The 68,754-nt window shown below is 42.6% G+C and overlaps 1 protein-coding gene across 6 annotated transcripts; it reads left to right on the top strand.

The window, feature by feature from the left end:
* The first annotated feature begins 16,447 nt into the window (after positions 1-16,447).
* NR2C1 (nuclear receptor subfamily 2 group C member 1) lies at positions 16,448-53,430 on the top strand. Of its 6 annotated transcripts, none has more exons than XM_075856844.1 (16): positions 16,448-16,627; positions 28,396-28,521; positions 30,787-30,882; positions 33,283-33,510; positions 34,173-34,257; positions 35,752-35,931; positions 36,038-36,061; positions 40,729-40,876; positions 41,089-41,176; positions 43,512-43,696; positions 44,316-44,469; positions 44,675-44,796; positions 45,845-45,981; positions 48,355-48,492; positions 52,169-52,274; positions 52,369-53,430. In XM_075856844.1, the coding sequence occupies exons 2-16, from the start codon at positions 28,468-28,470 to the stop codon at positions 52,541-52,543; spliced, it is 1,920 nt and encodes a 639-aa protein (XP_075712959.1). In that variant the 5' UTR covers positions 16,448-16,627; positions 28,396-28,467; the 3' UTR covers positions 52,544-53,430. The 6 variants fall into 6 exon arrangements, with proteins under 6 accessions (XP_075712959.1, XP_075712958.1, XP_075712956.1 ...); XM_075856843.1 differs by having other exon boundaries at positions 16,449-16,627; positions 30,772-30,882; positions 43,515-43,696; XM_075856841.1 differs by having other exon boundaries at positions 16,449-16,627; positions 30,772-30,882.
* The last annotated feature ends 15,324 nt before the right edge of the window (positions 53,431-68,754 follow it).

Raw genomic sequence — 68,754 nt, 5'->3', positions numbered from 1 at the left:
AGGAGCGTAAAAGTGATTGAATGTGAGGAGTAAAGGAAAGATCTGAGTAAAATAACCCCGAGACAGCGGGCGTGCTGCCTAGGAGTTATGGTAGTGCCACACACAGAGATGGAGACATCAGGTTTAGGTAGGTTAGAAGATGGTAGGAACATGAGGAGCTCAGTTTTCGAAAGATTCAGTTTCAGATAGAGAGAGGACATGATGTTAGAGACAGCGGACAGACAATCACTGGTGTTTTGTATTAGAACAGGGGTGATGTCATGGGAAGAGATGGTACTGGAAGCCAAATCTGCTGATGGTTTGTCCAATAGGGGCTGTGTAGAGAGAAAAGAGGAGCGGACCTAGGACTGATCCCTGAGGAACCCCGATAGCAAGGGGAAGAGGAGAAGAAGTGGAACCAGCAAATGACACACTGAATGAGCGGTCAGAGAGATAGGAGGAAAACCAAGAGAGAGCAGCATCCTTGAGGCCAATAGAGTGGAGCATGTGAAGTAGGAGTTTGTGGTCTACAGTGTCAAAGGCTGCAGAGAGATCCAGAAGAATCAGGAGAGAGTATTTACCATCCGATTTATCCGCCAAGAGATCATTTGAGACTTTAGTAAGGGCAGTTTCTGTGGAGTGTAGAGTGCGGAAACCAGATTGTAAGGGGTCAAGAATTGAGATAGCGGATAAGGCGAGAGTAGACCAAGCGTTCCAGGAGTTTGGAGATGAAGGGCAGATTAGAGGCAGGTCGGTAGTTAGCAGCGCTGGATGGGTCAGAGTTGTTTTTTTCAGTAATGGGTTTATAATGGCATGTTCAAAAGAGGAGGGAAAGATACCAGAGGAAAGAGAGAGGTTAAATATTTTAGTCAGGTAACTAGTGAAAGCTGGGGAGAGGGACTGGAGGAGGTGTGAGGGGATAGGATCACTAGGACAGGTAGTAGGACGAGAAGAAGAGAGGAGCCTAGAGACTTATTCTTCTGTTATTGGGTCAAATGCAGAAAGTGAAGAAGAGAGAGTGCGGCAGGGAAGGGGATCGATGTTACTAGGGGACTGGGAGATAATATCATGCCGGATGTTGTCAATTTTAACTTTAAAATAAGTGGCCAGGTCTTCAGCACTGAGATCTGTGATTGGCGTCTGCACTTTAGGACTAAGGAGGGAGTGAAAAGTATCAAAGAGGAGTTTTATATATACTGTATGGTGCAGCTATGGGGGGGCATTATACTGTATGGTGCTGCTACGGGGGGCATTATACTTTATGGTGCAGCTATGGGGGGCATTATACTGTATGGTGCAGCTATGGCGGGCATTATACTGTGTAGGGCAGCCACGGGGAGCATTATATTGTGGTGGTCCGCTATGGGGGGCATTATACTGTGGTCAGCTATGGGGGGCATTATACTGCGCGGGGAGCATTATACTGTGGTGGTCAGCTATGGGGGGCATTATACTGTGTAGGGGGGCAGCTATCGGGGCATTATAATGTGGGGGGGGAGCTATCGGGGCATTATACCGTGTGGGGGGCAGCTATGGGGGGCATTATACTGTGTGGTGGATTTATACTATGGGAGCAGCTATGGGGGGTATTATACTGTATGGGGGGTCATTATACTGTGGGGGCATTCATGGGGTCTGTCGGGCAAGGCAGCTGGGCATAGGCGTGCGCAGGGGTCTGGTGGTGTTGGGTAGGGGGGGCCTAAACTGAATTCTTGCACCAGGGCCCATGAGCCTTTAGATACGCCACTCCCAGGCAGAGTGCTAGTAGTGCTCTGCCCGGGACTATGGATCTAGGGTTGCCCGTGACAACACTGTCCATATATAGACAGTGACGTCAGGAGCTGTGTGTCACTACCTGGGAGGAGGGTGCTGTGTGGCACTACCTGGGAGAGGGGGCTGTGTGGCAATATCTATAGAGGGTACTAAATTTATTGGGGTAGAAACTGGGGCCCTAACTTTTATATGGGGGCATAAACAGGGCCTAACATCTATATGGGGGCACAAAGTGAAGATTTTTGGCATTTTACTGCCACCGTGAGTTTCCCCGCAAAGGGGCCCACATAAACCTGGAGCCGGCCCTGACTGCATGTCTGTCGGTGCTCGTTTAGAATATTTACACAGAACACTGATCAGGAGCATGAGAACAAATGATCATTCGTCCCCATACATTTGCATCTTGTTGGCAGAACAGCCCGTTTCAACAGTGAGATGAGCTGCTGAAAAACGATAATTTTTTTTGTCAGAATAAATGATGCAAACAGCCCACAAACGAGCTCGCTGCCGTTTCCACAGAGCAATAATTGAGAACGAGAGTACAGCCGATCATCTACCCATGTAAAAGGACTCTGTTTACACTGCGGTTGCCAATCGTCCGTAATTTATGGATAGTCTGCAGCATCTAGCAGAAAATTAAAAAAATTACCGTTTGTAAAATCTGACTTATTTCAAGTTTTGTTTGTACGGTGTATAAACAGTGCAAGCAATGCTGCACTGACTTTAGAGTAGGCGGGGGGAAAAAAGCAGCCATTGTGACTCAATTAGACTCTGCCATATCCATGTTTTGTTATTCCTCAATGTGCCTTTATGGCGCTTCTTCTACACCCTGCAGCATCTACATGTCCTATTATCAGATCTCCAGATGCAGGTCAATGCTGTCTCCTGGGGTCTGAAGTCAGTTTAACCCCTTCCCGAAGTCAGTTTAACCCCTTCCCGCACACGGGCGTAACTGTACGTCCGAAATGCAAGTGATTTCCCGCATTCGGGCGTACAGTTACGCCCAAGCTTCAAACTGACACCATGTCAACAGACATGGTGACAGCGTCCCGATCGCAACTGTCATAGACAGTTGCCGAGCAGGACTCGCGGGCACAGGACCAATCAGAGTGGTCCCGTGCCGGCACGAGCTGTGATTGACCAGTCAGTACTGACAGGCCAATCACAGCACAGGAGCAGTGGTTTGCCGGCATCTACGTCTCGGACAAGCTCATTCCTGTCAGAGAGCTTGTGAGAGTCGGAGACAAGAAGAAATACAGTGTTACAGTGAAAGAAAGAACAAAAAAAACCAGCGATCTGCCCCTTTTCTGCCCATTAACCAGTGATCACCCACTTTGGTGCCCACTGGTTAAGAAGAAAAATAAATAAATATATATATATATATATTATATATATATATATAATTTCAGTCCCCCACAGTGCCCTTCTGCCGTGCTGTGATCTGTCGCAGTACCCAGTCGCCATCACCCTGCTGTGTCCCTAGATTGCCCACTGCCCGAGTTCCCTGTTAGGTAGCAATGCCACGTCTCATTTCGTTTTTCCCCTGGTAGGTAGGGTACCCTTACTCATTGAATACAGCAGGGTCTGTTCTCATTCCATGGTTGAGAGTAGCGGTTTATTTTTTGATAAAAAAAAAATTTAACTATTTTTTTTTTAAAAAATTAAAAAAAAAAAAAGTTACAAAAAAAATTTGTTCGTTCGTGATCGCAAGAGTTTATTAGTATGGCCAAAAGAGTCTTTTCAGCCGAGGAAGCATATGAAAGACAGAGCGAGTGAAGGTGAAGAGCAGTTCGTGCTTCCATCTTCCTCTGCATCCAGTGACTCTGAGTCTGCACCCCCCAGTCGGCACAGAAGAGCCGTAGGTCCTGCTCTGCCGGAGCTGACCTGGGAAGCTGCGGACAATTATACCCCCCAGGTGCCTGAGTTTACAGCCCCCTCAGGCATTCAAATTGAAATTACCGGTTTCAGCCCCATTGATTATTTTAAACTTTTTTTTTCAGACTCCCTTTTAGAATTAGTTGTCCAGCAGACCAACCTTTATGCGGAGCAGTTTATCGCCCAGAACCCCGACTCTTATTATGGGAGAAGCCAAAATTGGACCCCCACAAATCCAGTGGAATTGCAGAAGTTTTGGGGCATTTTTCTAAGTTTTGGTCTCATAAAAAAGCCCAGTATTAGAGACTATTGGTCCCCTGACATTTTATATAATACCCCCATTTACCGCACAGTAATGACAAGGAAGCGATTTGAAGCCATCCTAAAGTTCCTGCATTACAACGATAATAGCCAGTGCCCACCCCCACAGGACCCACATTTTGATAGGCTATATAAAATAAGACCATTAATTGCCCACTACTCCCAATTTTTTTCCAAAATGTATACCCTCCAACAAAATATTTCGGTGGATGAATCCCTAGTCAGCTTCAAGGGTAGACTGCACTTCAGGCAGTATCTACCCAATAAAAGAGCCCGGTACGGCATAAAGCTCTACAAGCTGTGCGAAAGTGCCACCGGTTACACGTACTCTTTTAGGGTCTATGAGGGAAAAGACTCCCAAATAAATCCCCCAGAATGCCCCCCCCCCCTTCCTAGGAATTAGTGGAAAAATTGTATGGGATCTTGTCCATCCTTTGCTCGGCAAAGGATATAATTTATATCTGGACAACTTTTACAACAGCGTCCCATTACTAAAAGTTATCTTGTCCAGATCCACCTCGGCGTGCGGAACAATCCGCAAAAATCAGAAGGGCCTCCCCAAAAATTTGCTGGGTCAGATCCTAAAATTAGGAGAGAGTAGAGCTGTCTGCAGCGACGATCTGCTCCTCCTAAAGTATAAGGATAAAAGGGACGTCCTTATGCTGACCAGTATTCACAACAGCAGCGGCAGCCTTGTCCCTGTACGCGGATCCACAACCCAAGTTCCCAAACCATTCTGCGTACAGGGGTACAACAAGTATATGGGTGGCGTTGACCTGTCCGACCAGGTAATAAAACCATACAGCGCCATGCGCAAGACCAGGGTATGGTATAAGAAGCTGTCTGTGCATCTTACACAGATGGCTTTATACAACGCCTTTGTCCTCTGTAGATATGCCAGCAGTGGAGATACATTCCTGCAATTTCAGGAAAAAGTCATAAAGTCCCTGATATTTGGTGACCAGGAAGGGGAGGGCAGTTCATCCGTCTCTTCCGTCAGCAGGATAATTCCCGGCCAGCATTTCCCCACTGAAATCCCCCCCACTGAAAAAAAACAGAAGCCCCAAAAAAAATGCCGTGTGTGCGCCAAGCGAGGCATTCGTAAGGACACCACGTACCAATGTGAGATGTGTCCCACAAATCCCGGCCTGTGCATGAAACAATGTTTCAAAATCTATCATACCTCCTTAGATTTTTAATTCATTTATTCTTCATTCACCTTTTCTGTCTCCCATATTGGCCATGAATAATTATTAATTTTTTTACTGACCTGCCCCATTTAAAATTTGATCATTTAAAATTTGTAAAAAAAACACCTAAAACAAAACTAAAAATGCTCACTATACCAAGGACCCGAGGGAATGTCTTTCTCATCCAGGTTGCAAATCTGGGTGAGCGGAATAAATCCAGATGAGATTGCTAGTCTCAGCAAATCTTTTTTTGCTGAGGCCTTTGATTTATTTTTTGGGCTGGATTTTATGGAATGGTGGGTAGGTTGGTAGTGGGACCTGCCATTCCCTCTCCCTCCATAGCGGGTTTTCCAGGTTGCCCTCCTTATTTACTAAAATGAAAGTATTTCTTATTACACCCCTAGATGAATACCTAGAGGGTTGTCACTTCACAATGTAAAAATTTGTCACTATACCCCTAGATGAATACCTTGAAAGGTGTTACATTACAATCTAAATCTTCTCACTATACCGCTAGATGAATTCTTTGAGGGGTTTAGTTTCCTAAATGGGGTCACTTTTCTGGGTTTCTAATGTTTTGACACCCCAGAGCCTCTGTTTTCATGACACAGGGCAGTAAATGCAATCGTACTAGGCCTCAGATGTTGCATGGTGCTCTTTACCTTCTGAGCCCCGCGACGTGCTCAAACAGCAGTTTATCTCCACAAATGGGGTATTGCCATATTCAGGAGAAATTGCGTAACAAACTGGGTGCTTTTTCTCCTTTAACCCCTTGTGAAAATTATGAATTTGGGGCTAAAGCAGCATTTTCTTTGAAAAAAATCTACATTTTATTATTTTACTTCCCAGTGTATGAAACACCTAAGGGGTCAAACTGCTCACTACACCACTTGAAAAATTCTTTGAGGGGTGTAGTTTCCCAAATGGAGTCACTTTTGGGGGGTTTCCACTGCATTGACACCTTTACAAATGCGACATGGTGCAGAGAAATCAATCCAGCACTCCAAAAGCTAAATGGCGTGCTTTCCCTTCCGAGTCCTTCTGCTTGCCAAAACAGCAGTTTATGACCACATGTTTGGTATTTCCGTACTCTGGAGAAGTTGCTTTACAAATGTTGGGGTGCTCTTCCTCATTTATTTGTTGAAAAAAATTAAAAATCTTGAGGTAAAGCTACATCTTATTGGAAAATAATGTAATTTTTCATTTTCACTGCCCAATTCTAATGAAATCTATGAAACACCTGTGGGGTCAAAATGCTCACTACACCCCTAGATGAATTCCTTAAGGGGTGTAGTTTCCCAAATGGAGTCACTTTTGGGGGGTTTCCACTGCACTCGTACCTTTACAAATGTGACATGGTGCAGAGAAATCAATCCAGCACTCCAAAAGCTAAATGGCGTGCCTTCCCTTCCGAGTCCTGCTGCTTGCCCAAACAGCAGTTTATGACCACATGTTGGGTATTTCCGTACTCTGGAGAAGTTGATTTACAAATGTTGGGGTGCTTTTCCTCATTTATTTGTTGAAAAAAAAAGAAAAATTTTGAGGTAAAGCTACATCTTATTGGAAAATAATGTAATTTTTCATTTTCACTCCCCAATTCTAATGAAATCTGTGAAACACCTGTGGGGTGAAAATGCTCACTACACCCCAAGATGAATTCCTCAAGGGGTGTAGTTTCCTAAATGGAGTCATTTTTGGGGGGTTTCCACTGTTCTGGTACCTTAGGAGCTTTACAAATGCGACATGGTGCAGAGAAATGAATCCAGCAAAATCAGTGCTCCAAAAGCTAAATGGCGTGCCTTCCCTTCCGAATCCTGCCGCTTGCCCAAACAGCAGTGTATGACCACATGTTGGGTATTTCCGTACTCTGGAGAAGTTGCTTAACAAATGTTGGGGTGCTTTTCCTCATTTATTTGTTGAAAAAAAGAAAAATTTTGAGGTAAAGCTACATCTTATTGGAAAATAATGTAATTTTTCATTTTCACTCCCCAATTCTAATGAAATCTATGAAACACCTGTGGGGTGAAAAGGCTCACTACACCCCTAGATTAATTAATCAAGGGGTGTAGTTTCCTAAATGGAGTCACTTTTGGGGGGTTTCCACTGTTCTGGTACCTTAGGAGCTTTACAAAAGCGACATGGTGCAGAGAAATGAATCCAGCAAAATCAGCGCTCCAAAAGCTAAATGGCGTGCCTTCCCTTCCGAATCCTGCCGCTTGCCCAAACAGCAGTTTATGACCACATGTTGGGTATTTCCGTACTCTGGAGAAGTTGCTTAACAAATGTTGGGGTGCTTTTCCTCATTTATTTGTTGAAAAAAATAAAAATTTTGAGGTAAAGCTACATCTTATTGGAAAATAATGTAATTTTTCATTTTCACTGTACAATTCTAATGAAATCTATGAAACACCTGTGGGGTCAAAATGCTCACTACACCCCTAGATGAATTCCTCAAGAGGTGTAGTTTCCTAAATGGAGTCACTTTTGTGGGGTTTCCTTTGTTTCGGCACCACAAGACCTCTTCTAACCTAACATGGTGCCTGAAATATAATTTAAGAAAAGGAAGGCCCAAAAATCCTCTAGGTGCTCTTTTGCTTCTGAGGCTGGTGTTTCAGTCCAGTAGTGCACTAGGGCCACATGTGGGATATTTCTAAAAACTGCAGAATCAGGGCAATAAATATTCAGTTGTGTTTCTCTGGTAAAAACCTTCAGTATTACAGGAAAAATGGATTAAAATGGAATTTCTGCAAAAAAAAATGAAATTTGCAAATTTCCCTTCCACTTTGCTTTAATTCCTGTGAAACGCATAAAGTGTTAAGAAACTTTCTAAATGCTGTTTTGAATACTTTAAGGAGTGCAGTTTTTAAAATGGGGTGATTTGTGGGGGTTCCTAATATATAAGGCCCTCAAAGCCACTTCAGAACTGAACTGGTCCCTAAAAAAATAGGCTTTTGAAATTTTCTTGAAAATTTGAGAAATTGCTGCTAAACTTATAAGCCTTGTAACGTCCTAAAAAATAAAAGGATGTTCAAAAAAACGATGGCAATCTAAAGTAGACATATGGGAAATGTTAGCTAGTAACTATTTTGTGTGGTATAACTATACAAGCAGATACATTTGAATTTCAAAAATGCTAATTTTTTGCACATTTTCTCTAAATTTTGGTGTTTTTCACACAAAAATATTGAATATATCGACCAAATTTTTTCACTAACTTAAAGTACAATATGTCACGAGAAAAAAATCTCAGAATCGCTTGGATAGGTAAAAGCATTCCAGAGTTATTACCACATAAAGTGACACATGTCCGATTTAAAAAATGAGGCTGTGTCATAAGGTCCAAAAGTGGCTACGTCCTTAAGGGGTTAAAGAGGCTCGGTCACCACATTATAAGTGCCCTATCTTGTACATGTGATCGGCGCTGTAATGTAGATAACAACAGTTTTTTTTAGCTAGAAAATAATTTTTGACGGAGTTATGACCTATATTAGCTTTATGCTAATGAGTTTCTTAATGACCAACTGTGCGTGTTTTACTTTTTGACCAAGTGGGCGTTGTGGAGAGAAGTGTATGACGCTGACCAATCAGCGTCATACACTTCTCTCCATTCATTTACACAGCAGCATAGTGTTCTTACTAGAACATGATGTGCAGCCACATACACACATTAACCCCTTCCCGACATCCGCCGTATATATACGGCGCTGTCGGGAGGTGCTTCCCGCAAAGCGCCGTATATATACGGCGCAGTGATGGTGCGGGATCAGAAGCAGAGCCGGCACCATCACCGCGGGGTGACAGCTGTATTATACAGCTGGCACCCTCCTGTAACTGCCAGGACCGGAGCTATTCTCCGATCCGGCAGATTAACCCCTCAGATGCTGCGCTCAATAGAGCGCAGCATCTGATAGGTTTTCACCCGATCGGCAACCCAGTGATGCAATCGCTGGGTTGCTGTGGCAATCGGACGCCAGAAAATGGCGTCCGAGTCTGCCTTGTACGGGCGTCCTCATAGGCTTGCTGTCAGTGAATAACTGACAGCGCTAATACACTGCACTACGTACGTAGTGCAGTGTATTAGAGTAGCGATCGGGGCATCAGGCCCTCATGTCCCCTAGTGGGACAAGTAAAAAAAGTAAAAAAAAGTTAATAAAAATGTGGTAAAACAATAAAAACACACACATTTCAAATAAAAATAAAGCTAAACTGACTTTTTTCCCATAGTAAGTCTTTTATTATGGGAAAAACCGTAAAAATAAAAAAAACTATACATAATTGGTATCGCCGCGTCCGTAACGACCCAAACTACAAAACTATTATGTAATTTATCCCGCACGGTGAACGCGGTAAAAAAAAAACATGAAAAACAGCGCCAGAATCTTTGTTTTTAGGTCACATCTCCTTCCAAAAAATGCTATAAAAAGTGATCAAAAAGTCACATTTACTCCAAAATAGTACTAATAAAAAACGCCAATCCGTCCCGCAAAAAATAATCCCTGACACCGTTTCGTGCACGCAAAAATAAAAAAGTTATGGGTCTTAGAATATGTAGACACTGAAAACATGATTTTATAAAAAAAAGTGATTTTATTGTGCAAAAGCCGCAATACATAAAAAAACTATATATAATTGGTATCGCCGCGTACGTAACGACCCAAAATACAAAACAATTATGTAATTTATCCCGCACGGTGAACGCCGTAAAAAAAAAACATGAAAAACGGCAGAATCTTTGTTTTTAGGTCACATCTCCTTCCAAAAAATGCTATAAAAAGTGATCAAAAAGTCACATTTACTCCAAAATAGTACTAATAAAAACGACAATCCGTCCCGCAAAAAATAATCCCTGACACCGCTTTGTGCAAGCAAAAATAAAAAAGTTATGGGTCTTAGAATATGGCGACACAGAAAACAAATGATTTTATAAAAAAAGTGATTTTATTGTGCAAAAGCTGCAATATATAAAAAAAACGATATAAATTTGGTATCGCCGTAATCGTATCGACCCGCAGAATAAAGCTAACAAGTAATTTAGGGCACACTGTGGATGCCGATAAAAAAACCAATAAAAAACTATTCTAGAATTGCTTGTTTTTGGTAATTTCCTTTACCAAAAAATGAAATAAAAAGTGATCAAAAAGTCGTATGTGTTCTAAAATGGTACCAATAAAATCTACAGCCCGTCTCGCAAAAAACAAGCCCGCGCACCGCTCAATCAACTGAAAAACAAAAAAGTTATGGCACTAGTAATGCGGTGATGAAAAAACATCTCAATGCGCAGGCCGGAGGGGAACATTCCTTCAGTTTCAGGGCCCTAGTATTTAGGAACTAGGAAAGGGAATGGACATAGCACATCCGCTGGAAGCGAGGGCGCCCGTATTATGCCAGCGCAAAACTTTCCCAGTAATATTTCCCAAACTACGAAGGAGAAAAAGTCCCCAAAAGGTGCAGAGCGTTACAAACGGGGGATAAGAAAGAAAACTGTTTATCAGTGTGACACCGGCCTGCGCATAACGGATCGCTTCACAGCGTAACACACATCTATGGAGAATTGTATTATTTACCCCATTATTATACCCTCTTATTATGCCCTGATGTTCTCCGCACAGATTACATATACCCCTGATATACTCCGCACAGATTACATATACCCCTGATATAGTCCGCACAGATTACATATGCCACCACATTATAAACGGAAATACCAGCAAAACCCCAAACAGAACTATTACCAAGCAAAATCCATGCTCAAAATGGCGGTCTTTCCCTTCTTAGCCCTACAGTGTGCCCAAACAGCAATTTATGGCCACAAGGCATTACCATACCCGGGAGAACCCGCTTAACAATTTATGGGGTAAGATTCTCTAGGGGCACAACATCTTGTGCGGTGAATGGGCAGATCAGTGGAGAAATTGCAATTTTCACTTTGCACAATCCACTGCGTATTCATTTCTGAAAAACACCTGTGGAGTCTAAATTCTCACTACACCCCTTGATAAATGCCTTTAGGGGTGTAGTTTCTAAAATGGGGTCACTTTTGTTTGGTACATCAGTGGTTTTGCAAATGCAACATGGCGTCCGCAAACCATTCCAGCAAAATCTACGCTCCAAAAGATAAATACCGCTCCTTTTCTTCTGTATGTTCCCATATATGTAAACAGCCGATTATAACCACATATGGGGTGTTACTGTACTCGGGAGAAATTACTTTACAAATGCTGGGGTGCTTTTTCTTCTCTATTCCTTGTAAAAATGAAAAATGTGTATCTAAAACTACATCTTGTTGGAAAAAAAAAATTATTTTTCATTTTCATGGCTTAATTCTAATTAATTCAGCAAAAACCTTTGGCATCAAAATTTTCACTATACCCCTTGATGATTCCTCAGGGGGTGCAGTTTCCCAAATGGAGTAACTTTTGGGGTGTTCCCACTGTACTAGTACTACAGGGGCTCAGCAAATATGACATGACACCCAGAAACCATTCCAAAATCCAAATGGTGCTCCTTCCATTCTGAGCCCTACCGTGTGTGTCCAAACAGATGTTTGTGACCACATGTGGGGTATTGTTTTACTCGGGAGAAGTTGCTTTACAAATGTTGTGGTGCTTTTTCTCCTTCAGTCCTTGTGGAAATGAAAAAAAATACCTAAACCTACATTTTCTTTGAAAAAATGTAGATTTTCATTTTTACGGCCTACTTACAATAAGTTCTGTAAAACACCTGTGGGGTCAAACTGCTCACTGTACCGCTAGATAATTTCCTCATGGGGTGGTTTCCAAAATGGGGTCACTTGTTGGGGGTTTCCACTGTTTTGTCCCCTCAGGACCTTTGCAAATGCGACATGGCCACTGCAAACCATTCCTGCTAAATTTGAGTTCCAAAAGCCAAATGGCGCTCTTTCCCTTCTCAGCCTCACCGTGTGTCCAAACAGCCGTTTATTACCGCATGTGGGGTATTGTTTTACTCGGGAGAAATTTCTTTACAAATTTTGCGGTGCTTTTTCTCCTTCAGTCCTTGTGGAAATGAAAAAAAATTAGCTAAACCTACATTTTATTTGAAAAAAATGTAGATTTTCATTTTCATGACCTAGTTCCAAAAATTTCTGCAAAAAACCTGTGGGGTCAAAATGCTCACTATACCCCTAGATAATTTCCTCAAGGGGTATAGTTTCCAAAATGGGGTCACTTGTTGGGGGTTTCCACAGTTTTGTCACCTCAGGGGCTTTGCAAATGTGACATGGCCTCCGCAAACCATTCCTGCTAAATTTGAGCTCCAAGAGCCAAATGGCGCTCTTTCCCTTCTAAGCCCTGCCGTGTGTCCAAACAACCGTTTATTACCACATGTGGGGTATTGTTTTACTCGGGAGAAATTGCTCTACAAATGTTGTGGTGCTTTTTCTACTTTAGTTCTCTTGGAAATGAAAAAAAAATGAGCTAAACCTACATTTTATTTGAAAAAATGTAGATTTTCATTTTCATGACCTAGTTCCAAAAATTTTTGCAAAAAAACTGGCCGGTCAAAATGCTTGCTACACCCCTAGATAAATTCCTCGAGGGGTATAGTTTCCAAAATGGGGTCACTTTTGGGGGTTTCCACTGTTTTGTCACCTCAGGGGCTTTGCAAATGCGACATGGCCTCCGCAAACCATTCCTGCTAAATTTGAGCTCCAAGAGCCAAATGGCGCACTTTCCATTCTAAGCCCTGCCGTGTTTCCAAACAACCGTTTATTACCACATGTGGGGTATTGTTTTACTCGGGAGAAATTGCTCTACAAATGTTGTGGTGCTTTTTCTACTTTAGTTCTTTTGGAAATGAAAAAAAAATTAGCTAAACCTACATTTCATTGGAAAAAATTTAGATTTTCATTTTCATGGCCTAGTTCCAAAAATTTTTGCAAAAATACTGGCCGGTCAAAATGCTTGCTACACCCCTAGATAAATTCCTCGAGGGGTGTAGTTTCCCAAATGGGGTCACTTTTGGGGGGTTTCCACTGTTTTAGTTCCACTAGACCTGTTCAAAGCTGACATGGTACCTAAAATATATTCTAATAAAAAGGAGGCCCAAAATCCACCAGGTGCTCCTTTGCTTCTGAGGCCGGTGCTTCAGTCCAGTAGCACACTAGGGCCATATGTGGGATATTTCCTAAAACTGCAGAACCTGGGCAATAAATATTGAGTTGCATTTCTTGGGTAAAACATTCTGTGGTACAAAAAAAATTTATTCAAAATGAATTTCTGGAAAAAAATAATGAACTTTGTAAATTTCACCTCTACTTTGCCTTAATTCCTGCGCAATGTCTAAAGGGTTAAGAAACTTTCTAAATGCTGTTTTGAATACTCTGAGGGTGCAGTTTTTAAAATGGGGTGACTTATTGGGGGTTTCTAATATCTAAGGACCTCAAAGCCACTTCACAACTGAACTGGCCCCTGTAAAAATAGCATTTTGAAATTTTCTTGAAAATGTGAGAAATTGCTGCTAAAGTTCTAAGCCTTGTAACGTCCTAGAAAAATAAAATGATGATCAAAAAATGATACCAATCTAAAGTAGACATATGGGGGATGTTAGTTAGCAACATTTTTGTGTGGTATAACTGCCTGTCTTACAAGCAGATACATTTAAATTGAGAAAAATGCTAATTTTTGAAATTTTTCGGTAAATTTTGGTGTTTTTCACAATTAAATACTGAATGTATCGGGCAAATTTTGCTAGTAACATAAAGTCCAATGTGTCATGAGAAAACAATCTCAGAATCGCTTGGATAGGTAAAAGCATTCCGGAGTTATTACCACATAAAGTGAAACATGTCAGATTTGAAAAATGAGGCTCTGTCAGGAAGGTCAAAAGCGGCCAAAGAGGGAAGGGGTTAATGTTAATCAAGTGTCCTGTCAATGAATATACATGTCCTCCAGACAGGACGGGATGTGTATTCAGAATCCTGACACTTCTCTGTGAGTTACAGAATAACAAGCGTAGTCTCACGAGATTACGCTGTAAACTGTCATTTACAGCGAGATCTTGTTGTGCTGTAATCTCACACAGACGCTACAGAAGTGGTCAGGATTCTGAATACACGTCCTGTCTGGAGGTAATGTATATTCATTCTCAGGACACTGCAGTAATGTTATAGTGTGTTTAAGTGGCCGCACATAGCGATATAGCTATATCGCTATGTGCAGTGAATGAATGGAGAGAAGTGTATGATGCTGATTGGTCAGCGTCATATACTTCTCTCCACAACGCCCACACTTGGTCTAAAGTAAAAACACGCCCACTTGGGCATTAAGAAACTCATTAGCATAAAGCTAAAATAGGTCAAACATGATCGTTTTTCTAAATAAAAAACACTGCTGTAATCTACATTACAGCGCCGATCACATTATGTATAAGATAGGGCACTTATAATGTGGTGACAGAGCCTCTTTAAGGTTAGCAACCCTAGTTCACACTGGCATTACTGTTCTGTCAGTTTTCTATTTCCCATTGTTGGCAGAATAGCATAGTCTACTGTGCCATTCTACTTGGTAAAAGAAATAAGAAAATCCTGACTGGCCCATAATAAGTCAGTGAGATCCAATAAAGGGGTCGTCCAGGATGTTTTTTTTAAAGCTCATGAATGTGTATTGAAAAAACCCCAAAAAAGATGACTCACCTGTTCGATACCTCGCTGTCTTTATTGACTTTCCCAAAGCGATGACGCACCGTTCATGCACGATAGCTGCAGCCAATCACTGGCCTCAGCGGTAATGCTAGCATGTACGGCACGAGACCACCAAAACATGAGCACTGGAACAGCAGGGCATCCAACAGGTACTGCTTCTTTTTAATTACCCATACAATCGATACCATCAGCACCCACTCATAAACGCCATTGACTTATAATAGTTGGGCTCCGTCATTTTGACATGATGAAAAAGCTTTGTTCACATCTGCGTTTCCGTTCCACTGTCAGAGGAGCAGAACGAAAATACTGGAAGAGTCGGATCCATTGCATGACCGACACCATTGGCACCCGACGGAACCCATTGATTTTAATGGGTTCCATCATGGTGTACATGGCTTTATCAGAAACAATAAGCGCAGTGTGCTGCGATTTGTACCCAGTGTTTTTGGCCGGATCCGTGGTGGAGGCTCCTAAAAGAGCAGATGTGGACAGCACTAAGTTCTTCCATTGCATCACAGAAATTCTCTGTGCCAGAACCCATTCACTTTAATCCGTCGCGTTTATATGAGGGTGTTGGTTTTTTCAGGCCCAGTTCACATCTGCATTGGTATTTCCATTGCTGCGCTGTTAGACGAGCAGGGCAACGAAAATGCTGGAAGTGCCACCACCGGTGGTCGACGGAACCCATTGACTTTATTATGTTCTGCAAGGTTTCTGTGGTTTTACCGGAAACAATAGTGCAGGATACTGCGGTATAGTTTACGTTAGGGCCTGTTCACATCACCATTCGCTTTCCGTTCCGGGGTTTCCGTCGGGTGAACCCCGCAACGGAAAGTGAAAGCACAGCTTCCGTTTCAGTCACCATTGATCTCAATGGTGAACATCGCTAATTGTTTCCGTTCGTCACCATTCCGGCAGGTTTCCGTTTTAACGACGGAATCAATAGCGGAGTCGACACCGCTATTGATTCCGTCGGAAAACCGGAATGGTGACGAACGGAAACCATTAGCGATGTTCACCATTGAGATCAATGGTGACTGAAACGGAAGCTGTGCTTTCACTTTCCGTTGCGGGGTTCACTCGACGGAACGCGAACGGTGATGTAAACAGGCCCTAATGGTTTCCGTTCGTCACCATTCCGGCAGGTTTCCGACGGAATCAATAGCGGAGTCGACTCCACTATTGATTCCGTCGTTAAAACGGAAACCTGCCGGAATGGTGACGAACGGAAACTATTAGCAATGTTTCCGTCACCATTGATATCAATGGTGACAGAAACGTAAGCTGTGGTTTCACTTTCCGTTGCGGGGTTCACCCGACGGAACGGAAAGCAAACGCTGATGTGAACAGGCCCTTATTCTGGGCTAAATTTGTGACAGAGGCCCCTAACGGAGCCCCCCAACGCAGATGTGAACAGGCTCTTACCGGAAGGAATAGTGCGGAATGCTGCGCTATTCTTTCTGTAAAATCTAACAGAATCATCAGAATCCCGCCATGTAATGGTTAACGTGAGTTATACACGTCCTATATACATATCTTCCCAACCCTTCTGCTGCGTGCATTCTGCAATTCCATTTCTTCCCGCGCTAACATAGCCAGCGCGGCTTCTCCTCACTTCCTGAATGCGTCATTCCGCACAAAGCGCCAATGACGTCATCACGGTACTAGCTACGTTTCGGTCACGGGGAGGAGCTGTGCACTCGGTGGAGCTGAGGGAGGGTCACGAACTCTGACCCGCCGGGAACCGAGTGCGGCACATAACAGGCTGTACGTCGCCTGGCAACCGTGCGGCTTTTAAGGGTGGTCTGGCTTGTTTTCCCGAACGCAGGTAAGATGAACGCGAGTACTAGAGGAAGACACAAAGGAAGTGCCTCAGGCTATGTCATAGGAGCTAACGGGAACGCTGGAGACAATCTGCAGGATTCTGGCTGTCCAGCTCCTGTACATAAATACGTCCGGAATGTCGGGCCCATGTGACGCTTCACCCTGTCACTGTGACCTCTGACCTCCACCCGACAGGAACAGCTTCCCGGAGACGCTGCTTCCTCCCCCCTCCCTCTGTGCGCGCACTTTACTGACGAGGCAGGAGAGCGGGGAGCCCAGTCAGTGTGACCTGCCACACACCTACGTACATTTGTCCTAATGTAGTACGGGTCGGCGCTCCGGCTTCAGTCGGTTTCCCCTTCAGTTTCCTTGCGATATGTCACTGCACATTATCTGATATCCAATTGTCTCTGCTCATTTTAATTATGTATTGCTGTATGTAAATGAAGAAAATGGTTGGAAAATGTACTTGAGTTGATGTTCATACAGAGAATAACACGGCCACAATGAGGATTGCAGGGGAGGCTCTTAATGGCAGCCTTGTTTTTGTTAGGATGGGAACAGTTTTCTCTGAAAATCGTTCCCATCATTCCATTATTTATTATTTTTCTCAAAAGCCAGAGATTGAGGTTTATTTTAACCCCGCTCCAAAAGGAGAAAGGGCCCCTAATATTCCTTAACAAGAGGCCCACAAGATTTAAGAGCAAGTGGCCTCCCCTTCCCGAAGCTTAGTGATCGTCCAGACAGAGAGCTGTTTTTTTATATTGATGAACTATCCACAGGATCATCAGTGGGGGTCCGACACCCAGACCCCCCACCAATCAGCTGTTCCGGGTGACAGAATCTATGCGGGGTCGGTGCCGGAAGCAGATGGCTCTGACCACTGTATAGTGGCCGTACTAACCAGGGGCAGCTGATCATCGTTGCGGGATCCGGGTGTCGGGCTCCCCCAATCATATACTGATGACCTATCTTGTGGATAGGTCATGAGTGTTAAAAACAGCCCCCAGCCTGGACAACCCCTTTAAGGCATGGTTCACATGGCGTTATTTTCCTTCCGTCTGAGGAGTCCCGATGTATACGTCAGACGGAAGGTAGCGACGGAACTCCCTTTTATTTACGGAATCTGGCTAGGGACTCCATTCCTGGAGAAGCCCCTGACTTCAATGTTTATATATGGACAGTGACGTCAGAGACTGCTCCAGTCCCGGAGTCCCCAGCCAGAGCGCTTCCGATGCTCCAGCCGGGGACTTTCTAATTAAAAGCCCCTGTCGTCATTGTCCATATATGGACAGTGACGTCAGGGGCTTCCCCATGGCCGGAAACCCCAGGCCGAGCACTACCTGATAATCTGCTTGGGGACTCTGGCCAAGGGGAAGCTCCCCGAGATATACATTTCACGTATAACTCCGATGATAACACAGACTCCCATGATAAAAAAACTTATACCGCACAGTATACGTTTTATTTGCGGGATCCCTCAGGATGGAATAGCGGAGTTTACTATATTATTACTATATTATTCCATCCTCAAAAAAAAAAAAGAATACCAGCCTGATGGAGGCCAAAAGTACACTCTTTTGGCCTCTGTTGGGCTAATGGAGCATTATGGACACCTGAAAACTCCCAATGTACACGCTGATCGTAGGGCTAAAGCATAACCTGAATTAGGCTTAAGCTAGCTATACACGTTCGATGTATGTCGGTCAAACCCGCTGACCATCTAATGTGCATGGCGGCGTCCGGACTCTCCCCAGACGGCAAATGTCAGGAGAGAGAATGATCGGGCTATTAAATTTCAACATGCCCGATCCTTTTGTTTGTAATCCGATAAGCCGCTACCAGAGGAGTCTGGCAGCTGCTTTTTCCCTATTGAGAACACATGCACGCTCAGGTGAGCGTGCATGTGTATGGGGTAATTGTTAGGGTATGTTCACACGCAGTGGTTTCAGACGTAATTCGGCCGGTTATGCCTCGAATTACACCTGAAAAAACGGCACCATTACGCCTCCAAACATCTGCCCATTGCTTTCAATGGGATTTACGGTGTTCTGTTCCCACGAGGCTTAATTTTATGTGCCACTGTCAAAATACAGCGCGTAAAAAGACGCCCACAAAAAATAATTGCAGGACACTTCTTGGGACGTTTTTGGAGCCGCTTTTCATTGACTCCATTGAAAAAACAGCTCCCATAACGGCCGTAAAATACGCCGCGAAAAATGCGAGTTGTTACAAAAACGTCTGAAAATCAGGAGCTGTTTTGCTTGAAAACAGCTCCGTATTTTCAGACGTATTTTGCTAAGCGTGTGAACATACCCTTAGGAATAACTGTCGGCCAAACAATCTTTCGTCCGACAGCTATCTAAAGTGTATGCCCGGCCTTTGGGAGGCTAGTCTGTGTCTTTGTGCCTGCCTGCGCTGCCGCCCAAGCATCTCATCCACAGTGGGGGAGATTTATTACTACTGTCTAAGGCCTCATGCACACCGCCGTGCCCGTAGTCATGGCCTGCGATTGCGGGCACGGCCGACTGCCGCTGGTTGCATTTTCGTGCTGTGCTCCCATACAAAGTATGGGAGCACGACCCGTAAAAATAAAAAAGTAGGACATGCTCCATAATGTACGGTAGCGGTACAAAAAGGTGTCCACGGCCAATAGACCCGGGTGGGTCTGTAATTGCGGACCGTACTGCGGTCCGCAATTACGGAGCTTTTTTTACGGTCGTGTGCATGGGGCCTTAGGCTATGTTCACACAGCATTTTTTGCAGGCAGAAAATTCTGCCTGGAAAAATCAGCTCTGTTTTTTTTTCTAAGTGTTTTTTTTTTTTTATGCAATTTTTTTGACGCGTTTTTTACCTATTTCTTCGACTGGCAAAGGGAAAAACCGCAAATGGTTTTTCACATTAAATGCCTTAAAAACGTCAAAAAAACGCGTCTGCCATTTGCAGCGTTTTTTCCGTCTCCAATTGAATTCAATGGAGTTTTTTAGTCAGAAAACGCTTCAAGATAGGATATGTCGCTTCTTTTTCCCGCGAGCGTTTTTTTTCTGCTTGCGGGAAAAAAAAATCCCTCCACCTCCCATTGAAAACAATGGGAGGACATTTCGGTCGTTTATAGTCGCGGTTTCTGTGTGAACAGGGCCTAAGTGTATGTTCACACGGCCTATTTTCGGCCGTTTTTCAGGCCGTAAATGCCTGAAAAACGTCCGAAAAATCGGGAGCAGAACGCCTCCAAACATCTGCCCATTGATTTCAATGGGAAAACGGCGGTCTATTCTGATGGAGCGTTTTTCGTGGTGTTTTTTTACTCGTGATAAAGAAGTGCAGGACACTTCTTGAGCCATCTTCCATAGACTATTGAAAAATGCTCCAAAAACGTCTGGGAAAATCTCAAGTGGCACCAAAAACGTCTGAAAATCAGGAGCTGTTTTCTCTTGAGACGTTTTTGACTCTGCGTGTGAACATACCCTAACAGTATAAAACCAGACCAGACAGGCAAAAACTGCGACAAGTTAATCACAGTAGTGCACGCTGTATGATGTCAATTTGGCGTATCTTGCTGGGCATGTTAGAAACTTTTCTCTGCCTTTTATGCCACCTCTTTGCGGGGGTACTTTACATCAATATTTTGTGCCAAAAAAATGGTGCGCGTCATTATTAAATATGTCACATTTTAAAATTCCTCTTAGCCACTCCCCCTTTTTTTGGACATTTTTCAAAACGGTTGGGGAGGATGCAAAAAGTGTCTAAAACACATAATAAATTTGGTGCATGACATGAATGGCAGTTTGTGGCAGAATTCTGGTACCTTTTTGTTTCAGTAAATTCCAGTATATCGGCTTGTAAGGGTATGTTCACACGCACTGTTTTCAGACCTAATTCGGGCATTTTACGCATCGAATTACGCCTGAAGAAATGGCTCCATTACGCTTACAAACATCTGCCCATTGCTTTAAATGGGTCTTACGATGTTCTGTTCCCACGAGGTCTTGTTTTACGCGTCGCTGTCAAACGACGGCGCGTAAAAAGGAGCCCGCGTCAAAGAAGTGCATGTCACTTCTTGGGACGTTTTTGGAGCCGTTTTTCATTGATTCCATTGAAAAACAGCTCCAATAACGTCCGTAAAAGACGCCGCGAAAAATGTGAGTAGTTACAAAAACGTCTGAAAATCAGAAGCTGTTTTCGCTTGAAAACCGCTCCTTATTTTCAGACGTATTTTGCTAAGCCGTGTGTACATACCCTAAATGCAAAGGTTTCACAATTGTCTGGAAGAAATTATTGGACTATTGAAAAGTCCAATAATTTACTGAAAAGGTCTTAAAGAGGCTCTGTCACCAGATTATCAAATCCCTATCTCCTATTGCATGTGATCGGCGCTGCAATGTAGATAACAGCAAAGTTTTTTGTTTTTTTTTTTAAATACGATCATTTTTGCCCAAGTTATGAGCAATTTTATAATTATGCAAATGAGCTTTTCAATGGACAACTGGGTGTGTTTTCTCGTTTTACCAACTGGGCGTGTATTGTGTTTTTACCAACTGGGCGTTGTGAATAGAAGTGTATGATGCTGACAAATCAGCATCATACACTTCTCATCGTTCCCACCCAGCTTCTTCCACTGCAGACACAGCGTGACGTCACCCACAGGTCCTTCAACCTTGTCGTCGGACAAAAAACTTTGCTGTTATCTACATTGCAGCGCCCATCACATTCAATAGGAGATAGGGATTTGATAATCTGGTGGCAGAGCCTCTTTAAAGAGGCTCTGTCACCACATTATAAGTGGCCTATCTTCTACATAATGTGATCGGCGCTGTAATGTAGATTACAGCAGTGTTTTTTATTTAGAAAAACAATGAATTTTGACGGAGTTATAACCTATTTTATTGTTTTTACTTTTTGACCAAGTGGGCTTTGTGGAGAGAAGTGTATGACGCTGACCAATCAGTGACATACACTTCTCCCCATTCATTTACTCAGCACATAGTGATCTTGCTAGATCACGATGTGCAGTCACATACTCACACATTAACGTTACTGAAGTGTCTTGAGAGTTAATAGGCATCACCTCCAGCCAGATGTCTATTTACAATCCCGACACTTCGGTAACGTTTGTGTGAGATTTACAGCATAGCAAGCGTAATCTCGAGAGATCACGCTATAAACTGTAATTTACCCCGTTCACGTTTAATGCTAAATAACCCGTTAGATTAAAGGGGTTATCCGGGGGAACAAAAATTGCTTTGCGTTCATATTATAATGTAAAAAAAATAAATTGCATACTAATCTACTTTAATTAAAGATTCGGTATTAAATGGTGCCGTTCAAACCCTGTGAACTGTTCCCGGAAGTCCTGGAGCTTTCGTAATAATGATGATGCACTGACACAGCCCCACGTGACTGAGGGCTTGCTTGCTGTGCTGTTCTGTTCGTGTCGGCGTGTTATCAATGGCATGACCGCAAGGGGCTGTCGCATTTCCTATTGCCACATTTCCATCGGCTAATTCTCTGCCTTGGACTCAAGCACTTCTCCTGACATTTGGTCAGTGACTTCAGGGGTTTCCTATAGCTGGAGTTCCCGAGCAAAGCATCAGCAGATGCCCTGCTCGGGGACTCCAGTACTGCTGGCGACGTCACTGTCCATATATGGACAGTGACTTCAGGGGTTTCCTATAGCTGAAGTTCTGTAGCAGAGCATTAGCTGATGCTCTGCCTGGGGACTCCAGCACTGCTGCCAACGTCACTGTCCATATATGGGCAGTGTCGTGGGCAGCAGTACTGGAGTCCCCCAGCATAGCATCACTGTCCGTATATGGACAGTGACGTTGGCAGCAGTGCTGGAGTCCTCAGGCAGAGCATCAGCTGATGCTCTGCTCGGGGACTCGAGTGATAGGAAATCCCTGAAGTCACTGTCCATATATGGACAGTAACATCGGCAGCAGTAAGGGAGTCCCCGAGCAGAGCATCAGCTGATGGCCTGCCTGGGGACTCCCGTACTGCTGCCGACGTCACCGTCCATATATGGACAGTGACGTTGGCTGCAATGCTGGAGTCCCCAAACAGAGCATCAGCTGATGCTCTGTTCAGGAACTCCAGCTATAGGAAACCCCTGAAGTCACTGACCAAATGTCAGAAGTAGTGCTGGAGTCCCGAACGAAGCGCCAGCTGATGCTCTGCTCGGGGACTCCAGCAGTAGGCAGTGAGACAGCCCCTTGCGGTCATGCCATTGATAACACGCTGACACGAACAGCACAGAAAGCAAGCCCTCAGTCACGTGGGGCCGCATCATCGATATTAGAAAAGCTTCAGGACTTCCGGGAACAGTTCACCGGTTTTGAACTGCACCATTTTTAGTACCGAATTTTTAATTTAAAGTATATTAGTAAGTGACTTCTTTTTACATAAAAATATGAATGCAAAGCAATTTTTTGTCCCTGGATAACCCTTTAAGGGTATGTTAACATGGCCTATTTTCGGCCGTTTTTCGGGCCGTAAACGCACGAAAAATCGGAAGCAGGACGTCTCCAAACATCTGCCCATTGATTTCAATGGGAAAACGGCGTTCTGTTTTCCGACGGGCCTTTTGTTTGTGCGGCCGTTTTTCAAAACGGCCGCGAAAAAGAAGTGCAGGTCACTTCTTGGGATGTTTTGGAGCCGTTTTTCATAGACTCTATTGAAAACCGCTCCAAAAATGCTGCGAAAAACGCGAGTGGCTTAAGAAACGTCTGAAAATAAGGAGCTGTTTTCCCTTGAAAACAGCTACGTATTTTCAGACGTTTTTGAGTTTGCATGTGAACATCCCCGCATTCTTCAGGTTATTACGGTCGTTTAGATACGTAATATGTGTAGGTTTTGTTGTTTTTATTTAGTGTAGGGCCAATAAATATTTTTTTAATCCCATTAAGGCTGGATTCACACAGAGTTTTTTGCAGGCAGAAAATCTGCCTCAAAATTACGTTTGGAATTTTGAGGCAGATTATCGCCTGTGGCCTTTGAGCGCCGTGGGCAAAAAACGCTGCAAAATACGCTTTCTCTGCCTCTCATTGATGTCAATGGGAGGTCAGAGACGTAAACGCCCAAAGATAGGGCATGTCGCTGCTTTTTCCCGCGTGGGAAAAAAACGCCTCCGCCTCCCATTGAAATCAATTGGAGGCATTTTCGGACGTTTTTTGGCGTGTCAAGAAACTTCGTGTGAACTGACCCTATGGGATAACTTTTATTTATAACTTTATTTTTTACTTGTAATGTATTAGCATACTCCTGTATGCTAATACATCATACTGTGTCACTATGACACAGGCTGCTGTTGGGGCAGCACATAGTGTGCCTTAACAGCAGGCAAACTGAACAGCCAGCCCTGGGGTCCTTTCTAGGTCCCCAGGGCTGACTGCAGATGGATTCCTTGGTCTTTGATCACGTCACCGGGTTCCCAGTGACTCGATCAAAGAGGGGAGTTACCTTTGATCTTGCTGCGGACCTCGGCGATCAAAGGGTTAAACAGCTGGGTTCCGAATGTTTTCCGAACCCAGCTGTATTGTGCAGGCTTCTCTAAGATCAGGAGCTGTTCGTTACAACTCCTGCTTAGAGGATGAGCGCTCACAGCCCTCTTCTACAGCAATGCCAAAAGACGTCGCAGTAGACTAAGGACATGCACCGCCTGCCGTCAAGACGGTGGGCGGTCGTGAAGGGGTTATAGGGGTTGGCCACATTATGTTTATTTTCTCAAATGTTTTGGAACAGAATTATATGCCACTTACTAATACGTAGTTATTAGAAGATCAGCGAAGATGTCTTCCTCTGTGAAGCGGCACCCTCATTTTAGTACAGACTTCTCCACGTACAGTATGGCGCTCCCATTCTGAACATGGCTGCCTATGAAAGGCCATGTGACCAGGGACGTCCATCAGCGGCCTCCATTGAAAAACACTGCACATGGAAAAATGGTGCTTGCGCAGTGTTTTTTTTTTTTAATGAAGTCTGCTGATGCATGTGCCTGCTTACATGCCCCTCTGAGCGGCCATGTTCAGATGGGAGCACCATACAGTCCGTGTAGAAGGCTGTACTACTAACAAGGGGGAGAGGCGCTCCACTCCTGGTTTTGGCTTCCAATTACTGCCATCTGAATGAGCCCTTAAAGGAGTTGTCCACTACCGGACAACTGATGACCTATCCACAGGATTGGTGCGGGTATATGATCAGTACTGCAGCTCGGCCACTATTCCGTGACCGGAGCCATCTGCTTCCGGTATGGGTGCCCGGAGGCAGCTTAAGCAGCTGATCGGTGCAGGGTCCGGGTGTCAGACCCGCACCGATCATATACTGATGATGTATCCTGTGGATAGGTTATCAATTGTCCGATAGAGGACAACCCTTTTAAATGGTCACAAACTTTTCAGCAAAGGTTGCAGAAATCAATAGTTCAAGTAAATAGAAGAGATTTTGTAATACATCTTATTAGAGAAAAATGCCTCTATCACCACTTATCAGGCCCCTCATAACTGTACACTCACTCTGAATTTACTACTAAGGTTGTATTAACCTAACTTCAGGGCCTTCTGAGTACCAGATGTTGTTTTTTTATTTTTATTATGTCCTGATACGTAAAACCATAGAATTTAAAGAGGGTGTACTTTGTTTTTCCTCATGACTGTATATGTACCCCAATATGGTGCAATGAAATGATACAACTCATCCCACAAAAAACAAGCCCTCATACACCTATGTTGATGGAAAAATAAAAAAAAGTTATGACTGACTGCGACGATGAAAAAAACAGAAGAAATTGCTTGGTTATTAACGGCCAAAATAGGTTGGTCGTTAAAGGGTTATTAACTACATCTAATGTAACAATCTGCGGGTTGAGTTCTCTGATAAATTAGCGTGAAAATAGATGCAGATTTCAGCTATATATTACAGAGATTATGATAGAGGCTGATATCATGGTAATAGTCATAATCAGACAGGAGCTATCTAATAATCCGTGTGCTGTGCGTGATTTTCACGCACCCATTGACATCAATGGGCGATAGGTGCGTGAAAAACCCATCAATATAGGACATGCAGTGCGTTTTACGCAACAGACACACACTGCGTGAAAACTCCTGCGTGTGTGAACGGCCCCATTGAAATCAATGGGTCCGTGTGCTGTGCGTGATTTCCCTGCGCAGCACACGGCCGTTATTCACGTTCGTCTGAATGAGCCCTAACAAGTATATCAACCCATTGCCACTGCAGCAATGTGTATATATATATTTTAGGCCCTAATGACCAAGCTATTGTTTTCGTTTTTCTATAGTCGCATTCAAAGAGCTATAACTTTTTTATTTTTTCGTCGACATAGCTGTATGAGGACTTGTTTTTTGTGGGATTAGTTGTACTTTTTAATGGCACCATTTTGGGGTACATATCATTTTTTGATTAACGTTTATTAGCTTTTTTAGAAAAAAAACTGAAATTCTTCACTTGTTCTATGTGTTTTGAAATTTATGCTGTTCACTGTGCGGCGTAAATAACATGTTACCTTTATTCTATGGGTCGGTACTATTCCGATGATACCACATGTGTATAGTTCTTTTATGTTTTACGACTTTTGCACAATAAAAACTCTTTTGAACTAAAATTATTTGTTTTTGCATCGGCACGTTCCAAGAGCCATACGTTTTTATTTTTCCGTTAATGTAGTGATATGAGGGCTTGTTTTTTGCAGGACGAGACGTCGTTTAGATTGGTACGGTTTTGGGGTACATGGGACTTATTGATTAACCTTTATTATGGCTTTTTTGGGGGGCAATGGAAAAACATAGCAATTTCTTTGTTTTTATAGTTTGTTTGTTTTTTACGACATTCACCTTGCAGTTTAAATTACATGTTAACGTAATTGTTTTGGTTATTACGGTCGCGGAGATACCATATATGTGTACTTTTACTTAGTTTTTATACTTTTACAAAATAAAACCACTTTTTATGAAAAAAAAACATTTTTGTTTTTTACTGTAATCTTTAGTAATCATTTTTATTTAACATGAATTACTTATAATTTTAGTCCCACTAGGGAACTTCACTATGCGATCTTTAGATCGTTAATATAATGTTTTGGTATACTTAATATACCAAAGCATTATTGCCTGTCAGTGTAAAACTGACAGGCGATCTATTAGGACGTGCCTCCGGCACATCCTAATAGGCATATATCCAGGGCAAGCCTGGGGGCCTTTATTAGGCCACCAGCTGCCATGGCACCCCATCGGAGGCCGGCGATTGTGTTTGCGGGCAGCATATGGGTGACAGGGGGAGCTCCCTCCCTCTGTAAACAATTTAAACGCTGTTGTCGCTATTGACCACAGCATTTAACGGGTTAAACGGCCGCTATCGAAGTAAACTTCAATCGCTACCGTTGGAGCAGGAGCCCGGCTGTCATCAGACAGCCCAGCACCCGCTCCAGCCTGCACTGGACACCGTTGCAGGACTTTGACTAGGCTGCCGTGAAAATGGTGCCAGCCTCGCCTAAGGCTCCTTAGTGAAAAGGCGTATTGATGGTCCTTAAGTGGTTAATGTGCCATGTAATGTACTAGGAACCTGCAAAACAAAAATATTATTTTTTGGGCGGAATGGGGAAAAAATAAATTGCCATTTCTTTTGAATTTTTCTCTTTTTTTTTTTTTTATTTTTTTTTATGGCTTTTACTTTGTGGGTTAAATAATGTTTTATATTAGAATAGTTTGCACTTTTACAGACACAGCGATTCCAGTTATGTTTATTTTTTACATTTAGGGGACAAATGGGGAAACTTTTTTTTTTTTTTTCTTCTTAACTCAGTCTAAGCCCTTATTCACACGACAGGGTTTCTCGGCCGGGTGACGGCCGTTCATAAATCGTCCGTCACCCGGCTGCTGTAGGAACAATAAGACCCCTAATGGGGCTGTTCACACGACCGTTTTTTTTTTTTGTTTTTTTTTTTTGACGGCCCGGGAAACCTGGCCGTCAAAAAATGGGACATGTCCTATTTTCGGCCGTTTACCCGGCCGCCCGGCTCCCATAGAAGTCTATGGGGCCGGGTAATACACGGCCATCACCGGAATGTGTCCCGAGTGATGGCCATGTATTCCGTCGCTCGCTCCCTGCGCAGAGTGCATGTGAGGAGGAGTTGATGCCATTCGGACGAATGGCTACGCTGTACACTGTGTGGCAGGGCCGGGGTGTACAGCAGGTGGAGGGAGCGCTGCGCTGGCTCCCTTCCCCTGCTTGTTTTAAAAGCGCCCTGGCCTGGCGACACCTTCCATGGCGCCGCTAGCTGCTGCTGCGGCTGCTACTACTGTAGTGACGCCACTATAGCAGAGCAGGGAGGTATCTCCCTGCTCTGATATGTGCTAGCCCCACTTTAGCGCCCTGGAGGAGCGGAATCCCCGTGTGTTCGGGGATTCCGCTCCTGGACAGAGCGCTTGATGTCTCTGTCCATATCTGGGCAGTGACATCAGGGGAAACTCCTGAAGCGGAATCCCCGAACACATGGGGATTCCCCTTCAGGAGTTGCCCCTGATGTCACTGTCCAGATATGCCCGGCCCGGAACGGATGCAAAACGGCCGATTTTATCGGCTGACACTCGGGCTTGGGCGGGACCCTGTCGTGTGAATAAGGCATAACTAATTTTTTTCCCCATAGAGGACTATCCTTTCTTTGCTCTACCTGCCAGTGTGAGTGGTTCGGGTGCCAAAATAGAGGTGACCGGTTCCCTTTAGCATTCTATTTTATTTCTGATTCTGTATTGGTTTTAACAGGCTATCCTTGGCGCAAAACTGGATTTCCTAAAGACCTTCTTTTACCTACGGACTTTTTAGCGAAGACAAATTATGGCTACTATAGAAGAAATAGCCCACCAAATTATTGAACAGCAGATGGGAGAGGTATCATTTTCCGAATTTTATACTTTTAGACCGTTAATCTCTCAGAAAGAATTATATGTATTTAATAAAACTGGAAAATTTCAGTTTAAAGGCTATGGACACCTTTGCATTTTTTCCTTATTTTTGCGTGTGCGTATTATGTAGAACAAAACATTTCTTCATTTGGTTTTAATTTAAAAAAAATGTTTATCGTTTTTCTACTGCAGCTTGCAAGTATACTTTAAGCTACTCAATCCCGACAGCCGGCTTTTCCCTGTCGACTCAGTCTTCAGCACTTCCTGTCGTCCTACACACCCCTAAGGCCTCATGCACACGACCGTAGCCATGTGCACGGCTGTGATTTTCAGGGTCGGCCGGGGGCGGAGTGTCACCCGCGAGCCGACCGCAAATCGCGGGCCGTGCACATGGCCGCGTCCGTTATTTTCTATGAGCCTGGACCGCAGAATACGGCCGTAATAAGACGTGCCCGTTCTTTCTGCGGTCCAGGCTCCTGGGCCATGCACGATCTGTGGAAAACACGGTCGTGTGCATGGGCCCATAGAAATGAATGGGGCCGCAATTGTCCCGTGGAATTTCGGGGGAATTGCGGCCGCAAAAGCACGTTTGTGTGCATGGAGCCTAAGATCAAATCATATCAAATCAGATTTGAGTTTAGATGTGCCTTCAAGAGGGGCTGGTGATTGAGCTGACAGGGAGTCAGCCGGCTGTCAGGATTGAGACTAAAAGGAAACCAGTAGTAACAAGTTGTAATACATGCAAGTTGCGGAAGGAAATCCGTAAAAAAAAATGTCTGATTAAAACCGATGGCAAAAATGTTTTATTCCACATAATACATTCAGAACACATACAATGCAAAAAAAAAAATGCAAATATGTTCATAGCCTTTAAAGCAAAATATGTATAATTATGTATAATTATTTAGGATATTTTGTAATATGTGTGTATAGTTTTATTAGGTATTAAAAATCATCTGTGAAATCCATTCTAACAACAGCTAATGCCTTCCCCCACCACACACACTAGCCTCTTTATGTGAACTAAGTGACAAATATTTTTACAAATTAAAGGGAATGTGTTGCCAGCAAAACATGTTTTTTTTTTTTTTAGTTAAACAATTAGTGTGTAGGTGATTGAACATTGTTCTAATTTTTTTTATTTTTTCCACGAGTCAGGAAATATTATAAATTGGATTCAATTTATAATATTTCCCAGCACTGGTCACTAGATGGAGCAATTCCCAAAATTGCAGCATTGCATGTGGTAAAGCAACCACATTGCTTTATGCTGCAAAATTGGGAAAAAATCCCTCGCTCTAGTGAGCTCTCCGAATCCCCCCCTCCTTTATCCTTGCTAGTGCCGGGAGAAACGAGGGGTTTGAACGGTCAAACCTCCTACACTGTGTGTCGCCATTTTTTGAGCTAACACACAGTGTAGAAGGTTTACATACACTAGTAAAACACACTGAAACACGCACATACATAGAAATCACTTACCTGCTCCAGTCGCCGCCGCTCCCTCCGGTCCGTCTGCTCCGTCTGCTGCCGCTGCTCCATGTGCACAAGTCCGGAAGCCGCGACCGGAAGTAGTAATCTTACTGCCCGGCCGCGACTTCCGGTCCACAGGAAAATGGCGCCGGACGGCGCACAGTTCAACTTGGACAGCGTGGGAGTGGCGCATGCGCCGTTCCCACACACACGGCGTACACCATAGTGGATGGAACGGGCCCCGTTCGCAGTCCCTATGGGACTGGAGCTGCCGTATTCCATGTCTGTATGTGTCGTTAATCGACACATACAGAAATGGGAAAAAAAATGGCAGCCCCCATAGGGAAGAAAAAGTGTAAAAATAGAAAAAAGTAACACACAAACACACAAATAAATATAAACGTTTTTAATAAAACCCTAACATAAAACTGATATAAAAAAAAAAATTTTGGTGACACTGTTCCTTTAACCACCTTCTTAAGATCTTTTATCTGTATATTGCATAAGTGAAAAAAAGGCTCCTACTCCCCTTCTAATATCCTGCCACTCCACAATCCCCTAACGGTCCGGCCGTAGTGATCTCCGCATATACAGTACGGCACATGTCAAATAATACAAATAGATTTAGTCTGGTCCTGTAGAATAAAATAATTTTACTGTATTTACATTTTTGTGAGCCACCAATTTATTATTTTTCAACCGTTTCTTTCAGCTTTCTGTTGAATTGTCTTAACAACAAAATGTAACAAATTTACTGTATTTTTAGCTTTCTCGCACACAGACCGAAGTAACACATACAGCATTGGTGGATGGAAACACCCAAAGGATACAGCTAATTCCATCAGATTCCAGTGTTTCCATACCTCACCGTATACAGGTTTGTTTATAAGTATCGGTTTAGTTTAGTTTTTTAGGTCAAATCCGTGTTCATTTTATTTTTTTCAATAGTACACAGCAGTTAATACAAAAAAAAAGGGCCGAACATATGCAGTAGTCACTAAAGCAGAAGCTGGCAGTCTGACCAATAACTACATTTGAGTCCGTAGTAGAGGCACACCTGCCCAATCGACAATAACATGAGTGCTTTCCCTATGAGATAATCCTTGACCAAGACAGCATACAGTGAACAAAAATAAAGGGGAAAAGGGTAAAGTTCAACCCCTTAACGACACAGCCAGTTTTTTTTCACTCCCCGCCTTCCAAGAGCCAGAACGTTTTTATTTTTCCATCTGAGGGTCTATTTTTTGTGGGAGGAGGTGTAGTTTCTATTGGAACCATTTAAAGTACCATATAATGTACTGGGAAACGGCAAAAAAATATTTGTGGGGTGGAATTGGGGAAAAATGTAATTCCTCCATTGTGATTTGGGTTTTGTTTTTACCGGTTTCACCGTGCAGTAAAAACGACAACTTGACTTTATTCTGCATCTCAATACAATTACGGTGATTCCAAATCTAATTAGTTTTTTTTATATTTTACTACTTTTACAAAGAAATAAATACTTCTGTTTCACCACATTCTGTGAGCCATAACTCTTCTTTTTATTTTTTCATTGATTGAGCGTTTTGGGGGCTTATTTTTTGCACGATGAGCTGTCGTTTTTTTGTTGGTACCACTTTTTGGTACATAAGATTTTTTGATCACTTTGTATTTCATGTTTTTTTGGGGTTTTTTTTAGCGCTAAGGTGACCAAAAAACGATTCGGGTGTTTTAATTATTATTATTTTATTTTTTTTTACGCCGTTCACCGTGCGAGTTAAATAATGGTATATTGTAATAATTTGGACTTTTATGGATGCAGCGATACAATTTTACATTTTTTATCCTTTACATTTTTTATCCTTTTTTTTTTTTTTTTTTACATTGTGCTTGGGAAAAAATGGCACCTCACTGCAACGGGCAGATTCAAAGATCACTTTGATTCTGCCCGTTTAACCCCTTAAATGCTTTGACCGCAGCATCTAAATCATTAGAATCAGGGTGCGATCGCGTGGTGCCGATTGTTGTCATGGTAGCCTGGGGGCCTAATGAAGGCCCTCAGGTATGCCATCTTTGTACTCCTTTAAAGCCCTGGCTCTGGCGGGGCATCAAAGGAGAATGTCAGTATAGCTACAGCTCGTCCCGCAAAAAAATGAGCCTTTACGTCGCTCAATTGACGGAAAAGTATAGAAGTTACGGCTCTCAGAATATGGTGACACAAAACATATTTTATTTTTTTAGCAAATGTCCTTTTTTTTCTAAAAGTGGTAAAACCTAAAAAAACACAACTGTAAACCTGCTGTATCACCGCAATGGTATCAACCCGTAGAATAAGGCGAACATGTACTTTTTACCGCCTGACGGACACCATAAAAACAACCCCCCCCTCCCCCAAAAAAAAATAATGGTGATTTTTTTTTTGCCCATTCCACCCCACAAATAATTTTCTTTCCGCTTCCCAGTACATTTTGAGGTACAATAAATGTTGCCATGGAAAACTACAACTTGTCCCGCAAAAAACAAGCCCTGAGACGGCTGCGTCGACTAAAAAATAAAAGTTATGGCTTTTGGAAAGTGGGGAGGAGATAACGAAGATTAACCGTGTAGTTAAGCAGTTAAAGCGCTCTAGGAGGGGGACCCGAGTGATTCCAGTGTTCCGCTATAGTTTGAAATGCTGTTGCCAGAAAGTGTCGGTATAACACTTTTTAGCTAAGGGTAAGGCCCAGTTCACACAGTTTTTTTTGGAGCTGATTTTGACGCGGAAACCTATTTACACAGGGAGATGTGCTGCCAACAACGATAATATTTTCGGCATTTAAAACGATATAATCAGCCGATGAACGAGCGTTTGCTCGTTCATCGGCTGATCGTTGCCTATCAGGAATGAGCGTTCTGTGAACGCTCGTTTGCCGGTAATTGGCCCATGTAAAAGGGCACTTACTGCCAAGATTCCCCTAACAGCTGATTGCCCCAGCAGAGGAGAACTTGTAATTCTCTTATTGATAAGGAACCCTTCCAACAAGTAGGCATTATCTAAAGTGGATAACCCCTTTAAGTTCTTTTCCTGTATTTTTCTGTCCTATCAGTGTGTGTAGCTGTGAGTTCCTCCGACTCCTCTAATGAGCACTTTAATTATTTAGAACTGCTTGTTGTCTCCTCTGCATGGCTTGATTCCCAGACTGTTCGTCATATTGACTGTAAAATCAGACAAAGTTATTTCACGTTTCTACAGTTCTCAATATTGGTGTTTTAGCTTTTTAACAGCCAAAGATGATATCTTTTTGATGTACATCTTTAGTTCGTCACAGATCAGCAGACCGGTCAGAAAATCCAAATTGTAACAGCAGTTGATCAAAGTGGGGCAAGCAAAAGGTTCATCTTGACTAACAATGATGGCTCTTCAAGTAAAGTGATCCTTGCAAGGCAAGACAGCAGTCAAGGCAAGGTTTACCTAACCACTCCCGACGCTGCTGGTGTCAACCAACTATTCATCTCAAGCCCTGATGTTTCTACACAGCATATTCAGGTAAAAGAGTCCACTAAAACCGCTGTAACATTTTGTTTTCCTCCTCCACCACTTCCAAAATAGTAATTTTTATGAAACATTTTTTTTTTTGATCAAACAAATTAAATACAATTTTATACATAATTTTCATTCATTTGATTGTGACTTGTATAGATAATTTTCCCACTTTAAATGTTTTTTTTAATTATTAAAAAAATTGGAAAGTGGTATTTCCATCTCTGACATTTCTGGCATATCCATAGGATATGTCTGATAGGTGTGAGTCCCGGCTCTGTGACCTGCATCTATCTTGAGGTCTGTTATCCCCCATCCCCACCTGGTGAGATGGCCGCTGGTCACCTCATGCAAGCTGGAACATGGTCAGGGCTTCAAAAAATAGACACGCTCGCTGAGCTACGCTGTTTCCGTAACTCCCCTGGAGGTGACTAGAATATTGTTTCCGTAATCCTGGCCACCTTGCCGCTGAGTCTCCGCCTGGATGCGGCAGCCCGTGGCCATCTCACCTCCAATCTCGGGATATGGGACTGGGACCTGCACATAACAGACAGTTACGGTAAATCCTAGAGATATGCCATAAATGTCTGAGATGGGAAGACCCCTTTAATCACATCCTGTGGATTAATAATTTAATGCTTGCGTGATTTATGTATTTGTTTCCATAGATATTGTCCGATGCCCAATGCATAGATCAGAATTTAAACAAACCAGTAGTGGAGCTTTGTGTGGTCTGTGGGGATAAAGCTTCAGGTTTGTATGATTACTCTAGTTTCACATCGCAGGTTGTTAAACTTTTTATAAACTGCTTCAAATGTCCTAAAAAAAACAATCAGTACTAACGTATTCTTTCCACCGTGATCCAGCAATGATGCGCCGGGAGTCCTCCCGGTGTTTAACATGCTTGCAGCATATGACTGTTGCAGCTAATCGGAGGGCTCAGTGTTGTATTCCTGGCATCATGGCGCCCATCGCTGGCTGAGCTTTTATGCCAGGAATACAACACGTGATCGATTAGGCCTCCTGATTAGCTGCAGCAGTAACATAAACTTAACACACACACTTGGCTAATGCCTTTTAATATCACAATGAAATATGGGGGTTCACCATATTTCGATTTTGAGGTGCTTTATCTTAGTCATTGAATTACTGTACACGTTTGTACAAAGGGTTTAGGTACTGAACACGCTTGTGCTGCAAGCCTCTGTCAAGCGTAGCGCTATTCTTGCCGTCAAAATAACGGAAGCCTCAAGGGATCTCTCACAGACCGGATGCACACAATAAAAACACTATCTATATATATAATTTGATTTTTTTTGTATCTCTACATTCTGAGACTCATGATTTTTTAATTTTATTTTTTTTCCACTGTTGACGGAACTGAGAGTGGGCTTATTTGCAGGCTGAGTTGTAATTTTCATTGGTAACATTTTGGGGTATATAAAACTCTTTGCTAACTTTTTATAGCTTTTTTTTTTTTTTTTAAATATACAGTGTTAACTGTGCAGGATAAGTGATGTTTTAATTTTAAGTCGTTATGGATGCACAATCCCAATTGTGTGTCGTGGTCTTATTTTTGTAAGAAAAAAATTCCCCAAATTTTTTTTAGTCTCTATCCCCCGATTTATTCTGTAATACCAGTATTGGAATGTATGATGACTTTGTGTTACTATGACAGGCAGCCTATTAATCTAAGAGCCTCTCAAACATGGCAGCCTTGTGGGCTATTGTCAGGTATTTGGCTGCCATGGTAACCCATTGGCAACCTTTGATCCATTGTGGAGGTGCCGATGGGCTTACAGAGGCATCTCCCTCCCTCCTTCTATAAAACCACTTGGGTGCTCTGGTCGCAATCGACTGCAGCATCTACGGGGTTAAACATCTGGGATCAAATTTATCACTGAGCCTGGCCGTTAGAGCAGGGTGTCATTAACAAGTGATGGTGCAGGCACCGCTCCTGTCACTGTACCAACACTTCGTGGTGGGAACAGTGCGATAATAGTATGAAATTTGATAAGTTCTCATTCATTAATGTGTGGCTGCGGTTTTTCCCCGTTAGGAAAAACTCTGCGGGAAAAATGCATATAAGCCACTTTTTGAAGTGTCTTGTGGCATCTTGTCTCCCTCTTTTTAAAAGAAATGGGGTGGAGCGTTCAGGATCCTAGTCTTAATTTGTGATGCCCAAAGTCTATGAAGTAGTTACTTCAGTAGGTACTATCATTTATGCTTTCTTCATAAACTTTTCAGGGCGTCATTATGGGGCCGTAACATGTGAGGGCTGCAAAGGTTTCTTTAAAAGAAGTATTAGAAAAAACTTGGTTTATACATGCAGAGGATCAAAAGATTGTGTCATTAACAAACACTACCGCAACAGATGTCAGTACTGCCGGCTGCAAAGGTGTATTGCGCTTGGAATGAAGCAAGATTGTAAGTATCTGTTTATACTAATTTACCTTGCCTGTCCGACCTATAATAAGACCATTAATCTGATTTATAATAATTTTTTTTTTTTTCCTTTTGGCCTTCTTCACAGCTAAAATGGAGATTGGATTCAAAGGTTAAGACTTTTCCCCAACTTTCCACTGTTGGTTTATTCTAGGAATAAAGGAAAACCGCCATCAAAATTGCAACATGTTGTTAATCGGTCACTCCACCGAAAATCCTAATTTTTTTTATTGTACTGTTAGTGTTACCATGCTAACCTGTCCGACATTTGAAAATTTTGGTCCAATTCCCATGATATCTGTGATGGTTTTACTGCAGTGATATCTTTTTCTTCTGCTAAAGATGACTGCACCACTGCAATTTCTAGCATCCATGAGTGACAATATTCTATTACTAAGGATATTTCTATTATTATATAGGACCGCTGTATCCCAATGGTATACTAGCGATTTCTGAGAAAAACGTATTTTGATATTGTATTAAAGAGGCTCTGTCACCACATTATAAGTGCTCTATCTCCTACATAAGGAGATGGGCGCTATAATGTAGGCGATAGCAATGCTTTTTATTTTAAAAAAAACGATCTGTTTTCACCACTTTATTAGCGATTTTAGATTTATGCTAAAAGTTGCTTAATGCCCAAGTGGGCGTGTTTTTACTTTAGACCAAGTGGGCGTTGTACAGAGGAGTGTACGATGGTGACCAATCAGCGTCATGCACTCCTCCATTCATTAAGGCAGCGCATAGATCGCTATGTGCTGTCTTATACTAACACATTAACAATACTGAAGTGTTTAGACAGTGAATAGTCATTCCACGGGATGTCTATTCACAATCTCTGCACTTCGTTACTGTTTCTGTGGTAGTTACAACAGAGCAAGCGTAATCTCGCGAGATTACGCTGTAGATGACAGGTTACGAGATTACGCTTCCTCTGCTGTAACTACCACATCCCAATATACCAGAGAGCACTATGCAAACTAATCCTGCGAATAATTAATTATTGGAGGTGGACTAGTGAGCTTCTATTCAAACAGACTCCTGCATCAAAGGAGAGAAATCGCAAAGCAGATCTGCAACAGGCAAATTAGACGTTTCCAGCCACACCGCCCATTGGCTTTCATATTTTTTCCTGGCCCGCCCTCTTTAGATATATATGCTTTTCCATTCAATTAACTCCCATTAATCCCATTAAGAAGTTCCCTATAACTTGGTGCTCCAGCATCTAACCAGTGTACAGCCAACAACTTGCGCGTTTGATACAATATATTTTGGGCAGTCAATTTCAGTGGTGCAGGTAAGGGTAGTTCATCAACATAACCCAGTACTCTCACTGTCTGGGGGATCGTGACAGATAGTAATGCAGTTAGGAGACTAAACACCTGTTCCCAGTATGGTTGAATAATCGAGCAACTCCATAACGTGCATCAAGACTAAACAACCATTTGAGCACCTTGGACAGGTCGCATCGGTTAGAATATTAATCTTCTGCAAAAGTACTGGTGTACGGTATACCCAGGGCCGGCCTTAGGATAGATGGCGCCCGTGCGAAATTATCTTTCGGGGCCCACCCCCATCATAAAAGAAAAATCCCCATAAAAAAAGTATATAGCCGTCTCCCCCCCCCCCCCCCCATACAGTATAATAATATTTAATAATATATATTATAATCCCTTCAAGGACACAGTATTTTGTCCTCTAATTGTGCCTACACAGTATAATGTCCTCTTAGTGGCCCCCACACAGTATAATGCCCCCCCTGTAGATTGTGCCATACAGCCCCCCACCTCCCCCTTGTAGACAGTGTCCCCAAACCAAAAAAAAAATATTGTACTCACCTCGGCCTCGTTCCCACGACGAACTGAGCTGCCCCACAAAGGGATTCTGTAGCCTAGTACAGAGTTTCCCAACCTTTTTGGACTTGAGGCACCACTTTTGTGAGATAAAAAAAATAGACCTCAAAGTCCTTCAGGAATTTTGAAGCAGATTTAGGCTATGTTCACACGGGGTCTTTTGCCGAGTTTTTTGACGCGGAAACCGCGTCGCAGAACTCGGCAGAAACGGCCCGAGAACGCCTCCCATTGATTTCAATGGGAGGCGTCGGCGTCTTTTTCCCGCGAGCAGTAAAACTGCCTCGCGGGAAAAAGAAGCGACATGCCCTATCTTCGGGCGCTTCCGCCTCCGACCTCCCATTGACTTCAATGGGAGGCAGGAGAAAGCGTGTTTTATGCCCGCGGCGCTCAATGGCCGCGGGCGAAAAACGGCGCGATAATTGCTATTCACACGGAGTATTTTGGGGGAGGAATATCTGCCTCAAAATTCCGTTTGGAGCTTTGAGGCAGATATTCCTCCCCCAAAATACTCCGTGTGAACTTAGCCTTAGAATTGACAGCGTTATTTGGCCTTTTTTTTTGTTTGTTTTTTTAAGCCGTTGAAGCTAATACAAAAGACGCAGGCAAAAAAGCACCAAACGAGCACCGCAGGTATTTTTTGCTTCCTATTAATTTCAATTGGAGCTCAGAGGTGGAAACCACTTGAAGACCATCTGCCCCCCCACTCACAGTAAAATAACCATCAGCCCTCCACTCACAGAAAAATAACCATCAGCCCTCCACTCACAGTAAAATAACCATCAGCCCCCCACTCACAGTAAAATGACCATCAGCCCCCCCACTCACAGTAAAATAACCATCAGCCCTCCACTCACAGAAAAATAACCATCAGCCCTCCACTCACAGTAAAATAACCATCAGCCCCCCACTCACAGTAAAATAACCATCAGCCCCCCACTCACAGTAAAATGACCATCAGCCCCCCCACTCGCCGTAAAATGACCATGACCCGCCCGCCACTCGCCGTAAAATGACCATGAGCCCGCCCGCCACTCGCCGTAAAATGACCATGAGCCCGCCCGCCACTCGCCGTAAAATGACCATGAGCCCGCCCGCCACTCGCCGTAAAATGACCATGAGCCCGCCCGCCACTCGCCGTAAAATGACCATGAGCCCGCCACTCGCCGTAAAATGACCATGAGCCCGCCACTCGCCGTAAAATGACCATGAGCCCGCCACTCGCCGTAAAATGACCATGAGCCCGCCACTCGCCGTAAAATGACCATGAGCCCGCCACTCGCCGTAAAATGACCATGAGCCCGCCACTCGCCGTAAAATGACCATGAGCCCGCCACTCGCCCTAAAATGACCATGAGCCCGCCACTCGCCCTAAAATGACCATGAGCCCGCCACTCAGATTCCCCTTGTAGGTAGTGCCACACAGCCCCCTTGTAGATGGCACCACCCCTCCTGTTTAGATAGCGCCACTGTAGCTCTCTGAAGGAGCTGAATCCCCCCCTGTGGCCGGGGATTCCGCTCCTGCAGTGCCGCTCCTGGAGTGCTCAGTTTGATGTCTCTGGATTCCACTCCAGGAGAAGCCCCTGTCGTCTGTGTCCATTTATGGACCGTGACGTCACTGGCTTCTAGACAGGGATTCCGCTTCCGGAGTTCCCTCTGATGTCACTGTTTATATATGGACAGAGACATCAAGCGCTCCATCCAGGAGCAGAATCCCCGGGCACAGGGGGATTCCGCTCCTGCAATGAGCTATAATGGCCGCTAGTAGATAGCAGAGCAGGAAGATACCTCCCTGCTCTGCATTAGTGGCGTCACTACTGCTGTAGCAGCGGCTGCTAGCGGCGCCGCCAGCCATGGAGGGGCGGGGGGATGGCCAGCAACACTCCGTCCCGACAGGGCACGGGCGCCCTCATGCCTGGTGTCCGCTGGCAGCCGCTGTGGCTGCTACAGCGGTAGCGATGTCACTGAGTGAAGAGGCGCCCGGGCGGAAAGGCGGCTGCTGAGTCGCCGGGCCCGTGCGCTTCTGAAACCAGCAGGGGAAGGGAGCCAGAGCAGCGCCCCCTTTCACCTGCTGGAGTGATCCGCCCTGTGCAAAGCTGATCGCGGCATTCAAAGCTATAGTGAGAAGGGGATCTACCGTTTGATCGCGTCACAGAAAATTCCTGTGACTCGATCGATGGCTATACCTGGTATGGCCAGACAGCCCAGGGTCCATTGAAGGAGCCCAGGGCTGTCCGACCATATTCCCTGTTAGGGCATACTTAGGTATGCCCTAACTGCCTGTGTACAATCCGTACACAGGCTAATGTACTGGCATATAGATATATGCCAGTACATTCAAGTTCAAAAATAAAAATCAATATGAAAAATCCCTCCTATGGGATTAAAAAAAAAAGTTTTGTTAAATAAAAAAAAATACACAGAAATACAATTTTTTTTTTTTTACAATAAATAAACTATTCAGTCCCAAAACATGAAATATGCGCATATTTGGTATCCCCACGTCCGTAACATGTACAATAAATATATAATGTTATTTATGATGATTGGTGTATGGTGTAAAAAAAATTAAGAAATCTGCAGCAGAACTGCTTTTTTTTCCCCACATTTTTGTCAAAATAAAAATTTATAGAAATTAAACAATTATGTAAATGTACCTACATAAAGTACAACTCGTCGGACAAAAAATGAAAAATGTATGCGCATCGGGATTCAAAGAGGGAAACATAAAAAAAATTGTTCGGTCCTCAAGACCAAAATTGGCCGTGTCCTTAAGGGGTTAAAAACCCCTCAGATCGCCTGGGCCCCACTTTGTGGTGCCCAGGGTGAGTAGAAGTTATAAGGAAAGGGAATCCCATTTTTTATTTTATATAACATGGTGCTATTGCATTATTTTAAACCTAGTTTAATGTCTGCTGAACCTTTGCAGCTGTGCAGTGTGAAAGAAAACCTATAGAAGTGGCTAGAGAAAAATCCTCAAATTGTGCGGCATCCACAGAAAAAATCTACATTAGGAAAGATTTGCGAAGTCCTCTTGCTGCAACAACAACTTTTGTAACTGATAACAAACCCATAAGGTAAGCTTTGTTTTATGTGGAAGTTTATTAACAGATGACCTGTGTGGTTTTGGGTAAAGCCCCCTGTCCATGCTGCTCTCTGCATGACTCATTTTCGTTACGTTTTGTTGGAACTTTTGAATTCCGTTTTACAATGAAAAATCACTCGTTCATATCCTCCCTTTTAACTCTTCTACAGCTGTTATATAAACAACTTATTTTTTTCTTCCCAGGACGAACAATTTGTTGGATTCTGGAATGTTAGTGAATATACAGTCTTCTGGAATCAAAACTGAGCCAATGCTTATAACACATGAAAAGGTAAATCTTCTGGTTAAAGAGCAAAATATAAATGGATCTCAAAGAGGGGAGAACATGTCTTTCTCCTCTCATGGCAAATTAGTTTAATCCCCCTGCAAAGAATCAAAATGAGAACTGCGTTTGAAATTGATTGTATCGGCCGACTTGTATTTAACCAAAACTGAATATTAACGGACCTGTGTATTCAGAATCCTGATCACTTCTCTGCACTTCTCTGTGATTTACAACACAGCACAGCGAGATCTTGCTGTAAATGACAGTTTACAGTGTAATCTCGCGACACTACGCCTGCTGTGCTGTAAATCACAGAGAAGTGCAGAGAAGTGACAGGATTCTGAATAGACATCACGTCCAGGCTGGTAGTGATGTCTATTCATTGTCAGGACACTGCAGTAATGTTAGTGTTTGTGTATGAGGCTGCAGATAGTGATATAACTATATTGTTAGTGCAGTGTAAATGAATGGGGAGAAGTGTATGACGCTGATTGGTCACTGATTGGTCAGCGTCATACACTTCTCTCCACAACACCCACTTGGTCAAAAAGTAAAATGCCCAGTGGTCCATTGAGAAACTCATTAGCATAAAGCTAAAATAGGTCGTAACTCCGTCAAAAATTATCGTTTTTCTAAATAAAAAACACTGCTGTAATCTACATTACAGCGCTGATCACATCATGTACAATATAATGTGGTGACAGAGCCTCTTTAATTACGGACCCATTAATTTCTATGGCCGACGGACACCTTCCCGTATTTACGGGAAGGATTCCATGCTATTAGAAACTTTCCCCAAAAAATAGGACATGCACAATTTTTTTTATTTTACGGACCGTGCGCCCATACTTTATAATGGTAGCACGGCCCATAAAAACGGACGGCTATTCGCGGCATGGTCATGTGCATGGGGCCTTAGCTTATTAGGACAGTAAAGCTCTGGATCCTAATGGCTGATGTGAACCCTGCATGTTCCCACTGCACACGACTATGCCCGTAATTACGACCCGTAATTATGGGCACGGACAGCCGGCTGATTTACGGGGCGTGCTCCCATTATAAAGTATGGGAGCACGGTCCGTAAAATAAAAAAATAGGACATATCCTTTTTTTTTTCCCGAGAAGTTTCTACGGCACAGACACCTTCCCGTAGATATACGGGAAGGTGTTCATCGGCCATAGAAACAAATGGGCCCGTAATTATGGACCATAATTACAGGCAATTTTACGGTTGTGTGCATGGGGTCTTTGTTTTATATAATTATATCTTCATTGATTTCAGAGGGAGTGCATACTGTGGATGCCACACAATATATACACAATCAACCATAAAATTAAAGCCACCTTCCTTATAATGTGCAGGTGCCCCTCTTGCCACCAAAATAGCTCTGACCAAAAAATTGTGTCCCAAAACATTTATTATTATAAAGTTTTGAGCTTTTTTCTAACTACACAAATGAGCCTTTACTAGACAAGTGGGTGTCAACAGCAGCGCTTCTCCTGAGGTGGAGATACCTCACAGGCTCTGACGCTGTCCTATCAGCATGGAGCTGCTTCACACCGTGTGAGAGACTGAGGCTGGAGGGAAGGGGGATCACTTCAAACAGCCATATGTCGGGCTGTGGACCAATTAAAACAGTGGTTCTGGTGGCATATGAAAGAGGGGACTCCAATCTTTCATACCAGGATCGCAGTTCTAGCAGTGAAACAACCGTAGGCATCACTAGTTGAAAACAGTCAGGAATGGAAGTTGAATACTATATGATCACACTGAGTTGCTGGGTAGGGAAGGGGGAGAAGCTGTATGACGATTGGACAGCGTCCGAGACCATTACACCGTCCAGAGTGAAAAGAAAGAGTCACCTCCTATTTGGCCACATTAGTATACGTAGAAAAAGGCTTATAACTTTGCAAATAATAATCGTTTTTTAAAACAAATCACACTGTAGTTATCAGCAGTAAAGCTCCTATCATTAGTTAGCATATAGGGAATGAATAAACTGGTGACAGTCTCTTTAACAAGATTCTGTCACGGCAGATCGGCAGTGCAACATCTGAAAAGTTTTAATTCCTCACTTCTAAGAAGATTTCATTCAAACTTTAGAACTGTTATATTATCTACCCATACCCAAAATGGCAAAGAAATAGAAAGACATTTTATTGTGAGACTTTTGAAATACCAGTATTAATTTGTATTTTGACTTATATAATTTCTCCTTTTTTTTTTTTTGTTATAATATATGTGTGTGTATGTATGTGTATATATGTGTGTATATATATATATATATATATCTCTGATAGGCTTCCCTTTTTTTTTTTTTTTTTTTTTTTTTTTTTTTAGCAGGTTGAAGCTTGTCAAGGAGATTTAAGCACTTTGGCCAATGTGGTCTCGTCACTTGCAAATCTTAAGTCAAAAGAAATGTCTCAGTCCAGCACAGAATTGTCTATTGTTGAAAGTTTAAGTAACGGCGATACGTCGCTCTCCGAGCTTCCACAGGATGATCAATCCAGCAATGAAGTCACCAGGTATTAATTATTTGTATTTTATTTTCTTACATACTAAACGTGCATCAAAACCAGCTATGCGTTTGACTTGGCTGGACAAGCATGCAATTTCGAGGGAGGGGATAAAAAGCTACCAGACATACCTAGTGTTCCTTATCTAATACGAAACAAAGATCAAGGATCAAACTGGTAAAAAAAAAAAAGATAATAATAAAATAAAAAAAAACAACCTGTACAAGCAGGGAAAGTTGGGTTGTCCTTATAGACATTGTCAGTGGATCTTGTCAAAATCTGCTGCATCCTCTAACTGCTATCTGCTGCCAGCTACATCCTACCAGAGTACAGAAATCTGTGATCTTTGCTGGACAGGCAAGGTCCTCACACTGGAAGTGGTCACTTGTGTTGTATTTGCTAAGCCACATGTTTTGGTAGGGAATTAAACTACCAATGACTACCTTGTTCTCTGTATTCCAGTTCTTTAGGGAATGCTAAAGCAGCCAAGTACTGTGCAAAAAAAGATGCAATTTTCCTGGGTGCCTTTATGTCCCTTTTTAAGGATGAAGCGGTTGATATCAGATGAATAATTACAATGGTAAACCATGTTTTTTTTTTAAGTACCAGTTCCAATTTGGTATTTCAGAGCCTTTGATACACTGGCAAAAGCTCTTAACCCATCTGAAAGCTCTTCCCAGGACTCGACAGAGAACACTGAATCTAGCTCCAACCTCTTCCAAGACATCAGTGTTGTTGAAATGGAAGGCCCTCTTCTTAGTGATACCCACATATCCTTCAAGGTAGGATTTAAAAATTGTCCCCGGACTGCTCCTTTTCTTTTAAATTTATTTTTTTATGGTCGTTCTTGGGCACCATTTTATAAAATTGCGATTCATCTTTACCAAAAGTGCATGTTGTGTTTTATACAGTGTTTTTGGATGGTTAGTCTAAAATGGTTTTAGACATGTACACATAGTATGATTTGTAATCTTTCCATATTTCTAGCTTACAATGCCTTCCCCAATGCCTGAATACTTGAACGTGCACTATATTTGTGAATCGGCATCACGGCTGTTATTCCTGTCTATGCACTGGGCCCGCTCCATTCCCTCCTTCCAAGCTCTTGGGTGAGTATGACATTTCAGTGAAAGCCTCATATATTTTTGACAATGTCTGGTACACATATGGCTGGGGAAATAGCTGGAACGCATATATATATCTCTATATATAATCTATATCTCTAAGAATGCTTTATATATTTTGCAGTAGTTTCTGCAATGTGAGACCAAATCGGATCAAAGGAAAGGAGGGGGATTAAGGGAGGAATTGCTGGGATATATTTTTATTAATGTGCATTTTCTATGTTTAGATTTTTTTTTTTTTACTATAACTACTGGCAATGAGAGCTGTTTATGAAGACCTTGCAACCGACCGCTCCACAGTTAAATCCAGAAAATAATTTCTTAAATAAGTGTTCCTTTATTATTTACCTTAGAAAATATTGCACAGTTTTGGGCCTGTTCACATTACCGTCTGTTTCCGCTGAGGGGTTCCGTCTTGAGGTTTCCGTTGGGTTAACCCCTCAGCGGAAAGTCAAACAGAAACTTCAGTTTTCCTCACCATTGAACTCAATGGTTTCCATCTGTCACCGGTCCGACAGGGTTCCGTCGTTTTGACGGAATCAATAGCGCAGTTGGCTGCGCTATTGATTCTGTCCAAAACCACTGAACCCTGTCACAACGGTGACAGACAGAAACCGTTCGGGCCTGTTCACATCACCATTCGGTTTCCGTCGGGTGAACCGCGCAACGGAATGTGAAACCGCTTCCGTTTCAGTCACCATTGATATCAATGGTGACTGAAACGGAAGCTGTGGTTTCACTTTCCGTTGCGGGGTTCACCCGACGGAAACCTCAGATGGAACCCCGGAACGGAAAGCGAACGATGATGTGAACAGGCCCTTAGCTAGGTTTCCATCACCATTGAACTCAATGGAGAGGGAAACAGTAGCTAAGGCTTCCGTTTGACTTTCCGCTGAGGAGTTAACCCGACGGAAACCTCAAGACGGAACACCTCAACGGAAAGGCCACGCTGATGTGAACACCGCCTTATATGAAGCAGACAATCTGTACAGCCTGCTTGTTATGTATGTATGATGTTCGTGTTTCTTATTAGGCAAGAGGTCAGCATCTCTCTAGTGAAAGCTTGCTGGAATGAACTGTTTTCGCTTGGTCTTGCTCAGTGTTCCCAAGTGATGAATGTGTCGACTATACTTACAGCGTTTGTTAATCACCTGCACGGCATGCAGCATGGTAAGAACCTCTGTTTACATTTCCACCATAACAGAATTGTGTTCTAATGAAACCTCATTTTTGTTTCCCTTCTGGAGACATTTCATAGTGTGCATAAAACGCGTTTTTCACGTTTCGTTAAAAATTACATTTTCTTTGTCGCACCATTTGGACATGACTTTGCAAAAATCGAGGCAATAAAAAAACATTTTGACCAATGTGTCAACCCAGCCGTATGTTTCATTGCAAAATCAGTCTTCTATAATTTTTTTTTTTTAAAGAGCCAGTATACATTTATACCTCCTATCTTAGTGTTAGGGTATGTTCACACGGCCTATTTTCGACCGTTTTTCGGGCCAAAAAACTGCTGCGAAAAAGAAGTGCAGGTCACTTCTTGGGAGGTAAAAAAACGCAGCGAAAATCGCAAGTGGCTTAAAAAACGTCTGAAAATCAGGAGCTGTTTTCCCTTGAAAACCGCTCCTTATTTTCAGACGCTTTTGGTCTAGCGTGTGGACATACCCTTATAGTGAGAATGTAAAAACTAGTTTACTTTTGTGCATATTACTATTTAGGAGCAAATTTGTTTGTACCTTGATGTGTCTACTTCACATTTACTGACCATTTACATCATGGTGGGGAAGAGCGCTTCTGTGAGGCATCTGAGTAATGGAATATGCTTCATGTAAAGGTTTGGTTCTCAAGAGTAAATCTTGCATTGCCATAGACAAGTAAGCATACAAAAGGTGACCACCTTATTGAGTTCAGTATTGAATGTGTCTGCTCAATCCTTTTAAATCACCTTATAGTTAACCTGGAAGAGTTATAACTTTTGCATTCAGACTCAATCGTAAAGTTTAGGACAATTAGTTAGTTTACATTTAAGGAGTTTCTATTAAAGAGAACCTGTCACTAGATCTTATAAGTTGAATTATTTTCCTGACCTGAGCTGTTTTTCTTTTTTTCTTCTTCTTCTTTTTTTCCTGGACCCTCCCGTTCCAGAGATATGGCCCACTGTTTTTTTGGCTCCCTCTATGCTAATTTGCTGTAGTTAGCCAATGAGGTGGCACTAGCTTCCCTGTCTCTGATGCTGACCAATCAGTGTGAAGCAGCTTGAAGGCTGTTCACGCCGTGTTGGCTAACTACAGCAAATTGGCATAGACGGAGCCAACACAACAGTGGCCATATCTGTGGGAGTCCAGAAAAAAAAAGAAAACCGTGCTGGAATCAGGGAGACAGCGCTAATCAGGTCTGTAAACCAGTTCAACTTATAGGACCTAGTGACAGGTCGTCTTTAACCCCTTTCCCCCCGCATTCATTTTTCAGATTTTCTTTTTCGTTTTTTTTCTCCCCACCTTCAAAAATCCATAACTTTTTTTTATTATTTTTCCGTCAATTTATAGTCGTATGAGGGCTTGATATTTGCGGGACGAGTTGTAGTTTTTCGTAGCACCATTTATTGTGCCATATAATGTACTCCATTGTTTTTTGTGCTTAGTTTTTACGGAATTCAGTGTGCAATTAAAACAACATGTTAACTTTACTCTGTGGGTTAATACGATTACGGCGATACCAAATATATATAGTTATTTCTATATTTTACTACTTTTAAAAGTAAAAACCTAAGTGTAAAATATAAAATTTATTTTGTGTCTCCAAATTCTGAGAGCCATAACTTTTTTTTTTTTTTTTCGTCGATTTTAAGTGGTTTGAGGGTTTATTTTTTGCGGGATAAAATGTAGTTTTTAATGATACCATTTTGCGGTACATGCGATGTTTTGATCACCTTTCTGTGGGAGATGAGGTGACCAAAAAAGTGTGATTCTAGCGGTTAAATTATTATTTTTTTTGTACGGCGTACACCATGCGGGTTAAATAATGATATATTGTAATGTGATTGCATTGCGGGGGGACGCGATGAGCTGTTAGAGGGGGTCGTCCCCTCTTTCTAACGATTTAAATTCCGCGGTCGCTATTGACCGCGGCATTTAACGAGTTATACTAGCGGGATCATGCTCGAGAGCGATCCCGCTAGTTACTCTGAAGTGTTGGCTGTAACATACAGCAGACACCCGCATCGTATGGGGCAGGTTTACTCCGTGTGCCCGTTCCATACTTCCCCTACCCGACTTTGGCGTATGGATACGTCCAATGTCTGGAAGGGGTTTTAAACAGAAATGAGACAAAACAAAAAACATTCAGGCGCTAAGTACCATAACAGGCACAATACAAGGAAGGTGTCCCAACTCAAACAAAGAAAATAAGAAGGGACAATGTACAACACTCACTGTTTACTTACACCCATGCAATTTTAACGCGTTTTGTGTGAATTGGCGAGTAGACTTGTTAGTAGCAGGATTTCAACAAATTGAATGACTATGTGATATCTTCTCACAGATAAACTTTCTGGAGACAAATTAAAGTTGGTGATGGACCACATCTTTAAACTTCAAGACTTCTGCAATAGCATGGTTAAACTTGGTCTCGATGGTTATGAGTTTGCCTACCTCAAAGCAATTGTCCTATTTAGTCCAGGTATGTGGCTTTAGTAAAATTTCTTAAATTGTTACGTGCAGAGTTCAATTGTCAGTACTTAAAGCGGCTCTGTCACCACATTATAAGTGCCCTATCTCTTATATAAGGAGATGGGCGCTATAACGTAGGTGACAGTAATGCTTTGTATTTAAAAAAGCGATCTATCTAGATTTATGCTAATGAGTTTCTCAATGGACAACTGGGCGTGTTTTACTATTGACCAAGTGGGCGTTGTACAGGGGAGTGTATGACTCTGACCAATCAGCGTCCTACACTTCTCTCCATTCATTTAGGCAGCACATAGGGATCCTTTTAGATCACTATGTGCTGTCTTATACTAACACATTAACGATACTGTAGTGTTTAGACAGTGAATAGACATTCCACGGGATGTCTATTCACAATCCCTGCACTTCGTTACTCTGTCTGTGGTAGTTACAGCAGAGCAAGCGTAATCTCGCGAGATTACGCTGTAAATGACCGGTCACAACGAGATTACGCTTCCTCTGCTGTAAGTACCACAGAAGCATTACCGAAGTGTCGGGATTGTGAATAGACATCCCGTGGAATGTCTATTCACTGTCTAAACACTTCAGTATCGTTAATGTGTTCGTATAAGACAGCACATAATGATCTAACAGGATCCCTATTCGCTGCCTAAATGAATGGAGAGAAGTGTAGGACGCTGATTGGTCAGCGTCATACACTCCTTGGTACAACGCCCACTTGGTCAATAGTAAAACAAGCCCAGTTGTCCATTGAGAAACTCATTAGCATAAATCTAAAATCGCTAATAAAGTGGTGAAAATAGATCTTTATTTTTAAATAAAAAGCATTACTGTCACCTACATTACAGCGCCGATCTCCTTATGTAGGAGATAGGGCACTTATAATGTGGTGACAGAACCTCTTTAAGAGGTTCCCAAAGTGTTCGTGTCCATTTAAGACGGTACAAGAAGTTCTAAAAAAAAAAAAAATAACGTTTCAAACAACTTATGCTAATCTAATAGTATACTTAATGTATATCAACTTTGTAATTTACTTACTGTTAAAATGTTGTTGCTCTATCCATGCAAATTCTGTATGAAGTTACGGCCACTAGGTGTCTCCCTTTCTGTAATCTGCTGTCCACAACCTGTTGTGGTCCGTCCCTGGTAACAGAGCAGAATTAACGTGGGGCAGAAGGTGGGGGGGTGTGTTTTTTCACTACCTGTCCATACAAGTCTATGGAGGGGAAGGGGGGAGTAGAGAGACACACAGACATGCTACATACAAGTATTTGAAGAGGGGACGGGGAGCAGAGAGAAAGACCAAGGCTGCTGGTAAGACTTCTCTGTCACCCCAGTGCAGGATTCTCATCTACACTACTCTTTACTGCTGTATAATGCCCTCTATTCTGCTACAACCTCTATATATGGGCAGCACGGTAGCTCAGAGGTTAGCACTATTGCCTTGCAGCGCTGGGTTCAAATCCAGAAATAAATATGATAGGTGAAGATGGGAGAGCTCAATTCTCCGCTTTTTATGTGTGCAATCCATAGAAGACTTAATAGCAATTGGGCTACGCCTACTAGCTCAGAGACAACTCAGAATTAGAGAAAGATCTTGCAGAGTGGTAAACTGCGAAAAAAATGCTGAATACAAGTCATATAATGGTCAGAAATAGTTTTATTCCTCGTGTGTACACATATGACCACTTCTTCTGAAAATTCACCTGAAAAGTAAGGCACCCTTTAAGTATAGGAAACATACAGTAATATGCCCTTAGAAAAAAAACAAAAGCAAAATAAGTTTGTCAGTTTGGGTACTGGTTCCTCCATTCCACTTGCAGAGTGAAGGGGTGGTCCTTCTGAGCATCACATATGACTGCAGTTTGGTTGCTAGAAACTACAGTTCCCATAAGCTCTTTACATCTCCTCCTGGGGGCTTCTTGTATGGTCCCTTGTGAATCCCCCATCCCATCCCATTTGTCTCTTCTAGGTGCAGAAACTACTGTCAGCAGCTTGTACGGCCGTGTGTCCGCTGCAGTGTTAGGGATCTTGTTAGGTGGCATTCTGTTACTGCGTTCTCTCTCGTCACAGGCTCTCCGGGAATTGATGTATCCGTGCTGGGGCTGGGCAATTAATCCAAAAATAATCGAAATTGAGCACAATTAATCTGTCATCTTGCGAATTTCAGTTTTATCAATTTTCTCCCGGTTTAAACTGTATCTGCATCTTCAAGATGCAGATGCAGTTGCATCCAATTATAGAGCAGGGGACTGTAAGGTCCCTGCTCTACCATTCACTATGTATCGGTGGATGCGAGCCAGTGACATCATCACGCCAGTCTGCGCCGAGCTGCACAGACTAGAGGAGCAGAGGGATCTCCTCCATTCGTCATTGGAACGGGGTTAGGTGAGTATGTATATTATTTTTATCTGGCACTATTGGGGGCAGCTGTGGGGGAATTATACAGCGTGGGGGCAGCTATGGGGGACTTCATACTGTGTGGAGTGCAGCTATGGGGGCATTATACTGTGTGGAGAGCAGTTATGGTGGCATTATACTGTGGAGGGCAGTTATGGGGGGCATTATACTGTGTGGAGGGCAGTTATGGGGGCATTATACTGTGTGGAGGGCAGCTATGGGGGGCAATGTACTGCGGAGGACAGTTATGGGGGCATTATACTGTGCGGGGGCAGCTATCGGGGCATTATACAGTGTTGGCAGCCATAGGGGGATTATACTGTGTGGAGGGCAAAGATAGGGGTGTTACACTGTGGAGGCAGTTGTAGGAGCTAATGTGTGGGGGGCAGCTATGGGGCATTAAAATGTGTAAGAAGCACAATAGGGGCAATATACCGTGTGGGGGGCAGTGTCGGGTATATTATATACTGTAATATACAGCAGGCTCGGGATAAATATTCAATAGCATAGCATGCATATGAAATAGGGGGCGTGGTATGCAAAAAGGGGTGTGGCCTAAATAGTTCATTAATTGTAATCGAGGTTACGTGTTGATTGAAGTCAAAGTTGCCCAGCCCTAATCGGAGCCTACTTTATGGTCATTGGTAGTTCATGTGGGGAGTCTTTTGCGCAATCTTGGCTGTAGCGATCACATAGCCGAGCGACGCTGACAGAGAAGCTGCAACTATAGGACATTGAGGCATACTTTTAGATTGTGGTAATATCCCTTTAAGCATTTTCTCACTTTTTCTGTGGATACGATAACAAAATTCAATGGTCTCAAACTGTACCTCCATGTGCATTTTCATTTTATATGGAGGCACACAAAGGTTTTTTGTTCCAAAGATTCTGCATGACTCTGAGAGAAAACAATCTTGGCATGCACGTGCAGTGTAACGGACATATTCTCCCTTAGAAGCATTGCTACTACAAGAGAGTACGTGGAGGCACCATGAGGCTTCACAAGAATTGCCTGCAACTGCTGCCACATAGTCCGTGCACACGGCATTGCAGTGTGCATGAGCCCTAAAGCCTTACCCCACTCAAGTCCTGAAAATTTAGCTTTGCCTGCAGTTTAGCCAATCGCCCACTTTCCCTGCTGGATAACTTGTGGTTTTAACTCTTTGGAACTTTTGTATTAGTCCAGAAAAGATAATCTTCTACAGTGTGGGGACCTAAACCAATCCTGCAACCACTTGCCTTAAATTGAACTTTAATTATATTTACAGATCACCCAGGATTGGACAATGCATCTAACATTGAAAAACTCCAAGAAAAAGCCTATATGGAATTCCAAGACTACGTCACCAAAACATACCCAGATGATACTTATCGGTGAGATTTTGTGTTTTTATATAATTGATATATGTATATTTTGTAAGGTCTTTGGGCACAACATTTTTTTTTATTCTCTTTTTTTTATTCTTAGGCTTTCTCGGCTCTTACTGCGGTTGCCAGCTCTGAGACTCATGAGTGCAGCGATTATGGAGGAGCTCTTCTTTGCAGGCCTAATTGGAAACGTACAAATTGATAGTATTATTCCATATATTTTGCGTATGGAAACCACTGACTACAACAGCCAGATAATTGGACTCACTGCATAGCATTTGTTTGGGATCTAGACCAGGACTTGCTGACCTTTTTGAAAGAGGAAGATGCACAAGATATTGAAGTATTTGTAAAACTTTGCTTTCAATATCTTCAAGTATCTTTTGACTTTATTGTTAATAGGTTAATTGTGCCTTTTTGGCACGGTGTATATATTCACAAATATATATATATATAGACATGTTTATATTGTCATGAATGGCCTATGGCTACCTAGATATACTGAAAGCAGTGCTTTTACCCTCCCACAGAGTATTATGTCATGGTACACTGCAATATGATTTGTTGACATGAAATCATGTTTTTATTGCGGTCTAGTGTTGTGTGCCTTGCCTGGATGCTTACCGACCTGTAACAGCAGGTTTGCAAGCGACGAAAGCTTATTTTATACATTTAGACTGTTTGGATATTCTAAACTAGAAGCTTTTTAACGTGATTGAAAATCTTGTACGTATTCTCTAAGAATCACAGTACTAACTTTTAAAGAAATAACCTTGATTTCAAAGGATTTCTCCTTGTTCCTGCATGGAATAAAAATGCATTTCCTTATGTTATTGTTTTTGTGACATTAGTTGTAAGCACGGTAAAGTCTCAAATTTAATATATTTTAAAGGTCATTTTAATTTGTGAATATTGGCAAACCATTTGAATTGTGAATGTAAGCAGCAGGTTTCTGAAATAGCGACATTTTATTCCATGAGGATTTCTGAGGGCTTCTTTCTTTCTGTAAGACAAGAATGGGGATGATTTCCTATAGTAAAGCAGCAAAGATCTTACACAATGATATTTAGTAGCTGCTATTGCTTAAATAATTTTCAGTGTCCCTAAAGCACTGATTCATATGTAACCTTACCGGATAACTAAACGTTCAACAAACTTCTGACGTGTCATAGTGACATGTAAGAAGTTTTAATCGGTGGGGGTCCAAGCACGGAGACCACCAATCGCTAAAACAAAGCGGCAGAAGCGCACGTGTGAGCGCTCAGCCGCTTAGTTTCTGTTCGACTTTTTCCGGAAAGCCGATGTAGCTTTGTACGGGCCCATAGACTTTGTATTGAGTCCGTACACAGATACATCGATTTCCGGAAAAAGCCGAACAGAAAAGAAGTGGCTCCGCGCTCACACAAACCCTCCTGCCACTTCGTTTTAGCGATTGGCAGGGGTCTCCGTGCTCGGACCCCCACCGATGAAAACTTCTGACGTGTAACTATGACGTGTCAGAAGTTTGTTGAATGTCTAGTTACCCTTTTAATAATGATTGGTCTTATCCAGCGTCATCTGTTAAATTATATAAATTGTGATGTTGTTTCCATTATATTCCATACACTATACTGAGGTATTTCTCTTGAGATTAATTTCACTGCATCAAGCTAAAATCTTGGCAGTGTAGATATAGTAGGGGTGGAGATGCTGAGCTCAGGGACATATAGCTTTCTCATATTCTGAATTTCCATGTTAAAAGCTGTTAAACAGCTGCCAGCCTGTGAATCCCGCCTCAGCCACCCACAGTGATGGACACTCCTTGCAGCATTTTAACAGCTTTGGATATGAAAATGATATATACCCAAGCTCTGGACCCCCCCCCCCCCTCTCAATCTTATGCTGCGCTTGATCAGGTGGCATAGGCAACCTGACAGATACACTTTAAAGTGATTCTGTTGAACATGCGGCTTTATTACACAGTATAGAAGAGGAACAACTGAGCAGGCTTTAAGTCACTGAGTATGTCCTGGTGGCTTTAAAAGCAAGAAATACTCTGTGCCATTTTGTGGCATGTAGCTGGGATATAATATCCCTGAAACCACACAACAGAAGGGGTAGTATGCGCTCCTAGCCCTCCTGAGTATGGACCCTGTACAGCACTACATGGAATCCATATTGGCCCGTATAATTTTGCTGATATATGATGTATAGAAGCAATGCTTTTTACAGTATTATACAGTATGGGGCTATAGCTGATAACTGATTTGTAATATGGCTGTGGGCATGAGGCTTTTATTGGGACAATCATGTCATGTTATCACTTCTTATGATGCATCTTATTGCGTACAACTATTCTTGCTGTTGTAATTGAAAAATCCTTCTGTTTTAGGGGATGTGTCCTTCAGATCTTAGTGAAGTTAATTTTTGAGACTAGCAGTAAAAATGATTGAAACTTTTGCATCACTCATGAGCGTTAATTCCCATAAAACACGAACCTCTAGATTATAAAAAAAACAAAAAAAACTTAGAAAGGGCAGACCTCATAAGAGTTTTACTATATTACAAGGGTGACCACAATAATGGCTAGCTGCTGTTCAGGAGCTTTAATCATGGAAATAAAGAAGCTCACGCCATAGCAGGTTTTTCTGATGGAAGCCCCTTGTTACCTTGGTCACGTGTTCAAAAGCAAACCTGTTCTCTTCTGTGCAGGTCCTGACACTGAAGCTCCATGTCCATGAGCCACAATTGAACCTCAAGTCAGACTGTTGTCACCCTGCCTACATATTATTGTTCTCCATTTGGTTTTATTAATGTATATTTCTGTTTGTCAATGAAGTTAATTTGAAATTAATGCAGCTGCAGAAACCTCCGGTTCTAAAAGTTCATTAACATAAAGCAATTTCCGAGTATAGATATTCTTCTATTCATTAACGAGAACCTTTCACTACCCCATACATGTGCAACTGAGTGCACCATGTTCTAGGCACTGCTGCATAGACCCTGGGGCACTCTTGAATTACCTGTGTAGCTTACACCTGGAGATATCGGTTCTGTTATTATTGCCGCCCGATATGTAAATTGTAAAAAGTGGGGCGTTCCTGGACATGGAAAGGGCAGGGGGTGTGATAGCGCTCTGACACTGTCCAATCTGCTTCGGACAGTGTCAGAGTGGCTTCTGCTCTGCTCTCCCGCTCCTATCAGCCAGTGATGACGACTGTGTGATCTCGCGAGAGAGATAACACAGCAGAAGACGTTCTGACGCTGTCTGCAGCTGATTGGACAGTGTCAGAGCGCTGGCTATCGCGCCCCCTGCCCTTTCCATGTCCAGGAATGCCCCACTGACCTACAGGGGCTGTTACATATCGGGCGCCAATAAGAATAGCACCAATATCTCCATAACGGCGGAGCCTAGACAGGTAGTTCAAAGTGCCCCAGGGTATATGCAGCAGCACCTATAACATGGTGCACTCAGCTGCTCATGTATGGGGTAGTGAAAGGTTCTCTATAAGATTTTAGTGTATAGCTAACAAATGAATAAAACAATTTTTTTTTGTTCTATAATGTGCACTTAACATTCCCAGTTTGCCTACACTAAGTAATGTTATGTTATTGTGACATTTGCATCCGCTTGTGTCCAAATAGTGGGGAACAAAATTATGCAAACAAAAACACAATTTTACAACACATTTGGGCCGTATTTTTAAAGTGTAACCTGGTGTGCAAATATATTGTAATGTTCTTCTAGGCTTACGTAGACATATCTGACCGGTTTATGTCTTTTTTATTTATTTTCTTAAATGTACTGAGTAGTGCAGCCTGCTACGCTATTTTGGCACTTGCAAAAAAAAAAAAAGTATGCATCCATCTAAGAAAAAAAACTTCCTGTTTAAAAAATAAGATTAAATAAAATGTAAATCCTTATCTATTAAATGTTTCTGAACATATTGCAAAAGTATAATTAATATTTATTTTTTTATAAAAATTTCCACAACGGAGATGGCCTGAATTGGGTATTTTGGGTTTTGCAGAGGATTTCATTGTCTGAAATCAGCAGCAGAAATTTACGCAGATTTGTAACACTGCATATGGGGGGTTGGAACACACTAGGTGTAAACACTGCAGATTTTTCACTACTAACTTCATTGCGTAAAATCCGCAGCGTAGTACAGTAACAGCACTTTGATTGAGATTTGAACAAATCTCATCCTCTCACAGCGGAAATCTGCCAAAAAAACATTAATAAATTGACCTGCGGTGCGGTTTTTTAAGACTCCGCATGTAAATTTCTGGTCTGGAATCGCTGCTCTTCTGTTGCAGGTTTTCCCCATTCAATGAAGAGGTAAAACCAACAAATGGGCATGTTGTTACTTTTTTTTTTTTTTCTCAAATTTAGTTTTTATTGAATTTCAAAGCATTCAAACAAGTATAAATGTACTATAGGCACGCAAGCCTTCAGTCATAAGCCGTACAGAAATAATACAAAAAAGGGGGGGGGGTTATAACATCAAATAAAACAACTAGTACAGAGTGTCTGAATATGTCGAACATCCACAAATCATACTGTATTGCACACATGATGGCAACAGGCCACATGTCAGGAATCTAGTGTGGCATTCAGGCGAACAACCAAGTCCAACCAATGAGATCTTACAACAAAGAGACCAGCTAAACCGCAAATGAGGGTGCCCACCATTAAAGAAACCGCTTGTATAGCCATGTGTCCCCACCCAACAGAACCAATACATCATGCGGATATAGTGCTACTTACAGTGGCTTGTCTTGTATCATTGAAATCTCGCCATGGTTTCCATAATTTCAAAAATGTGTAGTACCGCACTCCCAACTAGAGAATGTTGCTACTTTTGCGGCAGAAACTTCAATCCCGCTGCAAAAATCGCAAGTGAGTGGGAAAAAAAAAGCTATTTTCTATTTGAAATAAATAAGAAAGCTTATACTTATTCCTGGCCATAGTCCTAGCGACGTGATCCTCTATTCTGAGCGCAGCCCGGCCTCCTGGGATGACGTTTCATCTCATGGGACTGCTGCAGCGGTCACATGGATTACAGCTTTATCCCAGCAGGCCGGGCTGAGTTCAGAAGTGAGGGGCACGTTGCCATGACTATGGCCGGGTTAGTATAAACTTATTATTTTTTTTTCAATTCCTGTAGGATTTCCGCAGCGGACATGCCACCCGAAAACCTGCACAGCCATTTGGTGCGGTTTTTCGGAACAGAACTATCTGCATCTTCCAGTACGGATACGCTGTGTACTTTTTACATAGCGTATCCGTTCTGTGTGCTCATTATGCTGTACTTTGTTGCAGATTTTCTGTGTGGAATCTTTTGCCAAATATCTGTAACCAATCCACAGTGTGTGCAGGTAATCTAAGCATTACTTATGAGATCACCAGTCAGCAAGTTCACTAGGCTACTGCATTTCTGTCTTTATTTTTTTTAACCAAATAATTTTTTATTAACATTTTTACGATTTACATACATGAAAACACCCCTGAACACCCTTCCCCTAACCCACCCCATTCTCAAAATGAGAATCCTGTATTTAGAAAACAATACTGCATAACACAAATTGCACTGGTTACATGAAATAAACAGAGACCACTAGAGGTCCATTATAATGAACAGTCAATATCCTATCAACATCAAATCACTGGCTTAGGCCTCATGCACACGAACGTATTTTTTCCCTCCCGTAAATACTGGCGTAAATACGGGTCCGGTGTCACCAGTATTCCGCCCGTATTTACGGGCACGTTTTCGATGCAAAATTGCACTGCACTAATCGGCAGCCCCTTCTCTCTATCAGTGCAGGATAGAGAGAAGGGGCAGCCCTTTCCGAGGTAAAAGAAATTCATACTTACCCGGCCGTTGCCTTGGTGACGCGTCCCTCTCTTGACATCCCGCCCGACATCCCTGGATGACGCGGCAGTCCATGTGACCGCTGCAGCATGTGATTGGCTGCAGCGGTCACATGGGCTGAAACGTCATCCAGGGATGTCGGGCCGGATGTCAAGAGAGGGACGCGTCACCAAGGCAACGGCCGGGAGACCGGACTGGAGGAAGAAGCAGGAAGTTCTCGGTAAGTATGAACATCTTTTTTATTTTTTTTACAGGTTGCTCTATATTCTGATCGGAATTCACTGTCCAGGGTGCTGAAAGAGTTACTGCCGATCAGTTAACTCTTTCAGCCCCCTGGACAGTGACTATTTACTGACGTTGCCTAGCAACGCTGCCGTAATGACGGGTGCGCACACGTAGTCACCCGTCATTACGGGAGCTCCATAGACTTCTATGGGCTGCCCGTGCCGTTATTACGGCCTGAAATAGGGCATGTTCTATCTTTTTCAACGGCACGGGAAGGTACCCGTGGCCAATAGAAGTCTATGAGCCCGTTATTACATGCATGAGGCCTAAAGCAGTAGAAAAGAACACTTGACGAATACAATACACGTTATCATCACATATCATACACTTCATTATCAGAGGAGGGCCCGAAACTGGCAAGAACTCATAATGTCCCCAATGGAGAGATCTGATCAGCGAGGCAATCTGTCCAAGAGCAGCACAGCTGAGGCCAAATCCGGTGCATCCAGCCAAGGAGCCCATAAGTCCTCAAACTTCTTATACTTGCCCTGCATTTCTTTTTTTATTAGGTTAAAGATTGTGCCTTGTGGCCAAAATGTCTAGGATTGCTGACTGTGAATCATGTGTTCCATTAACAGGAAAGGTGTGTGTGTGTGTGTGTGTGTATATATATATATATATATATATATATATATATATATATATAATGTCTCCGTTGTAAAAGAATGTTAAATGTATCCTAAATGACAAATGTAAATTCTATTTTCATTGTACCTTTTTATGATAGAATAAAATTCCAATATACAGACATACACCGCCGCCTTTCCTATTTGTCCTGTCTTTGCGAAACTGTGTAAACCCTGTAGATTTACAGCCCAGTCATGTGAAGAGTCCAGCCATGTTTCAGCAACACCAACTATATCTATATGTTCCTCCAGTACCAAGGCCTCCAGCTCCCCCATTTTGCTTGCTAGGCATTTGTGAACATACACTTTTTTTTTTTTTTTGTAAATTCTTTATTTAAATTTTGAGAAACAAGAAACATACATTTTATGCCAATGACCGCTTATATCGTATTTGCCATAGAAAAATTACATCCACATATTATACAAAACATAAACCTGTAACTAAGGTCAAATATCACATAGCATCAACAGTGTCTTCCATGATGTAAAATAAAGACATCATGAATGTGTCAGCACAAAGTATGAGTGGTAATCCTGAAAGGGAAGGAGTAATTGGAGTATGGGAATAACGCGGTGGGGCCGAGGGGGTGAAGCACAGGATGCCGAATAGTATTTGTCATAAGATTTGTAACAAATATTCCACAAAGAATAATGAAAAAAGAAAGCAGGAAAGAAACAAAATATTAGATATATAATGAACAATATGCAGGTTCATAGCTCACGAGTTCTGAAAAAGAGAACAGTGCTAGGCAATCGCGGTTCGAGCACTCCACCGCTGTGGCCAGGGTTCCCAAATTTTTAAAAAGGTGGCGTGAGAATTGGATTCCCAATGGGAAAGCTCTTCTAATCTGCACATTTGTTGGGATTTATTGAGCCATTCTTAAAAAGATGGGGGTTCTCAATGAAAAGGGATTAACATTTTAGCTACAGCAAGCAAATGGGACAATAAATTATTTTTAGACGGGGAGTACGATGTAGAAGGTCTTGAAAGAATCACCATATCATGTGAGGAAGATGGCACTCCCATATCCCTTAAAGCGGTTTCAATATTATCCCAGTAAATTTTTACGGAGGGGCAATGCCACTATATATGCGACAAAGAGCCGGTATCTGAGTAACACCTCCAGCACAGCTTATTGTCTGTCAGATTCAATTTATATAGGAGTTCGGGTGTCCTGTACTAAATTTTGTGTCAGAATCTGAAAGGTGAATACCCAGTTCCTTTTCCCATGACAAAATATATGGTGGCTTTATTGGTTGTTCCCACGTTATAAGTTTGAGGTAAAGCTTAGAAAGTAATTTGGGTATCGGTTTAGTCATTCGACTATAGTTCTCAAACCATGAAAGGTCCCTGTTTGGGGAGAATTTAGAGAGAAAGATGTCGCAATATTTGGTCAAATAAGTGTGGTGAATAAAATTCAAAGCGTGATTGCCCAAAAGCCTGTTCTACTTTGATGGGGAGAGAGTTTTTGCTTGAGAGAGAGATTGTGTCAAAAGGAATATTAGATAACTCCTTCCATGAGTTGGAGGGGTCAGAACGTTTCGGGTCCAAAGTATATGGAATAATGCTCGAAGGCGCTAATTGAGAGGGGGGGGGGTAGGGACCTAACCTATCTGGGAATTAGTTTTATGCCACTCAATAAGAGTTGCAAGTGTGATGTTGCTAAGCGAGGAGTTAGTTCGTAATTGGGACTTAGGACCCACTGCTTTATGGCTTCCATCAGGTCTGAGTAAAGAGTTCCACTTCAACACTCATGGATTTAGGGGAGGCAGGAACCAGATCCAGTCATCGACTTAAATGAATAGCTTTGTAATCGGACATCTGGTATGCCTAGTCCGCCACTACCTCTGGGAGGAGTCAAGATAAAGAACGCAATTCTCAGACGCTTGTGTTTCCACAAAAATCTAGAAAATAACTTGCGGATTTCTTTGCAAAAGGACAGAGGTAGTTTGATTGGGACCATAGACATGACATATAAAATTACTGGCAAAAACATAGGCTTTTAAAACATTCTTTCTACCCATCCAAAACAACAATGGGAGGTCGTATTGTTTCAATTGTGTTTTAATATTGGATAAAAGTGGCTTACAATTATGGGCATATAGTCAGGGGGCATCTATATAGTCCTATATTATGGGCATCGGTCAGGGGACTTAGACAGCCAAATGCCTAAATGCTTAACCCCTTAATGACCAGCCTATTTTAAACCTTAATGACCAAGGTATTTTTTATGTTTTTCCATCGTCGCATTCCAAGAGCTATAACTTTTTTATTTTTGCGTCGACGTAGCTGTATAAGGTCTTGTTTTCTGCGGGACAAGTTGTATTTTTTAATAGCACCATTTTAAGGTACATATTATTTATTGATTAACTTTTATTAACTTTTTTTTGGGGGGGGGTATAGAAAAAAACCTGAAATTTTGCCACTCTTTTTCGCATCCTAAATCTATGCCGTTTACCGTGTGGTATAAATAACACAATAACTTTATTCAGTGGGTTGTTACGATTGCAACTATACCAAAATTGTATCGTTTTTGTATGTTTTACTACTTTTACATAGTAGTAGTAAGTAGTAAGAACTTTTTTTTTATTGTTCCGCCGATGCGGTTGTATGAGGGCTTTTTTTTTTGCGGGAAGACTTGTAGTTTTTATTGGTACCATTTTGGAGTAGATGCGACTTTTTGATCACTTTTTATCAATTTTTTTTAAGTCAGGATTCACAGAAAACAGCAATTTTTCCATAGTTTTTTATTTAATTTTTTACGGCGTTCATCGTGCGGGTTAAATAATGTAATAGCTTTATAGTCGGGGTCTTTACGGACGCGGCGATGCCAAATATGCGTACGTTTTTTACTTTATTTTGTTTTTTTTAATAGTAAAGCCGTTTGTAAGGGGAAAAAGTGGGGTTTTAATTTTTTTGCACATTTCTTTTTAATTAACTTTATTAAACTTTTTTTTTTTAACTAGTCCCACTAGGGGACTTTAATATGCGATCATCCGATCGCTATTATAATACACTGCAATACTTTTGTATTGCAGTGTATTACTGCCTGTCCGTTTAAAATGGACAGGCATCTGCTAGGACATGCCTTCGGCATGACCTAGCAGGCATTCACTACAGGCAGACCTAGTACCCTTTATAAGGCCCCCGGCTGCCATCGGAGACACAGACCTTATCTTATCACCGGGTGTCGGTGGGGGAGAGAGGGAGCTCCCTCCCTCTCCAAAACAACTCAGATGCGGCGCACGCTATTGAGCACCGCATCTGAAGGGTTAAACAGGTGAGATCGATATAAGTATTTATATCGATCTCACACATTCGAGCAGGGACACCCCCAGCTCTACGCTACATCTGGCAGCTGAGAGCAGGGAGATTTGACAGCTCCCTGCTCTGTTTATTTATTCTGATGCAGCGCCGTAAAAAAGCTTATGCATCAGAATAAAGCTCGGTACTGGCCGCCGTGAAAAGGTGTATTGGCGGTCACTAATGGGTTAAGGGCGGAGTCATTCCATTTAAAGGGGGAGTTACTTTGAAGCGCTATAAAGTCAGAAGTAGGGGTTGATATGTTCAGAATCTCAGACTTACTATAATTGATTTTAAGGTTCGAAAGATAACCAAAATGTTCAAAGGTGGGCAGTAAAGTTGGTAAGGCCATTTGGGGGTTAGTTATCAATAGTAGTAAATAATCTGCGAAAGCGTCAGTTTTATGATTGGTATTATCTAAAGAGAGTCCTTGTATTTTAGGTATGTTGGATCAGAGTCTCCATTACCATGACAAGTAGGGACGGGGACAAGGGACATCCCTGCCTCGTTCCGTTAGAGATGTTGACATTTTTGGACAGTGTCCCATTAACTGTAATACATGCATGAAGATGGGAGTAGAGGGACAACACAGCAGGCCCAAACCGTTCAGGAAAATCAAAAGATTGCATGGTTTTAACAATGAAAAGCCAATCGACTGTCAAATGTCTCTTCGGCGTCAGTGCTCAAAAGAATAAGGGCGAGTCTATAGGTTTTAGCATAATGAATCCGATGCAGCAATCTGGTAGAGTTGTCCTGACCCTGTAAAAAACCAGTGTGTTCCTGTCCAATAATCTTAGGCAACAACGAACTGATTAGTTTAGCCCAAAGTTTCACGTCCGTATTTATTAAAGAAATTGGCCTGTAACTGCTGCAAATCTTTACCCTCCTTAGGTAGACTAGAGATGTGTGTTTCAAGAGAATGACGTCGGAAAGGAGTTCCCTTTCAAAAGTGAATTAAATAAAGCTTCCATGTGAGGGAGAAGTCAATAATTATTTTTATAATATAAAATGGGAAAACCGTCTGGGCCAGGGCTCTTTCCAATGGGGATAGATTGGAGGCCATCTAATTTCCTCGATGGAGATCGGAAGGAGGAGATTTTCCTGACCAATAGATTTTATCTGAGGGAGGTGTAGTTTGGAAAGGAAATTCTCAGTTGCAAAAGGTTTATCTAAATCCTGCGTCCTAGAGGCGGAATGGTTAGGGTATGTTCACACGCACTAATTACGGACGTAATTCCGGCGTTTTTGCCCCGAATTACGTCCGAAAATAGCGCCTCAATAGCGTTGACAAACATCTGCCCATTGAAAGCAATAGTCAGACGTTTATCTGTTCACACGAGGCGTATATTTACGCGCCGCTGTCAAATGACGGCGCGTAAATAGACGCCCGCATCAAAGAAGTGACCTGCCACTTCTTTGGCCGTAATTGGAGCCGTTATTCATTGACTCCAATGAATAGCAGCGCCAATTACGTCCGTAATGGATGCGGCGTTCAAGCGCCTGCACATGCCGTTACGGCTGAAATTACGGGGATGTTTTCAGGCGGAAACATTAACCGTAATTTCTGCCGTTACGGACGCCCTCGTGTGAACATACCCTTATAGAGCGAAGTATAATAGTCCTGAAAGGCATCGGCTATGTCCGATGTGTGGGTTTTTAACTGGTTCTGAGAGTTTTTTTTAATTTCTCCAATAAATGTTTGATCTATTTGTCTCTTCAACATAGAGGTCATCAACATACTGCCTTTTTCACCATGTGCATCAAATTTTTGTTTACAGCGTAAATGTCTTGGGGATTGAATATTAAGAAGATCCTTCAGTTTATTCCTAAGCGAAAGAAGTTCTTTTTGAGCAGTACAGGCTTTTGCAAACTTATGTATACGTTCAGATATTGATATCTGGGGAAGGAGGGAGTTTATTACCTTGGTACGCTGCTTCTTGAGGTATGATCCTACAGGAATAAACTCCCCCCTGATCACAGCCTTATGTGTTTCCCACACAATGGGGAAAGCGGAAACATCTGACATATTCTCCGCAAAAAATTGTGACAATTTGGCAGACCTAGTCGATTCTCGTTGTCAAGAAGGGTTTCATTCAATCTCCAGGGGAAATCTCTTTTCGGAAGTGATGAGATCAATTAACTCAGTGCTATAGGTGCATGATCTGAGAGTGGCATCTGTCCTAGCAAGGCATCGGAGGAACTAGTGAGCATATCTGAGGTAACAAATAAATAATTAACATCTGATAGGTGGAGTGCACTGGGGAATAAAACGAGTAATTGCTGTACTAGGATGTTGTAGTCTCCAAAAGTCAATGAGGTTAAGTTCAGAAAATGCTCTCCTAATCCTTGCAATGGATCTCAACGAGACAGCAGATCTCTTCACTGAGGAACCAAATAAAGGATCTAAGGTCACATTAAGGTCTCCTTCAACTATGAGAGTTCCTTCAGAAAATAATTTGAGGGAACTTAGCGTATCTAATATCCAAGCAGACTGGTTTTAGTTTGGGGCGCACAAATTACATAACATAACTATAGTATTTGCTATTCTGCCCTTCAGAGATAAGAACCTGACATCTGAGTCCGTTAAGGGGTCTACGTAAGAGAAAGGGATATTCTTATGAAAAGCAATGCTTACTCCTTCAGAAGCTGATGTGGGATGACAACTATGGAACCAGTGGGAGTATTTAGAACGGGAAAGGTGGGGTAAGCTATTTTTCCTAAAGTGGGTTTTCCTGAAAAAATATAAGGTCTTCGCCATCTTTGTGAAGAAATGAAATAATCTGACTATGCTCAGAAGCGACATTGAGACCCTTCACATTAAAAGAGGAGATTCTAATGGGGGAGGTATTAGGTGTGGTCATTGTTACAGCAGTGGGGCATGGGTTTAAGACATCCTGAGAATCGGGGAAGGGCAACACAAACCAAATATATACATAAAAGAAAAACATACAAAAAAAGAGATATTACATCATTACGTTTGTTATGTAATGCAGGTATAACTTACCAATGGGGGGGGGGGGTGGGGTTAAAGGCATTTGGGACAACTACAGTGCCGCAGACAGCAACTGAAAAAATCATTAGGATCATAAATGAACCAGTATGAGATTAGAGGACTTAGTGGGGCGATCCACCTTTCAAGCACATATGTGACCGTATACTCTAGTATTAACAGATTCTTGATATAAAGAACCGTAGAATCTTCGCTTTCCATAGAAGGTAACCAGAACGAACTTAACTTACAGTTCGGGAGATAGTATTCATGCCACTCCTCTCATCAACTGGAATGAGTAGAGAGTTCAAAGTAGAATCCAAGTAAGATTCTGAGTGATCAAGTTGGTGTCGTCTTGTTTGCCTGGTTTTCATTCCTCGGTGACTTGGGTTTGCTGATAGGGTGCCAGGTTTCTGGTGTAGGAACTGAGGAAGGTTAACGGTCGCATCTAAGGGCACCCAGGAGGGGATGTCGATCGGTGACAGCTGAAGACGCTTCTAGTCACGGGACAGGTCATCCGGAGACCTAATAGTGATTGGTTTGCCATCTTTCAGAACAGAAAGCCCGAAGGGGTACAGCCAACGGTGAATCAGATTATTAGATTTAAGTCCTGCAGAGGTCTTAACATATGGCGTTTCACCAGTGTAGAGGAGGCCAATTCCTGGAAAAGGGTTATCTGTGACCCTTCATAGGTGACCGGGGAGGTTTCCCTGGCTTTTGTGAAAATTGCTGCCGTATCGACGTAGCTGAGACCACATATTATAACTCTTGGCCTCATCAGGTTTAGGCTTGGGGTGTAATGCGCAGTGGAACCTTTCAATTACCACCTGTGAGGCTCTATCGGGGGCCCATAAGAGATTAAAACATTTTTGACGATACCTTATTCAAAGAGTCAGGTGCCAATGATTCAGGGATCCCCTTGATCCTGAAATTATTGCGGCGACTCCTATTTTCTTGGTCCTCTAAGGAGGAGCACTAGATTCAAGTGTTGCTGATGACTTGTATTAGGGTATGTTCATACGGCCTATTTTCGGCCATTTTTCAGAGCATTTTTTGCTGCATTTTTTATTATACGCGTAAAAAAACTGCCGCAAAAAAGAATTGCAGGTCACTTCTTGGGACGTTTTTGGAGCCATTTTTCATTGACTATAGAAAAAAGCTACAAAATGGCCGTAAAAAAACGCAGCGAAAAATGCAGCGAAAATCGTGAGCGGCTTAAAAAACGTCTGAAAATCAAGTGCTGTTTTCCCTTGAAAACAGCTCCGTATTTTCAGACGTTTTTAGTCTAGCGTGTGAACATACCCTTACTGGCAGCCAGGGCCGCTGAGGAAGCCAATGATGTGCTTTGCACTGACTCCAGGGCCTCCACCTGATTGCCGATATGTTTAATGTCCGATTTTATATCAGCTAGTTCCTGCAAAACAGGCCATAGCATGTGACAGAGCCTTTTGGAGAAAGGATCTTGTAATCGGCGTCACACCTGAAACTGCCAGTTCTGTGTCCGTGTCGTCCATGCTGCGATCTGAATCTTCTCCTTGTTCCGAGGCAGTGGCGCGAACCGACGCCATCTTAGAAGTGCGTCCAGCAGAGGCCACAAGGTTTTTTTCTCAAAAATGTATCAAGTTCCTCGTGTTGTTTGGGGGTCCCCGGGGTTTCTTGGCTCTTCTCTCTGTTGACCCGGACCATCGTAACGAGTATAACTCTCTGCAAATAGCTGTCTACGGCACAAGTAGAGATGCTGAAATCTCAAGCTCTCATCAGGCTGGCGGTCGTGCACAGCCCCCTGTGAACATACAATTTAAGTTGCCTTCCAATGTTTCACATTCAGTATCAGGAATGTGATTTTTCAAAATTTTGTGGGCTTATTTATCTTCAATGTTGTTTTGTAAGGCTGAGTTCACACACAGCATAAATATATTCCCCAACTTATTTCATTGCAAGGAAAATCCGCTGCGTAATACAGTAGCAGCAGAGTGGATGAGACTTGAACAAATCTAATCCACACGCTGCATAAAGATTCTGCCGAAAAGCTGTTCAGAAATTGACCTGCGGTGCGTTTTTTGTTTTTTTAATCCTCAGCATGTCAATTTATGCTGCGGAATCGCTTCTTTTCTCTTGTGGGTTTTGGTCATTGAATTCAATGGGGAGGTAAAACCTGCAACAAATATCAGATGTCGCGATTTTTGCTGCAGAAAAGCGGCGATTCTGCTGCAAAGATCGCAACTCAGGCTGCAGCGGTCACATGGGATAAAATGTCATCCCAGGAGGCCGGGATGCAGGAGGTCAGAAGGACGTGTCATGGATACCGGTAAGTATAGATTTTTTTTTTTACGTGCTGTTTTCCGCAGCAGACATTCCAGCCCAAAAACTGCACCACAATTTGGTGCGGTTTTTCGGTCTGATTTCCCTGCGGTGTCCAGGGTGGATACACTGTGTGCTTTTACGCAGCGTATCTACCCTGTGTAAACCTACCCTAACACATGGATCTCCTTATCCTCTCCCTATAGTCTATTTCTCCCCCCACCAATATAGTGTGACGCCTCTCTAACCTAACTACCCCTTTATTTTCTACATTGAGCTCCCTCCTCAGCCCTAGTTTAAATACTCCACCACGCCAGCTGGAATTCTCTCCCCCAGCACAAGGACCCCCTTCCATTCAAGTGCAAATCATCTGCGGAATACAGTTTGTACCCCAATGAAAAATCAGCCCAGTGCTCTAGGAACCCAAAGCCTTCTCCTCTACACCAAGAATGGGTTTTCCAATCATGGACATTTATGACATATCCATAGTATATGTCACGAATGTCAGATAGATGCGGGTCCCACCTCTGTGACGCGCACCTATTTCTAGAACGGGGTCCCCTAAATCCTGTTCTACTCCTCTGTGTTGTGGCTGAAGCGTGCGATTTCCGACCATGAATTACAGAAACAGCGTAGCTCTCTGTGCTAGGCTGTTTCCGTAACTCCCATAGTAGTGAATGGCAGTTACGGAAGCAACGTAGCTACCATTCAGTTCTATGTGACTTGCGGAAACCGCGTAGCTCAGAGAGCTATGCTGTTTCTGTAATTCATGGTCGGAAATCACGCGCTTCAGCCACAACACAGAGGAGTAGAACAGGGTTTAGAGGACCCGTTCTAGAGATATAAAACTGTATTCAACTGCGGAATCACTATAAAAACCGCAAAATACAACTTGTGCTTTAGACAACAGATTTTATGCTCCCTATACAGGTCTATGGGGGAAAAATGCAGCATAAATTGACGTCCGCTGAATTTCAGCACTATTAATGTGCGGCTTTGAGCAGCTGCAAGGGAATGAGATTTGTTAAAAACTCATCCACTTTGCTGCTTCTGTAAATGCTGCGGATTTTCACCACGTTAATCCGCTGTGGAATATTGCAGCATATCTGGCCTGCAGGAACAT

This window comes from Rhinoderma darwinii, chromosome 3 (genome assembly GCF_050947455.1).
Source record: "Rhinoderma darwinii isolate aRhiDar2 chromosome 3, aRhiDar2.hap1, whole genome shotgun sequence".
Taxonomy (NCBI): Eukaryota; Metazoa; Chordata; class Amphibia; order Anura; family Rhinodermatidae; genus Rhinoderma; species Rhinoderma darwinii.
This window is presented reverse-complemented; position numbering and strand designations above follow the sequence as displayed.

Excerpts from the sequence above, each read along its gene's own strand:
- NR2C1 (XM_075856841.1), top strand. The coding sequence starts at position 28,468 with ATGGCTACTATAGAAGAAATAGCCCACCAAATTATTGAACAGCAGATG. Across the intron at positions 33,511-34,172 it reads TTTCTACACAGCATATTCAG|ATATTGTCCGATGCCCAATG; the intron begins GTAAAAGAGTCC and ends TTGTTTCCATAG. Across the intron at positions 44,470-44,674 it reads ATACCCACATATCCTTCAAG|CTTACAATGCCTTCCCCAAT; the intron begins GTAGGATTTAAA and ends CCATATTTCTAG.